This window comes from Phoenix dactylifera, chromosome 2 (genome assembly GCF_051530095.1).
Source record: "Phoenix dactylifera cultivar Ajwa chromosome 2, Ajwa_hap1_PhDact_Kaust_v1.1, whole genome shotgun sequence".
Classification (NCBI taxonomy): Eukaryota; Viridiplantae; Streptophyta; class Magnoliopsida; order Arecales; family Arecaceae; genus Phoenix; species Phoenix dactylifera.
Window position 1 is genome coordinate 16520891 of NC_143191.1, and position 72089 is coordinate 16592979.

Consider the following 72089-nt stretch of genomic DNA (forward strand, 5'->3'; position numbering starts at 1 on the left):
CTAGAGTCCCCATTAAAATTGACAGTAGCTCTGACACCACTTTTCATTGTCGAGTTCGGCACCGCTTGTTAGGACTTGAGTTCGTCATCAAGTCCGACACCGCTTCTCTTGACATTTCGGATTTTATCATTTTTAACTCTCTTATATTTTGATTTGTTTGTAGTGATTGTTTTAATTGTTTTGTTTCTAATGATTGTCTTAATTGTTTTGTTTCATACTATTATTTTTAAAATATTTTACACTTATTAAAATTTTTTTATTATTTTTTTTAAAAAAGATTTCTCTTAGTGAGTTCACCTTAGACCCCCAAATGCATTGGGTCGCCCCTGCAACGCACTCATATTTCCCTCAGTTTTGGTTCTCAATTTTCCTTTTCTTTAATATTGTTTACAGGTTTCTACATCACAAACCATTTGTATGATCCATGGATCTTTTACTGGTTCTTTAAAATTGTCATACAAAATGTCAAAACAAATCATTCATACAGCTTATATTTGAAAATGTTTTACATAAATGTTCTCAGGTCAAAGGCAAAGCCACAAGACCCATCTGCACAAACCGAAGAACGGTTTGGTTCAATATTTATAAGTACTCTTTTAGTGAAAATTTTGAAATTTTGATTTCCTCGCCCAGATACAAGCCATGTTGCATGAAAATGCAAAGCAATATATTCACGAATCAAAAGTAGCAAGAGGCATGCCAACTGACATTCTACAATTGCAGATAAATCCTGGGGATCCAACTCATAGTCTCGACCGCAGGAGCAGTCACAGTAGGCAATTTAAGAACAGAAGTGGAGCCATCTGACCTCTCCCGGATCTCCCTGTATTCTTGACAAATGGCACACAAGTGGCAGAATATATGAGTGGTTAAATCACCGCATGGTGCTTCCAGGAAAGGAAGATGAAAAAATAAATAAATAAGACATAGGGGAATATCTGCGAATAGGTTTGATTAGGTTAATTTCCATATGGCAGCAATCTAGAATAAAAATTATATAAGATTATCCATATAGAGATGTTAAAAAATAGTTGCCAGTTTAGGAAACAAGTGTGAGAAACCATACGAGAAATGGAAATAGGAAACAATTAATAAGGATTTTTATAATGGGGAAATGGAAATTGTTTATACAAAAATATAGAAATTGTTCATATATTTGGAATAGGAAACAAGAAATATGTATTGCAAAGTTTAGGAAAACATTAAAATATGTACCTAATATCCTTCACCTTAAATAACTTCAACAGAAACAAAAAAAAAATCTCTTTCTCCACTTGTTTCCTTCGTGTTTTATTAATTTTTGTTTTGCAGAAATGGATGAATATATTTTTTTCATGGGACCTACCATGTAACTTCTACTTTTAGGCACGGGGTCTTTGTTGTCGCTTCACAAATATTTAGTATGAGATTTATTAGATTCCTAATGAAAGAACAAAATTTGAGAAAGAGCTTTGGAAAGACAACTCACGTCTGGAAAATTTAAAGGAAATTTTTCTTTTTAATTTCTACAAGCAGTAGTATCGATGCACAAGTAGGGCTAGCAATTGGGCCGAATCTGGTTAAGCTTGTGTTAAGCAGGCCTTAAACGGGTTAAAAAGGGCATAACCCAATCCAACTATTAAATGGGTCAAAAAGGATTAAACAGGTCAGAACTATTTAAAAAAAGGATTAGGTTGGATCTTCCTGTTTATGACCCAGATCCATTTATAACAAACCAAAACATGTTAAAACAGATTGGCTGCAAGGCAGGTTGGTGGGACAAGTCATAAATTGCCACCCATACACATGGAAAAGAAAGAATGAAGAGCATGTATTTTTTTCTCATCCAAGTGGGATTCAGAAGCATTCTTAATATATGCTCTGCGCATGTTTCCCAAATTTGCCTCCCAGGAAACCCCTTCTGGAGTGCTCAGAACATTTCCCAACATTTATATGATTAAAAGTTGGTCCAGATTAATGTTGTAGGGAGACATAAAGCCTTTGACACATGATGGGACTATGACTTGATAATAGCAAGAAATCAGGAAGAAGGTTCCTAGAAGAAATATTATACAAATAAAACTTCAAAAATATTATGGGAGAACATGAAGTTCATAATTATAAAGAGAAGAAAACAACCTCTTAGTTAATTTTTTCTTAAATCCATCATTTATATCAGTTAGCATGCAGAATTAGTTTACAAAGAGTTTGACATTCCAACGTTCTGCCACTTGGGGGCAAAGGTTGCGTAGTCTTTTCTATGATTGACAGATCAGCAAGCAAATTCCTAAACTAGATATTTGTCCACCAAAATGACACAGTCGGTTGCCACATTTGAAGATGTGTTACCGCCAATTTAATCTATTTATAAAATGCATGCAGAATATGGAAATAAAATAATTTGATAAGGGAGGTGTTGGGGGAATAAGATTTCCCCCCAGTGACGCAAGTACCCCAAAGAAGTCGCACAATCACCGACCCTGGATAGCCGAAGTCGGCGTCCGACCTCGGAACGTCCGACCTCAACATATCCGACCTCAGAACTCCCGACCCGGAAAATTCCCGACACCCGAGGTCTACTCCTGTCAGCCACCTGTCACGGCCATACCCCTCCGAGGTCCGGCCAAGGGCCATATCCTGCCACTGCCTCAGCATTTATTGCGCACGACCCCTACAAACCTCTAGTTCACTCCACAATTAATGCGGATCTCCGGCTTACTCCACAATTAATGCGGATCTCCGGCTTACTCCACAATTAATGCGCGTGGCTCCTGTTATCTACGGACTCACAGCTCTCCAAGTCAGCCTAGCGGAGTCCAATCAGCTATGATAAGTTCCCGATCTCGGCCTTACTCCCGATACCAATGCAATAATTCGCCCGATTGCGTGCCAGCTCGGGTCGTACGACGACTTCACCTCCGACATCAACGCAATAATTCACTCGATCGTGCGCCGATCTGAGCAACATGCCGAGCCGTACAATGGCCTCGCCCCATCACATCACAGGTCCTATAAAAGGGGACCTTTGCTCCTCAGAGGGGGGTTGGAAAAAAAGAATTCCACACTCTACAAACACTGTTCTTCTTCTCTCTATACATTTTGCCCCCCATCTGACTTGAGCGTCGGAGGGCCGGCGCCGGAAAATCCGGCCACCGGTTTGTCTGCAGGCACCCGGACGGAGGACGCCGCTCGCCGACGGATCGCCGCTCCCCTGTGAGGACCTGCCGCTCCCTCTCCTCGACCGAAGATTGCCCCCGGGTCCAATTTCCAGCAATAGTTGGCACTAGAGGAAGGGCCCGAGTAGCGATCATGAAGTTGAGAAGCAAGGGAGCCTCCAACATCTCTCGGCGTCTCCCACAGAGTCCTGGACATTCCGTCCAGAATTCGCCTACTCCGGCTGACCCGATTCCTCAGGTCCAGCCGGAACAGTTTAATGCCCTGGTACAGCAAGTCCAGGCCCTGGCCGCCGCCGTTCAAGGCCTGCGGCGCGAGGAGGCCCTACCAACGCTTCCCCCGCAGGCCCAGGTCCTGCCGGAATTTCTTCCCAACGGCCCGGTTCTCCCAGGCCAGAATTTGTATGGCTCCTCCAGAGCCAACAATGAAGAGGGGACTTCCCCCCAAAGAGAGCTACCGGGGGAAGATCTCAACAGAAGACCCCAACCTTCTGAGGCTGAGTCAGCCCCAGACCACCGTGGGCCGGCGCAGACTACGGCGACAATCCCACGGGTGGGGGAGCTCGACAGGAAAGTTGAGCATTTAGAGCGCCAAATTGCAGCGCTCCACAGCAAGAAGGCGAGGCAGGAGGGAGACTTCGAATTTACTACCAAGTCCCCCTTTTCCTGCCAGATCGAGGATGAGCCGGTCCCCGCGAGGTTCAAAATGCCTCAAGTAGAGCCCTACAGCGGAATGACCGACCCCCTCGACCATTTGGAGAGTTATCGAGCCCTTATGGCTCTACAAGGGTCCTCGGAGGCCATACTCTGCAAGGCCTTCCCAGCAACCCTCCGAGGGACCGCTCGGCTTTGGTTTTCTGGACTGAAGCCGAACACGGTATCCTTCTTTGAGCAACTCGGCAGGCAGTTCGCCACCAATTTTGCTGCCAGCCGACGTCAACGACGGACGTCAGATTCCCTCTTGGACATCAAACAGAAGGAGGGGGAATCCCTCAAGGAGTATCTGGACCGCTTTACCGCCGCCACGTGGGAAGTTCGCGAGCTAGACCAGTCGATAGCCATGTCGGCTCTGAAGACTGGGGTTCGCTCCTACCGATTCCTCTTCTCCATCGAGAAGAGCTTCCCGGCCGACTTCACTGAAATGTTGGCCCGAGCCCGGAAGTATGCCAAGGCCGAGGAGGCGGTCGCCTCCAGGCGGGGAGCAATTGAGCCCGCCTCAAAGAAGCAGAAGAAACGCCGTGAGGAACGCGGCCGACAAAGGAGCCGATCTCCCCGTCGAGAGAAGAATCTTCCCCGACTGAGGAGCCCGCCCCGGCAGCAGGGACGACCTCAGCAGAGGACCCCTCCTCGACTGAGGTCTCCACCACGGCCTCGGACGTACCCGGAGAGATACGAGAACTACACACCTGTCAATGCTCCCCGGGCCGAGATCCTGATGGAAATCGAGGGCCGGGACTTCTTCCGACCCCCGCCTCCCATGCGAGACACGGGAGTCCCCCGTAATCCCAGGAAGTACTGTCGCTTCCATCGAGACCATGGGCATGACACGGAGGATTGCTTCCAGCTCCAGGACGAGATAGAAGCGCTCATCCGTCGGAGAGTACTCAACCGGTTCATGAGGAACCGACGTAAGGAAAGAAGGCCGGCGGAGAACCCCGTACCGCCTGAAAATCCGGACGACAACAGGCCTATTGCCGGCACCATCAATATGATTGGAAGGGCCTCGGCAGGAGCAGTCGCCCAGGAAGCACCCCCAAAGCGCCCGCGTGCTGATGAAGTCATCTCGTTCTCGGACGAGGACTTGGAAGGGGTCGAGACCCCTCATGATGACGCTGTGGTCATTTCTATGATTGTAAATAGGTTTGATGTAAAGCGTGTCCTAGTTGACAATGGAAGTTCAGCCAACATTTTGTATTATCATGCCTACCAAAAAATGGGGTTGCCGGAAGGACATCTCCGGAAAATTAATGCCCCACTGGTTGGGTTCACCGGAGATTCGGTCCCGATTGAAGGTGAGGCCAGCTTCCTTGTCACAGTTGGCCTCGCTCCTCGAGAGAGCACTGTGAGGACGGACTTCCTTGTGGTCCGTCTGCCCTCGGTCTACAACGCCATCCTTGGGCGGCCGGGGCTAAACGCCCTTCGAGCCGTGGTTTCAATCCGCCATTTGCTCATGCGGTTCCCCACCAGCCAAGGGGTAGGCGAGGCCCGCGGAGATCAGCTGGTTGCCAAGCAATGCTACGTGGCGGCCCACAAAGTAAGGCAACCAACCGAGGTACTGGTTCAGCCAACGGATCCCTCACTACTTATAGAAATCCTCGATGCGAGGGACACCCTTTGGAAGAAGCAAGTAGAGCCCGGTGAGCTTCTTGTTCAAGTTCCACTACAAAAAAATTTTTCCGAGCTAACTGTGCAGGTCGGCTCCGGCCTTGGCGCCCGCGAGAGGGATCACCTCATCAGCTTCTTGCGGGACAACGCTGACGTCTTCGCCTGGTCGCCCGCGGATGTGCCGGGAATTGACCCTGAGGTCATGGTCCATCGACTCCAGGTGAAGCCAACCAGCAGACCTGTAAAGCAGAAGAAAAGGGGCTCTGCCCCAGAACGACAACGAGCTGCAGCCGAGAAGGTGGACAAACTCCTCGGAGCCGGCTTCATTCGGGAGGTCTCCTACCCGGACTGGCTCGCCAACGTAGTCCTCGTAAAGAAGGCCAACGGGAAGTGGCGCATGTGCGTGGACTACACCGACCTGAACAAGGCCTGCCCAAAAGACAGCTTCCCCCTCCCAAGCATCGACCAACTCGTCGATTCCACCTCAGGACACCAACTGCTAACTTTTATGGACGCCTTTTCAGGGTACAATCAAATCCGAATGGCGCCAGAGGACGAGGAGAAGACGGCCTTCATCACTGACAAGGGCACCTACTGCTACAAGGTAATGCCCTTCGGCCTGAAGAACGCTGGAGCCACCTATCAGAGACTGGTCAGCCAAATTTTTAAAGACCAGATCGGCCGAAATATGGAAGTTTACGTGGATGACATGCTGGTAAAGAGCCGAGCGGCGGAACACCACGTAGCTGACCTCAACGAGACGTTCTCCAAGCTCAGGAGATACCGAATGAAGCTCAACCCGGCGAAGTGCACGTTCGGAGTCACCTCGGGCAAGTTCCTGGGTTTCATAGTGACCCAGCGCGGAATTGAAGCCAACCCTGAGAAAATCCGAGCACTGCAAGAAATGGCGCCTCCGAAGACAGTCAAGGAGGTGCAGCGGCTCACAGGGCGGGTTGCCGCCTTGGGGAGGTTTGTCTCCCGATCAGCTGAACGCTGCCTCCCATTCTTCAAGAGCCTTAAACGGCCGAAGGACTTCCGGTGGTCAGAAGAATGCCAGCGAGCCTTTGAGGAGCTCCGGAGCCTTCTGGCCTCTCCCCCGCTACTCACCAAGCCACAGAGGGGCGAAGTCCTTTACTTATACCTGGCCGTCTCCCCAGTCGCAGTGAGCTCAGTCCTCGTCCGGGAAGAGGACAAGCTCCAAAAGCCGGTTTACTACATCAGTCGGGTCCTCAGGGATGCTGAGACCCGATACTCCAAGCTCGAGAAGACCATCTTCGCTCTTATCATTTCGGCTCGGAGACTCAGGCCTTACTTCCAAGCCCACACAATAGCTATACTGACCGACCAGCCCATGAAGCAAATATTGCAAAGGTCGGATCGTGCGGGGAGGATCGCCAAATGGGCGGTCGAGCTCGGGAAATTTGACCTCGAATATCGGCCCAGGCCGGCTGTCAAAGCTCAAATACTCGCTGATTTCATCGTAGAGTGTACCCTGCCGGACGACCCCGAGCTGCCGTCCATATCCATGGAGGAAGCACCAAGGCCACCATGGGTCCTGCACTCGGACGGATCTTCAACTTCGGGAGGTAGCGGGGCCGGACTCATCCTCACCAGTCCAGATGGAGTGGTGGCCGAGCAAGCCTTGCGCCTCGAGTTCCCGGCCTCGAACAACGAGGCTGAGTACGAGGCTCTCATCGCCGGGCTCAAGCTGGCGAAAGAACTGAAAGTGGAAGACTTAAGAGCCTTCAGTGATTCTCAGCTGGTGGTAAGCCAGATCCAGGGAGACTTCGAAGCAAAAGAGCCATCCATGCAGAAGTACCTCCAAAAGGTGCGGGAATTCACGTCTACTCTGAACTCTTTTGACATTCAGCACATTCCCAGAGCGGAGAATCTCAGGGCAGACCAGTTGTCCAAGCTGGCAACCTCCCGCATGAGCGAGCTTCCCAAGGGGACAACGCTCGAGTACCTACAGGCTCCCAGCACGGAGGAGCCAGAACCTACCATGTGTATCGACTTTGAACCGAGCTGGATCGACGGGTTCGTCTGCTACCTTCAGGACGGAACTCTACCCCATGACGAGGCAGAAGCTCATCGGATCAAGCGCCAAGCTCCCCGGTATGTCTTGTACGAAAACAGACTTTATCGTCGATCATTTACTTCTCCTCTTCTCAGATGCCTCCGCCCCTCTGAGGCGGACTATGCCCTCCGAGAGGTCCATGAAGGAATCTGTGGAAATCACCTGGGGGGTCGGGCATTAGCCCATAAGATCCTGCGGCAAGGATACTATTGGCCCACGCTCCAGAAAGATGCGACGAATTTCGTCCGGAAGTGCGACCGGTGTCAACGGAACGCTAATATCCAGCGCCGACCTTCAGCCCTGCTGACCTCCATTATCGCCCCCGGCCGTTCGCCCAATGGGGGATTGACATTCTGGGGCCTTTTCCCCTGGCCACCGGACAAAGAAAGTTCCTGGTCGTCTCCATCGACTACTTTACCAAATGGATCGAAGCCGAACCTGTAGCCCGGATCACCGAGCAAAAGATGCGGGACTTCGTGTGGAAGTCCATAATTTGCAGATTCGGACTACCCCGTATCCTTATATCCGACAATGGTCGGCAGTTCGACAATGTCCACTTCAGGAAATTTTACTCTGAGCTCGGCATTGACCACCGCTTTACCTCGGTTGCCCATCCCCAGACAAACGGAGAAACTGAGGTAACTACCTGTACTATTTTGCAGGGGCTCAAGGCTAGGCTTGATCGGTCCAAAGGACAGTGGGTCGAGGACTTGTACAACGTCCTCTGGGCATACCGGACTACGTTCCGACTACCCACGGGAGAGACCCCCTTCAACCTAGCATACGGCACTGAGGCCGTCATCCCGCTCGAGATCAGCCTCCCTTCTTCAAGGGTGGAGCATTACGACCCCGACACCAATTCCTCCCGGCTCAGGAGCAACTTGGACCTCGTTGAAGAGACACGAGAGGTCGCCCGGGTCCGTATGGCGAGATACCAACAGAGGACGGCCCAATACTACAACTCCAGAGTCAAGCCCAAGCTCTTCAAAGTAGGGGACCTCGTCCTCAGGAGAGCCGAGGCTTCTCAACCAACCGAGCAAGGAAAGCTCGCCCCAAATTGAGAAGGGCCGTACCAGATCGCCCGAGTACAGCGACCCGGAGCATACAAATTAAAGTCCCTAGAGGGGACTTTGATTCCGCGAAGCTGGAACTCCGAGAATCTACTAATGTACTACCAATGAAACCCCTAGGGGTTCAAGACAATCAGGACTATGGACTCAGTCTCTTTTCCGCGAATGATTTGCCTATTTCAATGATTATAATTCTCCTCTAATGTTGGGTCGTCTGTGATCCTCAGATTCTTCGACTGAAATCGGGATGCCTCGAGGCTCGACCGTAGAGCTCCAAACTCCCTCGACCTCGGGAAGTATCGCAGGACGACGAAACGTCGACTTGACGCAAGATTCCTCGACTAAGGTCGGGATGCCCCGAGGGTCGACCGTAGAGTCCCAAACTCCCTCGACCTCGGAAAGCGTCGCGGGTCGATAGAGCGTGCCCAGACCCATCGACCTGACGAACGATTCCTCGACTAAGGTCGGGATGCCCCGATGGTCGACCGTAGAGTCCCAAACTCCCTCGACCTCGGGAAGCGTCGCAGGTCGATAGAGCGTGCCCAGACCTATCGACCTGACGAACGATTCCTCGACTAAGGTCGGGATGCCCCGAGGGTCGACCATAGAGTCCCAAACTCCCTCGACCTCGGGAAGCGTCGCAGGTCGATAGAGCGTGCCCAGACCCATCGACCTGACGAACGATTTCTCGACTAAGGTCGGGATGCCCCGAGGGTCGACCGTAGAGTCCCAAACTCCCTCGACCTCGGAAAGCGTCGCAGGTCGATAGAGCGTGCCCAAACCCATCGACCTGACGAATGATTCCTCGACTAAGGTCGGGATGCCCCGAGGGTCGACCGTAGAGTCCCAAACTCCCTCGATCTCGGAAAGCGTCGCAGGTCGATAGAGCGTGCCCAGACCCATCGACCTGACGAACGATCCCTCGGCTAAGGTCGGGATGCCCCGAGGGTCGACCGTAGAGTTCCAAACTCCCTCGACCTCGGGATGCACCGCAGGTCAGCAAAGCATCCTCAGACCCGCCGACCTGACGCAAGATCCCTCGACCAAGGTTGGGGCGCCCCGAGGTCCGACCGTAGGATCTCAAACTCCCTTGACCTCGGAAAAAGCTACGGATCAATGAAGCCTTCCCAGATCCTCTCGACTTCGGCGGGCGTCATCGGGTCCGTGAGAAGCCTGAGTCCCCTAACAAGTCAAAAAATGACTCTGAAAGCTGACGAGGAAGGGAAACAACCCACTCCGCCATGTGGAGTACAATTCTGGGAATGCAAAAGGTACATCTAACTCGACGCCCTCCTTGTCAGATTTTATCTACGCACTGCTAGCGGAATCTCAGTCGAAGTCGGAGCCTTATTTCGCCCAAAGTTGGACCACTCCTATGAGTCGGCCTAAGACCGATCTCCCATCAACATTATGCATGCTCCGCCCGTCAAGTCTCCACGACTTATGCAAGTCCTCATAAATTAGGGCCCAACTCGGCCCCCATACGTAGTCTCCAATGTCGAGCTACGAAGACAACCGTGACCGCGGACATACCAATTGGGCCCGGAAGGGCCGAGGTATCTTTTAAGGGTACCGACCCCGCTCACCGAGACCTCGGCAAAATCCGAGGATGAAAATTAGGAAACCCTAGCGACAACTCGATTATTGGCTCATGCTCTCCCTTGCGGGACGGCACCGACTTTTTCTATGATCCTACAATCCGGAGAGTCAAGTTCAGAAGCCCGACTAGACTCCTCGAATAGCGGCACATACAAACCTAGCACGATCTTACTTGAAGGGCTAAGGCCCGACCTCAATGCCTTGGGAACCTAAAGGCCAAACATGGCAACTTCCGCGATTCTAAGATCCGAGTTGTAGGACTTAGAGAAATTTTCTAGAAACCTAAGCTCGGAGCTCCCTTTGGTTGGAATGACCAGAACTTAAGAAGGCCAAGATATAGCCAAGGAAAAAGGGCGACTTCGTTAAGCAACTCGAAAACTAAGACACAAAGTTAAAAGTCGGAGGAACGATAGGTTAAGGCTCCGGCCTCATTTACGACAAGAGAAAGGAAGAAAAACGAAGTGATAAAAGGGACCTTTCATTAATAAAGGGCCGGAAGGCCAATTACAAAATTGGAGGTCGGCCATTCAAAAGCCGACCTCGATTACAACGAAAAAGAAAAAATACATGCGAGTCCTAAGCGGCGGCAGCAGCGTCCGCATCACCCTCGGGGTCGTCCACGGTGATGACCTGGGGGCCTTCGGCAGGTGCGGGCTCGGGGTCTGTGGCGGGGGCCTCGGCAGGTGCCTCCGACTCGGCCACCGCCGTCACGGGCTCGGCGGCGTCACCTTCGTACAATCCCGCCTCGGATGTCAAAATGGCGGGAATGTCGTCCGAGTCGGACCCATAGCCCAGGTTCATCCTCGGACGAACCGTCGAAAGATCGAACTGGGGGCAGATCCGAGCCATCTGCTTCCGGAAGTTATCGAAACCCCGGAGAAACCCGTCCACCGTCTCCTCCTCCAACATATCGCGGAACTCTTCCGACTCCTTGAAGAGTTCCACGGCATGCTCGGCTCGCTCGAACGCCCTCTTCTCTCGGGCCTCAAGCTGCTCGATTTTGAGGCGGAAGACCCCGCCCTCGTATTTGAGGCCCGCAACCTCGGATTGGGCCTCCCCCAGGCGCGCCTCCGAAGCGCGCAAGGCCGACTTGGTCAAGGCGTGGGCGGCCTTTTCCTCCTCAGGCGCCTCCGCCGTAGCGAGGCGCCCGGCCTCGGTAGCCTCCCTCCGAGCCTCGGCCTCGGCCAACGCCGCCTCCAGCTCGGCGATTCTTTTCTTGGCCGGCTCCAATTGTCGGCCGAGCTGCCGAGCCTCCTCTTGACACCCTTGGGCGATGAACACCAGGGTGTCAAGTTCGTGAATATGCTGCAAAGAAAGGAACAAAGATGGCCGTGAGTTGAAAAGCACACGAGTTCCCTAATAACTTTGAGGAGATTCCGAAGAGGACTTACCCGGGCGGTGTTGCAGTAGGTACCGTCAACGACCTCCTCCAACGGCAGATTCCGGAACTCGGCCCGGTCCGGTGGAAGCATCGCACGCCGGAAGACAGAGCGTGCGACCTCGACATCATGAATAGCCAAGCTCCCCTCGGGAACAGGGGAGTCCGGCTCCGACTCTTCTCGGAAGGCCCAGGAAAAGCCCGGCACACCCGAGCCTGAGGTCCCGGAGCCGCTCGTTTCGGGGCCTCGGGTCGGCTCGGGCCCCGGGCGCCGCAGTTGGACCACGGCCGGCCCCTCCCGCTGGGCGATATGGGGAGGACAAAGGGGGGCCGCTGGGCCCGTGTTGCTGGCGACCCGCGTCCGCCCTGGGTCGGCTGCGGAGGCCCCCGCCTCTGGGTCACTTGCCCTGGCCGACGTAGAAGCACCGGCCGACCTCGCCTTCTTCCGAGGCTGGGGAATAGCTCCCCCGGCCTCGGCCTCTCGCCTCTTCAGGCGGGAGAAGAGGGATAAGTTGCTGGTCAGCATGTGAGGGATATCTGAGATCAAAAATTTTCCCAAGTGTTAGACCAATGTAAGTGAAAAGGAAAGACAAGAAGGAAATGCAACTGCTCTTACCCTCGGGGCGCGCCGAGCTCAGACCCACGCTCGCCAGGGCATCCTCCCGTAGGAGCTTGGTCAGGTCGTACCCCTTTCCGAGGGCCCGCAAAGAGTCCAGGACCCTCAGCTCCCTCCCCGAGGGCTCGGAGAGCTCGTTGAGGGTCTTCAGCCGAGGGTGCCCCCACCTCGGGTTGAACCCCCACGGCGCCTCGGACGCGAGGAAGAAAAACTTCCCCTTCCACTCATGAATAGAGGAAGGGGCCCCATGAAAAAGTGACATACCGCCCCGAAAGGCGAAGTATAGCCACTCCGCGTCCGCCGGGTTTTTCTTCAATAAAAAACACCGGCGGAAAACGCTCACCGAGATCGGGATCCCATGCCCGAGGCACAAGGATAGAAACCCGATTATAGTCCTCCATGAGTTCGGAGCAAGCTGTGCTGGGACGAGTTGGTACTCGACCAGCAAGTTGTTCACGAACTCGTGAACAGGGAACCGCAGGCCGGCCCAGAGCGTCTCGCGATGGACCGCGATCCGACCTGGGGGCGGCCGCGTCACCCTATCTTCCGGCCCTGCAGTTTCGAAGCGAAACCCGGGCTGGAAGAAAAACCGGGAGCGGATCAACTCCAACTCCTCCCACGACAGACTTGACCCTACCTCTTCAGGACCGAGACCCATTTTGCAGAAGAATGAAACTAGATCGAAAACAGAGAAAGGAGGAGGAAGAAGAACCCTAGCAGTTACAGGATAGGAACCTACGGGACATCGCCGGAAATCGCTCCGGGCACCGACGGCAAGATTTAGTCAAGGGGTGGAACAAGAAAGAGGACGGCGAAAATGCAAGGCAACCAAATGGAACCCTTAGTGTTGCCCAGATAGACAACCCAAGAGGGGGGGGTGAATTGGGTTTTAAAATAATTTTACACTTAAAACGTTTGTGGATGACTAATTAATACTTTTGCAAGATGATTAATTAGTTGCTATGTGCTGTGAATGAAATGAGAGCAATAGAGAGAGACAAACAATCACAAACACAATGTTTTTATAGTGGTTCGGAGCTAACCCTTGCTCCTACGTCCACTCCCCAAGTCTCACTTGGGAATTCACTATAACCCCTTGGATTACAGCCAGTTGTTTTACAAGCTCACAACCAAACTTGTTGTTTTACGAGCTCACAATGAACTCGGTCGGTTTTCCCAGGCTCACCGACTAGAACTACCCCGATTGTTTTCCTGGGATCACAATCGAACCCTTACACGTTGGTTTTACCCTCGGCTCACCAACCAACCTCTACACTCTCGATTCAATCCCCTGATTGAATCAAGCAAAGACAAGGTGGAAAGAATGACAACAAACAGAAAGACAGAGCTTCTCAAAAGCAGATAAATAACAATATAAGCTAGAGAGAAGTTAAGAGCCCTCAAACACGTTTGAGTTGGAGTGGAGTAGGGATTCTTGAACTTTGAGTCTCCTCTTGAACGTCTGGTCGACTTGAAAGCAGGAGGTGACTTCGTTAATTGCTGGGAAGAGGGAGCTGGATGGAGTTAATGGTGCTCTTCCTTCTTTTCTGTTGAAAACCCGTTTGCAGAGAAAGAATGCTTGATTTCTTTGAATGGAATGGTCGTTCTCTGCCTTGCTACAGTCCTCTGTGGCTATTTAAACCACCCCCCACGGAAACTAGCCGTTAGACACCTTTTTCTGCCCGTTCTGCACACTCTGCACAACCTGACAATGTGTCCGTTGGGGTCGGAGTCGACTCGCGCGATCTGGAGTCGACTCGGCTGTAGCGGGAGTCGACTCATGCTTTTCTGGAGTCGGCTCGGCAACTGTTCCGGATTTGAATTAAAGTGACCTCCTCGACTGGGAGTCGACTCGACTTAACCCGGAGTCGACTCGCCAGCTTCTGGAGCTGACTTGGCATTCTCGGAGTCGGCTCATTCCATGAAGTACATGGAGCTAATTTTCAACTTGGCCCACTCGAGTCGACTCGACAATCCTGGGAGTCGACTCGGCGCTCAGAGCCCGAACTCCCTATCTTCTGTCTTTTGGCTCGTCCAGTCTTGGAGTCGACTCGAACTGTTCCGGAGTCGACTCGGCTCTCAGTTTCCGAAACACAGCCTTCTGCCTTTTTGATGTAGCGCTGCCTTGGAGTCGACTCGAGCTGTCTGGGAGTCGACTCGGCTCTCAGAGACAATAATTCGGTCTTCTGTCTTTTTGGGGTCGCGCTGTCTCGGAGTCGACTCGCGCATTGCGGGAGTCGACTCGGATCTCAGAGTCCGAAAACTGCTCTCTGACTTTTCCTTTGTGTACCATTGAGAGTCGACTCTCGCTTTCTTTGGAGTCGACCTCCCAACCATCGGAGTCGACTCGCGTTCCACAGGAGTCGACTCGAATCTCAGGGTCGAAAATCGCTCTCTGACTTTTCTGTCTGTAACACCTTGGAGTCGACTCATATTACTCCGGAGTCGACTTGGTAAGCATCGGAGTCGACTCGCGCACTTCAGGAGTCGACTCGCTGACAGGTTTTGAGTTGATGCTTTCTGCTCGTCTGTCTGTTCTCAGTCGGAGTCGACTCTTAATGATCCGGAGTCGACTCGAGTCCGTGCCAGTGATTCTGATACGCTTGGAGTCGACTCGTAATATCCCGGAGTCGACTCGAGTCTCAGACTTTGATTCAAAACGACTTCTTAATTTGTCCAAAATATCTTGAACCAAGTCTAGAAACATTTAGACAAGATTTTCACTGAAACACTCAATTGAATTCATTAGTAAACAAAAGATATACTCAAATGCTTTGAGCTCATCAAAATCAAATAGGGTTTTAATCAATCACTCCACAATCTCCTCCTTTTTGATGATGACAAAACATTGAGTATATGTAAAGTGAATTGCTCAATAAACAGAAAAATAAAATCCATAAATGAATTCAAGTGTCTAGTTATTTAATTTATCCAAGCTTGAAAGGTGTGAAACAATAAATTTTGGAGTTAAAGCTCCCCCTTTCATTTGGAATTATATAAGCCTTCATGTCATGCATTCAATTGTTTGGCTTATATATATTTAATGATTTAGCTTTCTTAAAAATTCAGATTCTCCCCCTCAACATATGCATTCTACTTTGTTTTGATTCTCTGAATTTTTTTTTAATGCATTGAAGTTTTTGAATTGAAATTTTTGGTTTTTAGAGGGAAAATCTGTCAATTTGTTCTTGAGTAGGATTCAACTAATCTCCGAATATCCCTTGAATAGATTCTGGAGATTACTCCATTAGGAGCCCCAACAGAGAGATAATGAGCCTCGAGGTACCAAATCCACTAAGAACAAATTGTGTTTTAATTTTTGATTCTCATTTTGATTTCTTTTATGTTGATTCCATTTACATATCTACTAAATATTTCTCCCCCTTTTTGTCATCGTATCAAAAAAGGAGGTAAGCAGAACAATCAATCAATTAGAGATGAAGTTGCACACAATTGAAGAGAATATGTCTACTCATTGTATTGATGTGTATGTAAATACATTTTAGAATACAATAAGTAAAGCAAAAAAGTACATGTCAAAATAAAACAAAAGTAGCTAGGGTCTCCTTGAGGATGTGGCTCCTCCTCTCGAGGATGTGGCTCTCCTCTCAATCTGTTCTGCTCCATGAGGAGAGTGACCCCGTCTGTGACATTCCCAAGCTGGGAGATGATGGCCGAAGTGGCCCTGCTGTGTGTGGTGGAGAGCTCGGTCAGGGTCTCCTGCAGTGTGTCCAACTTGGCGATCAGTACATTCGCCAAGCGCTCGGCCCCCTGGGTAGTGGTGCCCATATCCTGTCGGACGTTATCGCGCATCTTCCGAGTGGTGCTCGAGACTTCGCTCATGCTGTGGAACTGGGCTTGGACCAGGAACCTTACATTGTCGATCTCTTTCCGCACATGGGCCGTCATCTCAGCCACGGCAGACAGGGAAGGGACCAACGCTGAAGAAGGTGCAGGAGAAGGAGCAGGCACTGAACCCCGGAGCTCCCTAAGCAGGTCATCCCGGAGATCTCTAACTATCTCCTGCCGCAACTCCCGGAGCTGCTCAGGAGCGATCCGGACCTCCATGGACTGAGTATGTGGAGCTGAGGAGGAGGGTCCGGCTGAGGTGGTGGGAGCAGAGGTGGAGGGAAAGTCAGGATAATCTGAGTCTGGGTCAGGACTAGGGGAATGTCTGGTGGTATATGTGGAGGTGGAAGACTTCCTAACCCAGGTCCCCTCTACCTTCCGAAACCCCATCCTGTGTAGGGTTCCCGCTCGCGTGCGATCTGTCCATCGCAATGCGCGAGAGGGCTCCCCCTCAGGAATAGGAATCTCGGCCTCCCTAAACAAAAGAGTGAACATCATACCATAGGGGAGGGTGAGCCTAGGTCTATCTAGTGGCTCACAGAGATATCGATACATAAGTTTCGGAAAGTTGATTGGGGTGTCCTGGAGGATGTAGAACATAAGGGCTAGGTCTCTCTCAGATACAAAATCGAAGCGGCCAGTCTTCGGGAAGAGGGACCTAGAAAGGATGCTCAGGAGGAGCCGCAACTCAACTGGAAGTGAACTAGCAGACACCTCATCCAAGGGGGACTGGGGTGGATGCCCTAGAATGGCCGTAAGGGCCTTAGTCCTATCCTCAGGGTGTGCAGGTGCCACCCCAACTTGGGGAAGATGGAGGACCTGAGCAATGATATCCTCCAAAATGAATAACGGGACACCGGCTAACGTGCCCTCTATACCCCCATCGCCCCTATGGACGGTACCGTAGAACTCCCTAACTAGTCCAGGGTATGTGGGGAGATCTAAGGTGAGGAAATACTCTAAGCCCTGGGCCCGCAGTCTCTCTCCTATGGTAAAGCCCTCCCGGGAGAGATAGTCGAAATCGACGTATCTCCCGGTGGAGACCGCCTTCTCGGCGCACGGCCTCGAGGGAACCTCCCTCGGCGGGGAACGAGCCGGAGGTTGTGACATCGAGGGGTCGTTCCGAGCCTTGGAACGCCGCTCGGTACCGGACGCGGGTTGGGGCCTCTTCCGGACAACGGCTTTTCGAGGCATTTTGACCTAGAATGGGATAAAAATCCTAATGGACGGTGAAAGGTCGACGGGAAAAGGCTTAGGAACGGCCGGAGACGATCTAGGAGTTGGCTCTAGGTCTTGTGAACAGTGGCGGTGGTGAATAGAAGTGTTTTGTAAACGACGGAGTTAGGGTTAAAAAGTCGGATCCCGACTGCGAGTCGACTCCTCTGAGTCGCGAGTCGACTCGACCTCGAGTCGACTCCAAAGTATGCGTGAGTCGACTCTCCTTATGCGCCTATTGACCTCGAGTCGACTCCCGACTGTATGCGAGTCGACTCCCCCTCTGCTGCCATCGATCTCGAGTCGACTCCCGTAAATGTGCGAGTCGACTCCCCCTTACGAGCCGACTCTGAAACTTACTCGAGTCGTCTCGAACTCTGGCACGCACCTAAAATCATGCTATGTTCGTGCCGAATGAGGGAAAATCACTAAGTTATGATCTGATTTGATGATTATTGAAAAGAAACTCTATATTAACCACAATCTAATCATCAAAATCAATGAACTAGTGGAAAATACCACTAGGATGGATCAATCACTCCTAAATCCCCTCCTAAGCACACTAAATCTCTCTTCACTTAGGGGTTTTGTAAAAATGTCAGCTAATTGATCATCAGTGCAAACAAATTGAAGTGTCACATCACCATTTAGTACATGATCTCTTATAAAGTGGTGTCTTATCTCAATATGTTTAGTTCTTGAATGCTGAATTGGATTTTTAGTTAGATTAATGGCACTTGTATTATCACAATTAATGGGAATTTTATCTTGTTTAATGCCATAATCTTCCAATTGTTGTTTGATCCACAAGATTTGAGCACAACAACTCCCGGCTGCAACGTATTCAGCTTCAGCAGTAGATAATGCAACCGAATTTTGTTTCTTGCTAAACCATGAGATTAAGTTTTCTCCTAGGAATTGACATGACCCGCTGGTGCTTTTTCTATCAAGTTTACATCCAGCAAAGTCTGAATCTGTGTATCCTATTAAGTTTAGGCTAGATTCTTTAGAATACCATAACCCTATATTCTTTGTTCCTATTAGGTATTTAAAGATTCTCTTGACTGCAATTAGATGAAATTCCTTAGGATTAGACTGATATCTAGCACACATGCAAACACTAAACATGATATCAGGTCTACTTGCAGTAAGATACAATAAAGATCCTATCATACCTCTATATAGCTTCTGATCTACAGATTTACCTGATTCATCTTGGTCTAATTTGCATGATGAACTCATGGGGGTGCTGATTGACTTGTTTCCCTCCATATCAAACTTCTTAAGCATCTCCTTGATGTATTTGGCTTGATTGATGAAGATGCCTCCTTCAGATTGTTTGATTTGAAGCCCGAGGAAATAGTTCAGCTCTCTCATCATGCTCATCTCAAATTCACTCTGCATCAAGTTAGCAAATTCTTCGCAGAGGCGATTGTTAGTAGCACCGAAAATAATATCATCAACATAAATCTGTACTAATAACATATCTTTGTTTTTCTTCTTTAGAAACAATGTTGTATCTACATTGCCCCTAGAGAACTCATGTTCTAATAGGAATTTGCTAAGCCTTTCATACCATGCTCTAGGTGCTTGTTTCAAACCATAAAGTGCTTTGTTCAATTTATATACATGATTAGGGTATTGATGATTTTCAAAACCAGGAGGTTGTTCTACATATACCTCCTCATTAATATACCCATTTAAGAATGCACTTTTTACATCCATTTGAAATAATTTGAAGTCCTTAGAGCATGCAAATGCTAGTAAAAGTCTAATTGCCTCAAGTCTAGCTACAGGAGCAAAGGTTTCATCAAAATCTATACCTTCTTCTTGATTATAACCCTTTGCTACTAGTCTAGCCTTATTCCTTATTACAATACCATTTTCATCAAGTTTATTTTTATAAATCCATTTGGTACCTATAATTGAATATTCAGAAGGTCTTTCAACTAGATTCCATACCTTGTTTCTAGTAAATTGGTTTAATTCTTCTTGCATTGCATTTATCCAATTTGCATCTTTTTCAGCTTCTTCTATGTGTTTGGGCTCAAAATGTGAAACGAAAGCTAGATGATTGTTTAAGTTTCTAAGTGATGCTCTAGTCCTAACAGGTTGAGATGGATCATCTAGAATTAATTTCTTAGGATGCCCGTGAGCAAACCTCCAAGCCTTGGTCAGCCCATGATCCACAATAGCCTCTTGGCTTGATGATGCATCTCCAATTAATTTTTGATTATTATCTTGTAATGTCATCTCATCAATCTTTTCTTCAAGAATTTCCGTATCATCATCAAAATTAACTCTCTTGCTAGAAGAGATGTCACTAGAATTATCAAATACAACATGTATAGATTCTTCTATAACTAAGGTTCTTTTATTAAAGACTCTATAGGCTTTACTAGTTGTGGAGTACCCCAAGAATATACCCTCATCAGATTTAGAGTCAAATTTTTCTAGATTATCCTTCCCATTATTATGAACAAAACACCTACATCCAAAGATATAAAAATAGTTTACCTTTGGTTTTCTGTTTTTCCAAAGTTCATAAGGTGTTTTCTTTATAATGGGTCTCAATAGAACTCTATTTAATATATGACATGAAGTATTGATGGCTTCTCCCCAAAAATACTTAGGGAGGTTACTTTCACACAACATAGTTCTAGCCATTTCCTCTAGAGTTCTATTTTTCCTTTCCACAACTCCATTTTGTTGTGGTGTCCTAGGTGCAGAGAAATTATGAGTTATCCCCTTTTTACTACAAAACTCATCAAATGAATGATTTTCAAATTCGGTTCCATGATCACTTCTAATAGCTATGACTGAAGTGTCTCTAGCATTTGTTACTTCTTTATGAAATTTCTTGAAAATTGAAAATGCTTGATCCTTATGACCTAAGAACATGACCCAAGTGTATCTAGAATAATCATCTACGATAACTAGACCATATTTATTTCCTCCTAGACTTGTGGTTCTAGTTGGTCCGAATAGGTCCATGTGTAGTAGTTCTAGAGGTCTAGAGGTAGAGACACAATTTATAGATTTAAAGGAGTTCCTTGATTGTTTGCCAAATTGACATGCTTCACATATTTTATTCTTTTCAAACTTTAATTTTGGCAAACCTATCACAGAATCTCTTTTAACTAGTTTAGATATTGTGTCCATGCTTGCATGACCTAACTTACGGTGCCATAACCAACTAGCATCATTATCCTTAGTTTCATTAACAACTAAACATGGGTTGTGTTTGGCAAGATCCTCAAGGTCTACAACATACACATTTCCACGTCTTATTCCTTTAAAAACTAAGCTATTGTCATTTGGGTTTGTTATGATGCATAGTGATGGTTTAAACATAACATTATAACCTCTATCACATAATTGACTAATGTTTAATAAATTATGCTTAAGACCATCAACATATCGAACATTATCAATAAAAGTAGAAGGGGTAATTTGAACTTTACCTATACCAATGATGTGACCTTGGTTATTGTCTCCAAAAGTCACAGCACCTCCCTCCTTAGCTTCAAGGGTGAAGAATTGATCCTTGTCATCCGTCATGTGTCTTGAGCAGCCACTATCCAAGTACCAGCAATTTTTGTTGACCTTGGCTGCAAGACACTCCTACACAAGCAAATCATATAATCTTAGGTATCCAAGTTTTCTTGGGTCCTTCATGGTTAGTCATGTTGGTTCCTTTTGGAACCCATATCCTTTTAATTTTTCTTTTTGTTTTTCCTTTTCTATAATTGCACACATTTGCTTTATGTCCTAAAGTTCCACAACAAAAACAGGTTATTTTCTTAGTTTTGCTTTCTCCTGCTTTAACAAAGAAGTTACTAAGAAGTTTTTGCTTATTTTTAGGTTTATATCCTAAACCTGCTCTATTGAATACCGCTCGTTGACTATTAAGTATCATATTCAATTTTTCTGAACTATATGTAAATTTTTCAACCAAGGGTTTGTATTTTTCAAGTTCTTTAGTTAGTGTTTGTTTTTCTGCTTTTAGATCATTTAGTTCTTTTGTGATACTCTCATTTATATATTTATTATTTTTGGATTTTAATGTTTCTTTGTTCAGCCTTTCATTTTCTTTAGTTAAGGTATTATTCTTTTGTACCAAGATTTGGTTGCTTGTTTTAAGTTCTGCATTCTCTTTGATAAGTACATCTTTATCCTTAACTAATGAATCATACTTACGGAGATGAGTTTGGTTAGTTATTTTTAGTTCTTTGTTTTTAACGTTTATTGTTTTGTATTCATCCATTAATTCATTGAAAGCATCATATAGTTCATCGAAAGTAAAATCTAAATGTGGTGCGGATGTTACCTCATTTTCATTGGCTATGAAGCAGAAATTGGCCTTTTCTTCTTGTTCCTCATCCGATGATGATGATGATGCGTCGGAGTCTGATAGGGTGGTGACAAGGGCTTTCTTCTTCTTGTACTTACTCCCCTTCTTTAGTAAGGGACACTCAGCTCTGATGTGTCCCGGCTTCTTGCACTCATAGCATCCAATCCCCTCATTTTTCCTTTCCTTACCTTTATCCTTCCGATAGAAATTTGAGGGGCCTCTCCTTTGATGATAGGACTTCTTATGGTTGATAAATTTTCTGAACTTGCGCACGAGAAGAGCCTCATCATCATCTCTCTCATGATCTTCTTCTTCACTGCTGCTACTGCAAGACAAATCTTTGTTAGATGATGTAGATTTGAGAGCTATTACCTTTTTCTTATGGGAGGACTCTTCTTCGCTGTGCTGCTTCATTGTTAGCTCATGCGTCATTAGGGATCTAAGAAGCTCCTCAAGTGGTAGCTTGTTCAAGTCCTTGGCTTCTTGGATTGCCGTCACTTTGGCTTCCCATGACCTTGGTAGACAGTGAAGAATCTTCCTGACAAGCTCACTGTTAGTATAGTTTTTGCCAAGGCTTTTTAGGCCATTGACAATGTCAGTGAATCTAGTAAACATGCAAGTGATTGTTTCATTAGAATCCATTTTAAATAGTTCATACTTATGAACCAATATATTTATTTTGGATTCTTTGACTTGATTCGTGCCCTCATGGGTCACTTCAAGTCTATCCCAAATCTCTTTTGCAGAATTGCAAGTAGAGACCCTATTGAATTCATTCCTATCTAATGCACAGTAAAGCACATTCATTGCTTTGGAATTGAGTTGTGCCTTTCTCATGTCATGTTCATCCCAATCCTTTTCGAGTTTGGGTACAGTGACACCCTCTACATAGATGGATGGGATGTATGGTCCATTTGATACAATGGTCCACATCTCATAGTCTTGGGCTTGGATAAATATTCTCATCCTAGCCTTCCAATATGAGTAGTCGGATCCATTAAAGAATGGGGGTCTTTGGGTGGACTGACCCTCTATGTGGGAAGATCCAAATGGGGTTGTCATTTTGATCTTTTACTCTTAGGGTAGAAGAGTTTAGGCTCTGATACCACTTGTTGCCCAGATAGACAACCCAAGAGGGGGGGGGGTGAATTGGGTTTTAAAATAATTTTACACTTAAAACATTTGTGGATGACTAATTAATACTTTTGCAAGATGATTAATTAGTTGCTATGTGCTGTGAATGAAATGAGAGCAATAGAGAGAGACAAACAATCACAAACACAATGTTTTTATAGTGGTTCGGAGCTAACCCTTGCTCCTACGTCCACTCCCCAAGTCTCACTTGGGAATTCACTATAACCCCTTGGATTACAGCCAGTTGTTTTATAAGCTCACAACCAAACTTGTTGTTTTACGAGCTCACAACGAACTCGGTCGGTTTTCCCAGGCTCACCGACTAGAACCACCCCGATTGTTTTCCCGGGATCACAATCGAACCCTTACACGTTGGTTTTACCCTCGGCTCACCAACCAACCTCTACACTCTCGATTCAATCCCCTGATTGAATCAAGCAAAGACAAGGTGGAAAGAATGACAACAAACAGAAAGACAGAGCTTCTCAAAAGCAGATAAATAACAATATAAGCTAGAGAGAAGTTAAGAGCCCTCAAACACGTTTGAGTTGGAGTGGAGTAGGGATTCTTGAACTTTGAGTCTCCTCTTGAACGTCTGGTCGACTTGAAAGCAGGAGGTGACTTCGTTAATTGCTGGGAAGAGGGAGCTGGATGGAGTTAATGGTGCTCTTCCTTCTTTTCTGTTGAAAACCCGTTTGCAGAGAAAGAATGCTTGATTTCTTTGAATGGAATGGTCGTTCTCTGCCTTGCTACAGTCCTCTGTGGCTATTTAAACCACCCCCCACGGAAACTAGCCGTTAGACACCTTTTTCTGCCCGTTCTGCACACTCTGCACAACCTGACAATGTGTCCGTTGGGGTCGGAGTCGACTCGCGCGATCTGGAGTCGACTCGGCTGTAGCGGGAGTCGACTCATGCTTTTCTGGAGTCGGCTCGGCAACTGTTCCGGATTTGAATTAAAGTGACCTCCTCGACTGGGAGTCGACTCGACTTAACCCGGAGTCGACTCGCCAGCTTCTGGAGCTGACTTGGCATTCTCGGAGTCGGCTCATTCCATGAAGTACATGGAGCTAATTTTCAACTTGGCCCACTCGAGTCGACTCGACAATCCTGGGAGTCGACTCGGCGCTCAGAGCCCGAACTCCCTATCTTCTGTCTTTTGGCTCGTCCAGTCTTGGAGTCGACTCGAACTGTTCCGGAGTCGACTCGGCTCTCAGTTTCCGAAACACAGCCTTCTGCCTTTTTGATGTAGCGCTGCCTTGGAGTCGACTCGAGCTGTCTGGGAGTCGACTCGGCTCTCAGAGACAATAATTCGGTCTTCTATCTTTTTGGGGTCGCGTTGTCTCGGAGTCGACTCGCGCATTGCGGGAGTCGACTCGGATCTCAGAGTCCGAAAACTGCTCTCTGACTTTTTCTTTGTGTACCACTGAGAGTCGACTCTCGCTTTCTTTGGAGTCGACCTCCCAACCATCGGAGTCGACTCGCGTTCCACAGGAGTCGACTCGAATCTCAGGGTCGAAAATCGCTCTCTGACTTTTCTGTCTGTAACACCTTGGAGTCGACTCATATTACTCCGGAGTCGACTTGGTAAGCATCGGAGTCGACTCGCGCACTTCAGGAGTCGACTCGCTGACAGGTTTTGAGTTGATGCTTTCTGCTCGTCTGTCTGTTCTCTGTCGGAGTCGACTCTTAATGATCCGGAGTCGACTCGAGTCCGTGCCAGTGATTCTGATACGCTTGGAGTCGACTCGTAATATCCCGGAGTCGACTCGAGTCTCAGACTTTGATTCAAAACGACTTCTTAATTTGTCCAAAATATCTTGAACCAAGTCTAGAAACATTTAGACAAGATTTTCACTGAAACACTCAATTGAATTCATTAGTAAACAAAAGATATACTCAAATGCTTTGAGCTCATCAAAATCAAATAGGGTTTTAATCAATCACTCCACACTTAGGGCAGACCCGTGGGGTTTATATAGACCCCCCTGACGGCCCAGATCGACAGGGTCGGTCCCCATCCCCCGACTGGATTACGACACGTGTCGACCTCGGAGGCCGAGGCACCACATTCACTCCGGATAAATAAATCGGGTACGAAATCGAAACGCTGTCCCATCGGATCCCGGGGCTTCATCATGGGTCCGCAGGATCAGATCACCTTGAAGAACGAGCGGACGTCACCCCCACTCCCCTCATTTAATAAATCTCTGGGACACGTGGAGCCCCGATGTAGCCTCCACTTCCCCAGATCAATGATCCGATAATACGAGATCGGAAACGTCCGACCTCAGATCATGCCGCGTGTCCGTTTCGAAGCACAAAACGGCATACTCATTGATGGACGGGGAGCCTCGACCACGAAATCGAGGCGCCGCCTCGTCGAGCTCGGGGACCCTCATCATGGGTTCGCCGCACGAAGCGATCTCGGAGATCCAAGAGGCGCCACTCCTGTTACAGCTATTTCGAAAAACATAAAGATACGAGCCCTATCATAAGTTCGCTGAATAAAGCGACCTCGAAGCACCAAAGGGCGCAGGTCCCGTCATAAAGGCTCCGAGAAGCGTAAGGGTGCGGATGAGATTCCCTATAACTCTAATGATAGTCTTTACTCCCCACGTCCGAGCCTGCAAGCTGCTCGAACTCGGAAGTCGGGGGGTAGTGTTGGGGGAATAAGATTTCCTCCCTCAGTGACGCAAGTACCCCTAAGAAGTCGCACAATCGCCGACCCTGGATAGCCGAAGTCGGCGTCCGACCTCGGAACGTCCGACCTCAACATATCCGACCTCAGAACTCCCGACCCGGAAAATTCCTGATACCCGAGGTCTACTCCTGTCAGCCACCTGCCACGGCCATACCCCTCCGAGGTCCGGCCAAGGGCCATATCCTGCCACTGCCCCGGCATTTATTGCGCACGACCCCTACAAACCTCTAGTTCACTCCACAATTAATGCGGATCTCCGGCTTACTCCACAATTAATGCGGATCTCCGGCTTACTCCACAATTAATGCGCGTGGCTCCTGTTATCTACGGACTCACAGCTCTCCACGGCAAGTCAGCCTAGCGGAGTCCAATCAGCTATGATAAGTTCCCGATCTCGGCCTTACTCCCGATACCAATGCAATAATTCGCCCGATTGCGTGCCAGCTCGGGTCGTACGACGACTTCACCTCCGACATCAACGCAATAATTCACTCGATCGTGCGCCGATCTGAGCAACATGCCGAGCCGTACAATGGCCTCGCCCCATCACATCACAGGTAAACCGACCCTCCTATAAAAGGGGACCTTTGCTCCTCAGAGGGGGGTTGGAAAAAAAGAATTCCACACTCTACAAACACTGTTCTTCTTCTCTCTATACATTTTGCCCCCCATCTGACTTGAGCGTCGGAGGGCCGGCGCCGGAAAACCCGGCCACCGGTTTGTCTGCAGGCACCCGGACGGAGGACGCCGCTCGCCGACGGATCGCCGCTCCCTTGTGAGGACCTGCCGCTCCCTCTCCTCGACCGAAGATTGCCCCCGGGTCCAATTTCCAACAACAGGAGGGTTGCAAAAGTTGCAGCCATATTGGTCTATACCATCAAGGTATGTTGTCCGACCTCAAACTGCCCAATTTGGGGTATACTAAATGGTCTTGGGATGAAATTGGGATGGAAAGGCGTGTTGGGCCGGGATAGGCCCCGAACCAACTTGAACCGACTTGAATTGAGCAAAATCAATACTTAATAATAGATGGAGGCCTAGAGAAGGCCTCAGCCCTTGTCACTCTTCTTTTCCTCCCCAAGAAAAATGTATTGGAGAAGCCCAAATTTTCACTGACTTCATCTACAATCCATGTCCGCTGAGATAAAAATCCCTCTTCCCTTCCCTCTCCCAAGGTTGTTTCTTATTAAAGCATAAAATAGGCAAAAAAAAAGAGAAAAAATGCGGGGAGATCATGCCAAAATATTATATTTTGGCATGATTTGGCATGATTTTACGCTATCCTGTAAATCTAAAGATGATGTATCGCAATGCCGAAGAACTCATAATTTTTTACTAATCATATATATTTTATATTAAAAAAATATATTTTGGATTAAAAACTAGTAATAAATAAAATAATGTTCAAAAATTTTCTAAAAGAATGGCATCATATTTGAGGGTATGAATGCTACTTTCTGTTTTAATTTAATAGCAATTTATTTAAATTTGGGTATGATTACGGCTACACGAACCAAAGCCCGAATTTAAATAAATTTAAAATACAAGTGATGATTAGTGCATACCTACCAACTGAAAAAAGTTAGTGTAGCACCATAGTAGCACCCCTAGTAAGGTGCTATACTAATCCAAATTAAAATTAATCTTCTATATATTTGAAAACCAAATATTAATTTATAATAATTAATAAAAAATATTTTTAAAATAAAAATTATGAAACATTAGTATAATGCAATATCTGCTGAACCGATCGGACCGATTCTGACTGTCCATACCGGTATCGGCTGGTACCGGTACGGTACAATCATAGAATTCGATTTCAATCTCCTTTGGGGTCGGAACCGAACGGTTCCTTCTTGCGCCGTTGTGAAAGGCACTCTGTTGATCCATGTCATCTTCTTGGTTCCGGTCTTCATCTTCTTTCTTTTGGTCTCGGTTTTAATGGCGGAGGAACCCACGAAGATCCTCGACCAGGCCGCCAGCGAGGTGCTGGAGGAGGAGCCCGAGGCCTTCCACATTCGAATTCTCGCCACAGTTGTCGGCAGGTTTCATTCGTGCCCTTCTCTCTATTTCGATTTCTAGGGTTAGGGTTCTGGATTCGCGGTGTCGAGATCTTCTTTGTGTTTTTGTCATGATCCTTAGTGAGGAGAAAGCGAAGGATGCAGTGATCTACACTACACACACACTGCTAGCGGGTTCTCCGCCAAGCTCACTCTAAAGCAAGTCGAGGAATTGTCGAGTGAGTTCTCTTCTTTCTTTCATCTCTGCCTGCAAGTTCTTTTTTTTTTCCGTTTGGTTTTCCATGTTTGTTAGATCTATTTAGTGTTTGATTGAATTGTTACCTGTTTGCATGGATCTGGCAAGCGATTTCGATTCCAGAGGCTTCCGATCCAGAACGACTTCAAAATTTGAGGTTTCTTTTTTCTTGGATTAGTGTAGAGAAGGTTGGTCGCCTGGGTTTTTCGTCTCATCCTTTTCGCTGGCAGTTGGGTTTTCAGTGATTCGAAAAGGAAAAAGATGAAGACCAAGATGAAGATGAAGATGTAGGCCTTTTCGTTGGCAGCTGGGTTTCTAATTCTACTATAATTTGTAATTTTGCTTTCTATTCGTATTGTAATAAATTTTCTATTGTAATTCGTAAAAAAAATCAATAAATTCAACATTTGTTGTCGTTTCTGTGTTGTTGTTCCTGTGCTATTAGAAGAACAGAACCATGTTGTTGTAATAGAGAACGGATTTCATGTTAATCACTATCTACAGATTTTTTTCCCAAAAAAATTAATTATATTTTATTATTTTTTTAAAAAATAATTTTAACAACGCTTTAAAGTATCGTTAGAGTTATTATTGCCGACGCTTTAAAGTGTCGGTAAAGCTTTCCATATTAGTCAATGCTTTTGAAAAGCATTGGCAATTTAGTTCTCCACTTTAACATAAGTGACCCTTTTAAAAGCATCGGAAAGAAAAATATCAATGCTTATAGCATTGGTAAAGATCATATAAAGCATCGCCAAAGTCTTTTTTTGCTGTAGTGAAGGTTAATAAGTAGCATCAAGATAACAGTCTTTTTTTTTTTTTTATTTCTGATGGTCTTAATGGAAAGAATTCACGAGCCCATTTTCACTCATTTTTTTGTAAATAAGTCCCTAGATTTCAATAAACTTTCAAACAGGTCCCTATTAGCATATGATTGCTTGCACTAGTATGGGTCCAAATTTTGAAAATTCCTTTATTTCAAGGTTTAAACAATAATACTTAATTTAATTTGATCGATCGAACCAACTTAAAATTGAGCCACGTCAAAAACCAGACGTCCCAAGTCAGCAAAGAGCACACACCGGATTTACAGTACCAAGCCCATGCCAAGTAGGCTGACACCACCAATATTGGTTGGACCGAATCCTAAGATGAACCATGAATCCAAAATGTTTCAGCCAGACGAACGTCCTAAATGCTTCTTTAGTTTCAAAACTCAACGGAAGCCAATAGCCATTGTTTATTTTGTGCATTTAATTTTCATCTAACACTAACAAATCTGATTTCTCCAAGATATCATCTATGGTTTTCATGCAGGTATAACTTTTATCAGCCCCAAGGCTAATATCATAAACTAAAGAATAATTTGATTGAAAATCACAAGAATTTAACTCAATGATTAGTGGATCTTTAAGATCTAATCTTTCCGACTAACTAGCACAATTATAGAACACAAGCCTGTATTCCAGCCAATAACGTAACACCTGGTGCCCGTGTAATCAAGCAGAATCACTATAGAACTAGCAGGCATGAGATGCATACCTTGCACACACTTGGTCTGCAATTTAACCAAAGCATAATCTAACCTCTAGCTTCATCGAGAAAATTAACAAGGTCCACATCTTAAGGCTCTTCTTTCCGGTGAATGGAGAGAGGAATTTGAGCCTATTTATAAATGTCAGACACTCTCCCTTAATAAAAATGCTATGAAGGGCTCTGTATGATACATCATATAGGGGACTTCCCATAGTCTGCCATATTACCATGTTGTGGAATCCCTAAGTCTTACTTGAACCAAAATAAGTTGACAATGCCTCACTTTAGGTCTAGAGAAAAGGGATCCAATCTATTTAATGGATGATGCATATGCTGTCAAATTGGATAATTGTCTAAATTGGTTTGACAAAATGTAATGGCAATCATTGAAATGAAGTGCATATATGTTTAATGCCTACCTTCTTTCTAAGGTTCTTCACATATTTATTTCTTAAACCAATAGCTAGTGTAGTGGATTGCATATAGTCAATCCTTTTGAGAATAATTGCATAGTAAATTCTTAACTATTAGTTATTGTTCATGGATGTTAGTTTTTTTTTTTTGGTGCACATCTTGGTTGTATGGGTGGCTTGGTGCTGCAAGGACCATATAGGCACTGAGGATGTAGGTAGGACCCTCTTTATTTTGGGCAATCTATCTGGGTTATGAGCATAACTTGTTAGGTAAATAAGTATTGCATGTTTTATCTTTTATAATGTAGATGCTAGCTGTTCCATTAGTGCAGAACAAGATAAGTCTTGTGGGGAAGAGAAATTGTGCACTTGAGATCTAATATGAGTTCTCTTGAAGCGAACTATTTAACTACTTGTTACAGGACCATTGCCTAGATTAGTTTAACTTGGTGTTGTTAATTATGGTTCCACACTTGTTTTAGACTTTAGTGTCAGCTTCAGTTTCTCGGCAATTGATGCTTTGCCCAATTGAAGGGCCCCCTTTAAGGCAGCACATCCCTAGGTTAACTTTCTTGTTCAATTTTCCTATCTTTTTTTAATGCAATTATAAGCATCCGTATGCATTGCGAGCTTTTCCAGCTTTGAGTCTTTCAAAAGTTGGATGTCTCACTGAAAGTGATAGAAATGACTGCAATCCCAAAACAGAATTTCAGTTCTTATCATCCCACCATGAGCTAATAATTTAATTGGATTAAGATGGGCCCCATGTTCTTTAAACTATGCATGCTAAATACTGAGCAAATAGGAAAGAAGGAATTCTTCTAGTGTGAGGTCAGCGGCTTACCATTTGTTGGGTTTGGTCTGCACTTATCCTGGAAAAAAGTTCCAGCTGACATTACTCTTGAGTCATTGGAATCTTGTTCTCTTTGATGGCGGCAGGTGGTTACATATTTAATAATGCAACTGATGAAGATTATATCGTGTCGTTTTCTCCATGTCAAACTGCATTTGTGGGGCTCTCTGCATGCAAACAGCTAGACTCTAAAAACTTTTCCATCAACAAGCAGCCTAGCTAACCTCCAGACGTGCATAGAAATTTTTGGACGAGTCTGAAATTTGTTGATCCATCTAAACTTGCATTTATGGATGTTGCCACTGAGGACCGGTTTGATCTAGGCACCAAGGATGAGAGATGCTGGAGGACTTAGCAGTGAGCTGCTCGGATCATACGAAGCCGAGGTTTGGAATGGATGGTTATGTTTGGGGTTATGGTCGGCAACCAAGCTCTGACTTGAAACAACAAAAACGAATAAGTACTCTTATTAGAGTATGTCCGATGATGGACTCTTAATCCCTAAAAATGGCCTACATTGGGTTAGACCGGCCGTTGAGCTGCACACACATGCCTTGCACACATGATGGAGAGGAAAACATCTACTAGGATTCTTCCTCTCCTTCAATTCCGACGGAAATAAGGCCGTCAGATTTAGGCAGAGCTCTAGGGCCCATCTATAAAGGACTCACATTCTCCTTTTTGGCATCTCACCATTGGAGCCAACCTCCATCGCCACCGATTTCTAAGTTTTTTGTAGTTTTCCCTCATGAGTTTTCATCGAAAAAATTCATTGTGCCATTATTGATTTGTCACTGAAATTGACGTATTAATCTTTTATTCTTGTTCTCCTTCACTTTTCCAACCCTAAGGCTACCCTTAACGGTGATTTAGCCATTGGTCACCAGATTTCAAGGAATAGGGCCTCCTCTATTTTTCTTTTTCTTGCCCTTAGACCGACCACTGCTATAGTGGGATGTTGCCGCAGGCACCGCTGATGGTGGGTTGCCACTGTAGGTGTGCCCGAGTCTAGAACTCTCCTTTCTCTCTTTTGAGAAGAGACACTGTGGGTCTCTCAGTCCCTCTTGCTTTCTCTCTCTTGCTCTCCCCTCTCTCTCTTCTTTACTCTTTCTCTCTCTTCTTTTCTCTTTTCTCTTTTCTCTCCACTTTTTTCTCTCTCTTATAATATCTTACGGATCAATGGGGGTTCAGGTAGTTACACGGGTTTTGGTCGACTATGCGAGGGGTCATAGACCGATGTTGTGTGACCAGGGGTCCCTAACTAACATTGTGCAACCATCTATTCTATCCTTCTATAATTTTCCACCATGATTCTGGATATTTACAATTGTTCTAATGACGAACAATGGCTCTATAGGTGAGCAATTGTCTAGGCAAGATGGTATAGAGCAGAACATTTTACCCCCAAGTTCATAGATTGAGGAGTGGATCGGTGTTTGTTGTACTTGAGTTTGTCACCGTTAGAAGTAAGAATTCCTGTTCTTAATCACTTCTATGGATATATGTATTTTTATAATGTATATTGATGATTTTGGGTTTGCATTGTTTGTAGTATGATTATCATTTGATTGTCGATTTGGATATATAAATATATGTTTCTTTATTATAAACATTTATTCGATATTGATGATTTTGGTTGCTTCAAGTATGATGCTGGTTTTTTTGATTCAACTAGAAATATAATATGGGCTTATATTTTATTTAGAAAAATTGAATGACAGTAAGATTATGTAAAGAGGATTTGGACAAGCTACATTATGGATTGCTAGTCATGGGTTAAATTTTGACACCTTGGCTTGCCACCATGGGCCAAAGCGCGAGTATTATGGATTGCCATTCATAGGCTGAATCATGACATCTTGGTTTGCCACCATGAGCAAAAGCATGGATATTATGGTGTGCCGCCACGTGCTGAAGTATGAAATTATGGTTTGCCAATCATGGGCCGAAGCATGACCGTATATAGTCTAAATTGAAAAGATAATTATTGACTGCCATTCATAGGCTGAATCATAACATCTTGGTTGGCCACCATGAGCAAAAGCATGGATATTATGGTGTGCCGCCACGTGCTGAAGTATGGGATTATGGTTTGCCAATCATGGGCTGAAGCATAACTGTATATGGTCTAAATTGAAAAGATAATTATTGATTGAAATATAAATAGTAATGAAAGATAAGATATATGAAACTAATGTTAAACAAAAGTTTTAGATTGATGATATGCCTGATATATTTTCATAAATGAGATATATATTTGATGACATACATTTATATGTACATATCTATATGGATTTATGAGCTATGTTGAATAATCAAGATGTGATCTTATGATTTTTAATTGCAATAGCTAACTTTGGTTTTAAAATTTACTTTATCTATAATATTGTGAGTGTTGGGATTCTTACTAGGCTATAAAGTGCACACCATCTATTTACTTTTTTTTTTTAGAGTTGCAAGATAATTAATCTTAGATGAATTGGGTCTGGAGTTTTAGGGTCAAAGTTATTAATTAGAAAGTTGATTTTTCTTTCTAATACCAGATGAATTTTTAAATTTTGTAAATGAGTAAACTCATAATGATGGATTTATTTAGTTAGATCATTATAGTTAAAGTTTATGATTAATTTCCTTCATCTTATATCTCTGTATGACTTGGGCACTCGATCCTTTTCAACCCCACTATAAGCTGAAAAGGCGTGGTGCCAATGGGCTGGTCATGCTGGGTTGGGTCAAAGCCCAAATTGGACCCAAGGTTAGTATCTAAGGCTATGGTCGGGCTGAATCAGAGTGCATTGTCGGGCCTAGCTGTGTTCCATTATATGGTGACATCAAATTAAAGCCTTCTTTCCCAATAATTTCCCAAAGTGCAGGGCGACAACCATATCTATTATATGGTGCACGATCGAACCCTAAGACATCAGAGGATTACACAGTAAACTGATAGAAAGTGAAAATCTCTTCACTGATTAAATAAAGAACAAATCACTGTACAATGTATGATTTACATACTGGTCGGACATAATCACAAAGATTAGAAATTAAACAAAAGATGGTCCTGTCAACTGGAACTGGCCGTGGGCATCTGGTATCTGCAAATGGGGCAGAGGTGGCTCTTCTCCAGCCACTGGATGATGCACTGGCTGTGGAAGGCGTGCGAGCACGGCGTCTTGCTCACTGCCGCCGGGGCATCGAATTCCTCCAAGCATATCATGCACCGCTCCTCCCGAACGCCGTCTCCTCGACCATACGCGAAACGCTGCAGCCCCTCAATGAAAGACCCGCTCGCCGGCACACCGCCAAATCCACCATGGCCGGCGTCGTCATCCTCGTAGACGTAATAATCGAACACAGCGTCAGCCATCTCCTCCTCTTCCTCCGGAGGATTGTCCATCATCCATTCAAGCATGAGGTCGAAGTCTTCGTCCGACCCACGTTGTCCGAGTAGCAGGCCGACGTGGACGAGCAGCTCCAGCGCCGATCCGTCGTCCATCATCTGCGCCGCGGCCAGGGAGGAGAAGCGGAGTATCCGGTCGTTGCAGAACCGCCGGACCGTCCCGTGGACACCGTGGAGGCGGGCTACCACGGAGGAGACGATCGATGGGAGAGCTGTCGGTAACGGGATCTGGACCAGATGGAATCGATGGAAAGTCGCCGGCGCGATGGAGAGATCGTCGGCCGGAATGCGGAAGCTGGTGAAGCGAATCCCGACGACAACTTGGGGTTGGACTTGCGGAGCGAGCACTCTACGGGCTTCCATGTGGACGATTGCGTTGCCCAGATTGTAGCTCTCAGACATTGCCATGGCTCTCTCTTCTTGATTTCTCTTCTTGATCCCTCTCTTCTCCCTTTCTTGATTTCTTTTCTCCGTCAAGAAAGAGAAGCACGAATCGGCCAGGAAATACAAACAGGGGGCTTCATTAAACCAACGGTCATATTTGGACCCGCGTAGGGGCAGGTCTCAATCCGAATCGGAGTAGGATTAGTAGGGTGCGGCGAAGGGTTTTGGTGGTTCGTAATCGGAACCAGGATAGAGTCGGCAGAGCAAGAAAACCTGGCAGCCCAACGGTCTAGTTTGGACCAAATTGGGCGGTCGGAAGTTTTCCTTGAATTAATTTTACTGTTGTAATATTCATTGGCATATAGAGTTAAATGAATTTAATTGTAAAAAACCAAATAGTTCACTTATTATGTAGGTCCACTATATATTATTCATAAAAAGTGCTAATGAGTTTTAAAAGAGCCATAAGATCTCTAAACGTCCTTGGAGCAAGTTCTTTAGTTAGTGAATCTGCCATTAGTAGCTTTGCATCTAGTAGACATTACATCCTTTTTAATTCTCTCATGAAGAGCAAAACAAACATAATATATCTTTAATGTGCTTACAAGCATTGGTACTCTTTGTAATATTGAAGAACCGTATTGTAAGATTATTATTATAATATATCTTTAATGATCTACAAATATAATCAATAACTTTAGGTCCTGTGATAAAATTTTATAATTAAATAGCTTGTGAGGAAGTCTTATAATAGGCTATATATTGTGCTTCCATGGTACATATGGTGACGAGACTTTATTTTGTGCTCATCCACAATATTGCATCTCCTACAAGTGGGAAGATGTATTTGATCATAATTGACTTCCTATTATCAAGGCATCCAGCAAAGTCCAAGTCCAAATAGCCTATAAATTCAAGATGGTGTGACTATCCATAAGTGAGCATATAGTCTTTTGCATCTTGTAGGTAAAATATAACCTTCTTTGCAACTTCTTAATGTTTCATTCTAGGATCATATTGATACCACCTAAGTTTCGATACAATAAAATCAATGTTTGGACATGGACAAGCTTGGGCATAAGTTAAATCCCAACAATAGATGTATAGTAGATAGATCTTATTTCCTTTCTCTCTCTTAATTCCATTCTTGGGCATTGCATGTTATTAAATTTGACACCCTTATAGGAGCAATCCTAGGTGAACATATTTCCATCCTAAATTTCTTTAAAACTCTAGATATGTAAGCTTTTGACATAGTCCAAGCAACCTAAGGATCTATCTCTATTATTCTCAATGTCGATAACATAAGCAACTTCACCTATATTTTTAATCAAAATTTGAGATAGAAATTATTTGGTTTCTTTAAGTGGACCAAGATAACTACTAGCAAGTATAATATCATATCATCTACACATAGAACTAAATTTATGAACTTGCTTTCATTGGCATGAACAACATTTTTAATAAACCTAAAGAAAGTAATTATCTTATTAAATTTGAGATACTGCTATCGAGAACCTGCTTAAGTTCATATATGGATTTTTTTTGTCTACAAATCATGTGTTCTTTTCCATTAATAATGACACCCTTATGACATTCGATGCAAACTTTTTCCTCTAAACCACCATTAAGGTCATTCATTCTCATATCCATTTGATGTATCCCCAAGCAAAAATAGACTACTAAGGCCATGAGTACCCTAAAAGACCTTTGATTATATTGGAGAATAGATCTTTTTAAAGCCGATGCCTTCTTTTGTATGAACCTCCTTACCACAAGTCTAGCTTTATACTATTCAACCTTAATATTAAAGTTCGTTTTCATCCTATAAAGCCATTTGCAACCAATTGGTTGCACCTCTATAAGTAGGTCAACAAGATCGAAATTTAATTGTTTTCCATAGAGGCCGACTATTGTTTTATGGCATCCAACCATTGCAGGGAGTTCTCATTTTCTATAACTTATGAGAGCATCTCAAGGTTGTCATCCCTTTCTACAATGGTTGTTAAATATACCACATAATCCAAAAATATTGTAGGTTTTCTTACCCTAGTAAATTTCTAGAGTGTTGTCCCTTTATCTATTTGTAGTTGTGGTTGGACAATTGGTTCTTCAAAGGAACCTAGTGGGGTAGATCTTGATGAAGTGTTGGTTCCCATAGAATGTTATCTTACAGAACAACAATAAAGATCATCACTTCAGTTTCTTTTTGGCATATATAGTATTTTCTGAATTTTTTTCAAATATAATATTTCGAGGTTGTCCACTCCAACTAATATCATCATCCGCTAGAAATTTGGCCTTATATGTTTCTATAATTAGTGGTGTATGAGAAGGAAAATAAAACCTATATCCTTTCAATCTTTCTGGGTAACCAATAAAAAATCTTGTTTTTAAGTCCAAAGCTTTGATTTACGAATTGCAAATTTTGGCTTCAGCTAGACATGTATATATCCCAAATTGAATTTTTTGCTAGTCCATAGCTCATAAGTAGTTTTTTGGGATTGCATTTGCAGGAACCCTATTTAAGATAAGTATGGCTATCCTTCCAATCTTATCTTACGAAGGTAGAATATAACTTAGCATAGCTTGAACCATTTCTTTAGGCATAGCTCGAACCATTTCTTTAGGCATTCTATTCATTCTTTCAACTACATTACTTTGATTTGAAGTGCTTGAAATTGTGTATTTTTGGTACCATGATCTATTTCTTTAAGAACTTTGCCAATGGTCCTAGCTTCATTTTGTCTTAGTGTATCTAACATGGTTTACACCACCTCTATCCAATATAACCACCTTAATCAATTTTACTGATTATCTCTCTACATTTCTTTTGAATTATTTAAAGGACTAAAAAAAATCAACCTTTTTTAATAGAAAATGAATAAAGATACATATATGGATGGTCATTGATAAAGATAATAAAATACTTTTCAATAGTTAGACATGGAGAAAAAGGTTTGCATACACTAGTATGAACAATTCTGAAGTTCTTTCACTCCACTTAGCACCCTTAACTTGGAATTTGTTTGACTACTTTACTTTTATGAACTCAGCACAGATCACAAATCAATGAAATCCAATGATCCTAATATCCCATCCTTTAATAATCTTTTAATCCTTTCTATGGAGAATGCCCCAATTCTTGATGCCATAATAAGGAAGAGTTTTCATAAATTTTATCTGTTTAATTCCGAACAATAGTATTTGTAAAGAAAGATTGCTCAAAAGAATGATCTAAAGAAAGCTTATAGGGGAAACTAGAACAAAAAATCATAGAATCTTTAATTAATCTGAAAATGAAAAATGAAAATTAAGTTTGTCTAAAATGAAAATAAGCTAAATTTTTAGAAAAAGAAGGATATAGAAAGTCCTTTGTAAATCTCTGACTCCAAAGGGAAACAGTGAAGTTCTCTCTGTATATGGAATCCAAGACTTTTTCCTAAAAGTGTCCAATTATCTTGAGATATGAACGTGTTTGATTTCTAGTGATGATATATTGTTCATTTTCAGTTGAAGGTCTTCTTCATAGGAAGCCCTACAAATTATTGGTATTGTGTAAGATGGACCACATTCAATCCATCAAGTAGAATTTAGAACGTTTATTAAATTGGATTCAAGACACATATAAGGGTAATGGATACATTTCTTTTGCATCTACTTTTCATACTATCCTTTTCAAGTGACTCTTCTTTTTGTAGAAGCAGCATCACATAACTTTATTGTTGGCTATAATTGAAGCCATTGCTAGTGATTTCTTCCCCTTTATTTTAATTATTTTTCACCTTCCTGAGGTGAAAATAAGGTACATATTTTTTATGTCTTCTTTTAATCTCTCCTCTTGCATATATTTGGCCAGCAGTTCAATAACTGTACAATCCTTATTATGTATATATACACACACATATGCTAGAATTTAAAGATATTATACTTAGATTGGAGAGAGATGAGAACAAAGTGGAATTAATGCATTTACTATGAAAACCTTAATATCATTCAATTATGCTGCAATATCTCTCACCTCCATAATATGCTCACGGATGTAGTATTCGCCTTCATGAAGACCAATCCTATCATTGAGGTGCGATCCTTAGCCTTGTCAAAGCTTATAAGCTGATGTTCTATGATTTTTAAGAAATTACGTGCCTAATCACATGAGGGGATCGATTCTCTAATGTTGCTAGTCATATTAGATTTCACAGGGTAAATTGAGATGATTAGATCGCTTCTATTTCTCAAGTAAGCTCTTTTACTCGGCAGCACTTTCATTTGTAAGTGGAGGGGATTCATCCACTTGGAATACTAGATCAAGATCGACATATCCTAATATGAGTATTATTTTCTCTTTCCATTCTAGAAATTTGAATTATTAAGAAAAGAAATTTTTTGTATATTGTTATCAATAATTTTAAGGAACAAAACTACAGCTAAGTAATACATGCTCATATTACGATCAAGGAATAGGACTAAAGAAGAATTAAACCTTAGTCCAAAATAAATTCTTTATAGCTTAATTTTGGCGGGTTGAGTAACTGAATGTATCATTATATCTCTCTTTTGAGTGAGTACCACAACATACTAGTGGCTATAACCGATTAGTGATATATGAATATCACCAATGAACCTAGCAAGGTTTGCATACTAGAGATAAGCAAACTATTTGGTATTAAGATCTACTTGAGCCAATATATACTCCTACCATTTCACCCTTCTAAGCATCAAATATGAACATCCTCTTTCGAGAGTGATTGACCATATCAATAGCTTAGATATAATTGTGACACGATTAAAGAATTTACTGGATCAATTATATTTATCCAAAATATATCATAGATACAAAAATTCTTATTTTCATGCTTGAGGTCATATTGGTGATTGCACCGAACCATCAACCCAAAAATTCCTATTCTTTATAAATGATGTCGATAAATTTTACATGCACTACATAGCATGAATATATGTATATTCAATTATTAAAATAATATTTTATTTTCATATAAATCAATTAATAAATTAAACATATACTGTGCAAAATACAAGTAAACAAGCATGCTATTACAGGTAGGGTCCCTAATGTCCTTAATTGTAAATAAAGATCTAGAAAAAGATCCCAAACCTTATTTATAAATTTCCTACGATTTTTCAGCAGTTACATGATAGGACATATTCGATTCAGCTTTAAACCAAAACCTTTGGTTCCAAGATTATATTAAATTTTCAAATGCAGGTTTACAATCAGGTTCCTATAAATTAGTATCTATAAATGCATGTTTACAGTCAGGCCCTTACACCATTTTACTTAGCAGAAAATAGTTCAATCTGATTAGAAAATAAGAAATAAATAAGATCTAATTCGGTTCAGACCTCATAAAACGTTTTATGAAATCAAACGCCCAACAAACATAATGGGTTTCATAACTTGGAAAAGGATGGATCAAATTGAAGAAGCAATATATATTGGATTACTGGATTTAATCCAAAAGCCAATGTGGATTTCCATGACTTAAAATATCATCCATCAGGTGATTATAATAATAAAATAGGAACCACTAACTTGATGATCCCAAACATGCTAACCCTTCCCACGCCCCCCTTCCCTGTACAGAATAAGGGAATAGGGAGCCGCGACCTCCTGCAACCCCTCCCCCCATCCTTGGCCCAATCATGCAGGCTAAACCAGTTCCATCTTCTGATTACTGCTGAGCACCAGCGGCCGGTCCAGTGGCAAGGCTGATGATCGTCCACTACAAATAAAAAAAAAAAAAGTGTTCAATGGGAAATCAAGCAGGATTGTGAGTGGGAAAAGTTTTTTTTATTTTTTTTTAAATTACAATTATGTTCTTTTTTTTTTTTTTACACTCGGTCTGCACTGATTGCCCATCGGGCATACAAGATACTCTTCAAGGTAGCTTTGAGCTCCGCACACACCACCGAGGAATCCAAGATCCGCTGACCCCCCGTTGCTACTAGTCTGGAACCATGATCTCTGTTGACGAATCCAATGCCTCCACTGTTCCCATCATCAGCCATACTGCTATCAAAGTTCACCTTCAGAAAGCCAGAAGTGGGGGCACCCAGGATACGTACACATATCTGAGTGCTACAAGAACAGAATGGGTGCCCCAGATGTCCCTAGCCAACCCGGTAGGTGAAACATCGACAGAACTAATTAACTCCTCCGCATGCAGTAAAGCTCTGGCCGCCACCACCCGCGGGGCATGCTGCAACCCTCGAAGACTCGAGTGTTCCTGTCCGGCCAAGAGTGGTGGGCCAGGTAGGCAGCACGAGACCCTCTCTCCTCCAACCCAGCCCCTGACATTGAGGCCTCCAGAAAGTGCAAGAACTCCTCAATGGAAGACCACCTCTGCCCTGGTCATACTGGGCTCCCGCACACCTCCAAATCTGACTGGCCCACGGGCACTCGACTAATACATGGTAGATGGACTCCTCCATCTTGGGACATACTCCACCGAAAGCATCTATCCTCACCCCCCGCCGTGCCAGAACGCTCCTGGTGGGTAGACAGCCCCAGGCTACCATCCACAGGAACAGTGCAATACGGGGATGGACACGTAATCTTCAGATCCACCTACCATCAATCTGCTGAGCCACCACTCCCCCACTCATCCTCAATATGTCACGGAAACTCACCACTGTCCACCCAGACAGGCTCCATACCCTCCTGCTACTACCACCCCTACTGGGAGCGGCATAGACAGTACTCTCTCAGCAAGCTGCTCACCAAACATCTGCCTAACAAGATCTACATCTCATCTCAACTCCTCCTGAACAATCAAGTCACTAACTGTACGGCCCCCCAACCATCCATGGTCGATCAGTGTGGGCCAGTCCTGTGATGTACCCTCCGGTAGCCACCGATCCTCCAATATACTGATGGCCTGACCATCCCCAAACTCCTATCTGATCGCCTGTAGCACCCCCAGACCACGAGCACATATCTCTCTCCATATGAAAGAAGACCCTCGTCCAACTTGGAAGGCAGCCGGGGTAGTAGGGTCCCTATACTTCGCCTACAGTAGAAAGACCCAGAGACTGCCCGGCTCCAAAAAAAATCTGACTGCCATCCTGGTGGCCAGTGTCTCCCTTCACTCAAGTAAAGAGTGAACACCCAACCCTCCCTGACTGGTAGGCTGACAGATAACCTCCCAAGCCAGTAGGTGGACGCCCCCTCTGTCCCCACGCCGCCCCCAAATAAAACTCCGAAACATCCTCTCCCGATCTCGGAGCACAGCGATAGGTACCAGTGTATTGGACAATAAATAAACCGAGATGGAACTCAGCACTAACCTCATAAGAATAGCTCTACCCATCATCAATAGGGCGCTCGCTTGCCAGCTCTCCAACCTGCACCTAATGCTCGCCTCCATAGATGTGCACTCTGTCCTCCACAAATGCTGGCTCGTGATCGGAACCCTAAGGTATCTAAGAATCCCCTCCTGCTCACCATTCCCCAACCTGCCCAGGATGGAGGCCTTCACCCTCTGATCAGTCCTGGGACTAAAGCAGATGGTTGACTTGGACAAGTTGACCATCTGACTTGAAGCTCCACAGTACCTCTCCAAAATCATGCTGATAGTCTGTGCTGATCTCCGTGTTGCGTGTGCCAATAGCAGGCAATCATCTGTAAAGAGCAAATGTGAAATGTGGGCCGCACCTAACACCGGCCTATAGGCCTCTACCTCCTGCAACACAGCTGCGTGGTGAAGTGCCCGAGACAAATAATCTGAGCAAATGATAAATAAAAGTAGTGATAGGGGACAGCCCTGCCTCAGGCCCACCGATGACTCAAAAAAGCGCGTCGGGGTTCCATTTATCAACAGCACGAAAGATGGGAACAAAACACAACCCAGTATCCACCTGATCCACTATGAGTGGAAACCAAACACCTCCAAGGACCACCTAACAAAATCACACCTCATTCTGTCGCTCCATGTCCAGTTTGATCCCCATCAGGCTTTGACTACGAGGCACTTTATGCAGGTCAGTCATAAACTCATGAGCAATGAGGACGTTGTCCGAGATAGAACATCCCCCAACAAAAGCTCCCTGCTCTAGGCAGATGATCCTGGGTAGGATACCCCTCAACCTCTGGACCAAGACCTTCGCCACCATTTTGTGTAGTGTAGTGCACAGGCTGATAGGTCTGAAATGGCTCGGCTCCACTGGGTCCTATCTCTTTGGGATCAGGGTGATAAAGGTCCACCTCTACTTTTCGAGCATCGACGCTGATACAAAGAATTACTGAATCGTCACTAACACATCATGTCTAACAATATACCAGTACCTCCTAAAGAAGATTGAAGGGAATCCATCCGAGCCCGAGGCTTTGTCCTCACCCAAGGACAAAAGGGCTTCCTGAATCTCCACGTCTGACACTGGTCTAATCAAGGCTGCATTCTCTTCCTCAGTGACTTGCTCCTCCGGCTTCGGCCTAACTACCCTGCTAACCATGCCTCCTAACTCGGTCCACCTGGCATGAAAGAACTGCTCTAGGGTCCTCCTCACAACCTCCATGTCCTCTAACACCTGCCCACTGCTGTCCCGTATCCTGTGGACCCTGTTATGCTATCTCCAGATGATGGTCGACTGGTGGAAGAACTTCGTGTTCCGGTCACCCTCTCTGATCCACTGAGCCCTCGACTTCTTCCTCCAGAACACCTCATGCTGTTTGAGTAGGGACTGATGCGTAGCCAATAGCCCCCTTAGCTCTCCCTGATCGTCCTCTGATAGCCCTCCACCACTGTCCTCTCGAGCTTGTAGTCTATAGATAGATGCTTCGACTTCCTCCACCCTCCTAAACAAAGTTCCCCATTTCCTCCTTATTCCATCTGATCAATCGCCGTCTATTTAACTCCAGCTTCCGGGTCACCCTGTGCATCACATCCCCATGGACTGGCAATCGCCAAACCTCCCTCACCACATCCCATGAGTGTGAGTGAGACAACCATATGTTCTCAAAACGAAATGGACTATGAACTTGAACAGAGTGTGAGGTACTCACCAGCACAGGGCTATGATCTGAAGCTCTCATGGGCAAATGGCGCACCCAGCAGTCCAAAAACCTCTAGATCCTTCCAATCGATGCAAAAATACAGTCAATCCGCTCCCAAACTCTAGCCCGTCCTAGTCGATTGTTGCAAGTGAACCTTGGACCGGTGAAGCCAAGGTCAGCTAGTCCATTGGACACTATAAAATCCTAAAATTTTCGAACCTCGATTTTGTTGGTGAAGACCTTCCCCCTCTCTTCTCCTCCGGACCATCAATACAGTCGAAGTCCCCCGTGATCATCACTGGGTGCCCCAATTGGATAAGGTTAGTAGCCTCCTCCAACAACACTCTTCTCTCCTTATAGTCTGTGCTTGCATAGACTGCCAATAGAACCTAGGGGTTTCCCCCTCCTCTGTAATCACCATAGCCACCTATTGTCTCCACCGGTGGAATACATCAATGCTGCAAGATCACATTCTCCACATTACAATGATCCCCCTAGACAACCCCTGCGACTCCACTGCATATGTCCCTGAAGTTCTCGGGATGGCGCGTCTGGCCCACTCCAAACTGATCCCCGACAATCTCGTCTCGAACAGAATGCAAACTTCAGGATCATGAAGGCTCACCAGCCTTCGGAAAGCCGGTCTGAAGGACGGTTTTCCTGCTCCCCAGCAGTTCCACAACAGGACTTTCATATAGAAACCCGGGTGGTAACTGGCTGGGCCACAACCATCTCCTCCTGTGATCCAACCTTCTCACTGGGGTTCCCACCTTCCCTCTGCCCCTGCCTCTCCATAGCCTCTTTCAGTAGCTTGACAACCACCTCATGACATGGTCCGCATGAGGGCCCTGCTAAGTTAGGATCTGAGTCTTCTTCAATCTCCCGTGCCATAGGATTCTTGTGGCGTGCCGGTCCATCCCGTGCCATGGGGTTCTAGTGCCGTGCCGGTCCATCCTGTGCCAAGGTCGGTTCATCCCGTGCCACGTCAATAGGCCATAGAACCGGATCCTCCTGTGTCTCCCCTCCTGCCCGATTCATCGTGGTCAAAGTTGGGATCCTCGCCGGGACACCACTGCGGCCGAGCGTCACCTCCCCAGCTACCCCTAAGACGGCCGGTTGATCAAGCTCGCCACAACGTCTCCGCACTGCCGGATCTGCCGACACCTGCTGGCGGGCTCCACCGCCCGTATCGCTTCTTCCAGAGCCATCGGCACGGGCGCCCTCCAGGATGGCCGGTGAGAGGCTCCGGCTCTGAAATCTCTGCCATTCGCCGTCCATGATTGGAGCCCTCCCTCCTGGCCCAAAGGGCACTATTGGCACCTGGGTCGACTCGCGTTTCGTCGGCCCGTCTCCCCTTCGGTGCTTTATCGGGGTCCTGGCCCATTTGAATGGGCTAGGCCCACAAGCCTTGATCACACGGGCTGGGTCCACCGTACCTCCTTGGACCTGGGCCGGATCCAGGTTTGACGGCCCACCTTTCGTTGCAGATCCATGTTCGGGCTTGGGCCTTTGGCCCAGTCTAGTTTCGCAATTGGGCATAGGCCTTGGGCTGGATTCAGCCCACCTTCCTCACATGCCGGGGCATGACTCGAGGCCAACTCAGGCACCAAACTTGGCATCTTCCCTGCGCCCAACACCGAGTTTCCCTCCATTTCATTCTTCGTCGGCGAGGTCCGACGAGCAATCTTCTTCGACTTCTGCCACCCTTCGGAGTCCGACGAAGAAGCAGGCGAACTCGGGTCGCCCCCAACCGGAATCGCCACCACCACCGGCTGGGCCTCTTCTCGATTTGGCTTGGCAGCGGGTTCAATAGCCTTCTTCCTCCTCGGGGCATCCCTGTCGGCGCTGCCCTATTGCATGCGGGCCTGGGTCATGGTCATCCATGGTCTGTATGCACTCAGCATACTGACCCCTGAATCTGCACTCAAAGCCACCTTCGGGGCACTGCCCCCCAGGCCGTCCGCGGAAGGAACCATCCCAACCTTCACTCGTGTGCCTGGTACCTGTCGGCCAGGTGCCCGATGCGGGCACAATGATGGCAAAGCCCCGGTAGGTCTTCGTATGCAAAGACCTACCAGAACTTCTTCCCCCGTCAACGAAAGCGCCGGGTGCCAGTGGAGCAAGGGCGTTTATCTCCACCTTCGCCCGGGCATACCCTAGACCCTGCCGTTTACTGGATGTGCCGTCGAGCTCCAGAGGTCCCCCCATCTCCACTACTATTGACAATATCGTTTCCATGCCCTAGTTTAGTGGAAGTTCCGACAATCGGATCTAGACCACCGTCTGGCTGATGGTGTGGGTGCCCGGAGCGAAATCAGGCACCCACTTCTCCATTGCCAGCAACTAGCCCGCCACCACCCATGGGCTATCACCTCCGCTGGGACGCGCCATCCCAGGCTCCTCACGATAACGGCCGTTCCTTTCCACTTAGCCCGGACCTGCTCCAATCGTTCCAATGGCACCACCACCACCCGAGGGAAGCGCCTCTCAAGAATCGCCAACTCCTCCTCGCTGGGCCGGAAGCAAGGCATTTCCGGGTTGAATTGATCTTCCCTACGCCACCTCAAACCGTAGGGGATTCGACCCTACCACCCTCGAGATCGGGCCCTGCTTCGCACCCCCTTCAGTGCCGCTCAGTTTCTGAGATCCGGGAGCCGCCATCGGACCGCCCCCTAGATGCTCGACGAAAATCTCCTTCGCCGCTCGAACCTTGATGCACCCTCCCACAACTCACCCTTTCACCCCCGCCCGCAAGTATGTTCTTGATTTCTCTTCCCTCCTTGAAAATAACAGCCTCTCTGCTCCCACTTGTAACCAGATACAAAGAAAGTCAGCCCGTAAGACACAAAAACAGAGAAGAATAAGAAGGAAAGAAGAGAAAAATAAAAGAAAAGAGAGTAAAATTAATCCGAAACCTGATAGCTCTAACACCTTAATATAAACATCCCCCACATCCACAAGCAACACCTTAGTTTCCTAATCTCCAACTTCGACAAATTCTGATGAGAAGATCACAGATAAGATTTTCCGTCTCGATACCGGATCCGTACTGGTACTACACTAGCATAGTATCAATATGGTATGGTACAAAAAAATTTTAGTATATCGAATGTCGATACGTCATTCGTACGAGATACCGGTACCAAATTGGTATAGTATGATATGTCTGATCGGTTCTTTCAATTTCAAAAATAAACCACGCAATAGCACGTATCCTGTAGGATAGTGATTACGGATGTCGGTCCACAGGGATTGGAGAATAAGTTATTTTTCTTTTAAAAACAAATCAAGAAGAAGGATTTGCTAACTTGATTTAACTAAATTAATCTATGAGTACGAATTGAAATTTTATCAAAGTAAATAGATCTAGGGTTTGGAATCCACCACATAGCATTGCATCAAGGATTGTGTTCTTAATTTTTATCTTTTGGAGAGGCATGCAATTTTGGCTACAAGCCTTTTAAAATAAAAGCATACATAGTGTTAGGAAGATCCATCTTCGGTGTAGCATGAAGTGTCTACCTAAGTATGCTAATCTAGGATGCAGCACACTTCATCTTCCTAGGCATGGATCATCTTAGACTACTTTAGCAAACATGATTAGTAACTAGCATGCTCAAAATTTAAATATCATGAAGAAATATTTCATTGGAAATAAGAATTTAAACAAGCTCCAAAATAATAAAAAAGTAAGAACTACAATTGCCCTGATACTTTGCTAGGGCTTCATCCAGCCCTAGACTAGATGTTTAGCCGAGCATGGCTTCCGGACGACCTCCCATCTTCAAATGAAATTGAGCACCTCTCCTTCTTCCGAAAATATCACAAACTCTTCTCTTTCCCCCCTCCTTTCTCCTTTTTTTATATTTTTTTTATCTCTCCCGCTTGGTTTTCTTCTTCCTTTCCTTCACCGAAACGGGTTCCCCTGTTCTTCAAACCGAGCTCTCCCCTTGGCACCGCCCCTCCTTCCTTCTTATATAGACTCCTCCTAGAAGCCAATAATGGATCGCGTGGAGAGGATCGTCCGGGGTGCTCATTCGGGAAGGGGGAATGGATCTCGGGCTGCTGAAATCTGGGGGAGAATCACGGGCGGCCGGGATGGATTGCGGACGGCTAGAAGAGGCTGAGACGCTGAGAGGAGCAGATCCGGAATGGAGGGTGCTGCGAGATCGCTGGGAGGAGGCTATCGACCAGGTCGCACGCGGAAGAGGACGATGCGGCTGGGATTGGGTCTTCCGGGATGCTGGCTGGAGAAGAAACGCGTGAGGAAATCCGGAAAGACTCTCACGGCTTTGCTGGGGTGCTGGAGTTCCGGGAGGTGGATCCAGGTGCGTCATGGACAACGGAAGAGGCTAAAATGCCGGGATCTTGGATGCATCATGGAGAGAATAGAAGCGGAGGGCCGGATCGACGGGAGGTGCTGCGATTATTCTGCTGCTGTGAACGCGCTGGGACGAGCGGATGGTCTGGGATGCTGGCTGCACGCACGGTGATCACGGAGGAGCTGGTCGCCGGCTGCACCGCGTGGAGGATTTGCATCGCTGGCTGCTGGGAGTTGGCACGGGCGGCGGATCGACGCGGGATCGACGGGAAGAAGCTGAACGGCCCTGATGCACTGCGGAGGAGGGGGGAAAGAAGATAAACAGTGAACTCATTTGTTATTTTATTTTTTTTATTATTATTATTTTTATTATTATTTTTTTTAACACTGTTCATATGAACAGTTTTTTATGGGACACTATTCATATGAACAGTGAATTCAGTGATTCTTCCCGAAATTATTTTTATTTATTTTATTATATTCATTATTTTCTTTTTTTTGTTTTAAATTTATAACTTTTATATGAATGCAGGTAAGGAATTGGTTGGGAATTGACTTTGGGTTTGAGGTGGGTCATGATCGTTGATTTGCGTGAACTTACTCTCGAGCCCAATGTCGTTTAAATTTAATTCTTACTAAACAACTTCAGACCGGACTCAACAAGGCTAAAAGCAGGACCGTGACTTAATAACAAGGGTTAATCAAATATCTTCCATACAATAATAACTTTCAATCTAATCAGGACCAAAACCTATTTAATCACAGCCTTAGCTTGATTACAACTCCATCAGGTTACTAAACCGGGTCAACACAATCTCCTCCTTATATATTTTCATGAAAGATTACAACCAGGAGAGAGACAAGTTCAAAGTTTGTTTTGAGAAAAGAATTATTTACCTCTTACCATATTTTAAATTTATTTCAATGTTTATTCAATTTTATGGTAAAGTATGTATTTATTAGTTTAAGAACATTGATAAGTGCTATGAAAAGATAACTAAATTATAAATTATTCAGCACTTATCACACCCCCAAACCTATATTTTGCTAGTCCTCGAGCAAAATAAAACTAGAAAAAAAGAATTTTAACTCACTTTCGCAGGCATCGCGGTTACATTTACCATATGTAACAAGGCTTTAAACCCCTAGGTTACCCTAGTGGACTAGTTGTAGTCTCGTGAGGATTTTCAGTGAAGATACCCACAAACTTCAATAAATCATTTATCATAATTGTTATTATTAATTTCTTTTTTTTCTTTTTTTTTTTCTTTTTTTTTTAAATCAATTGATCTATGAGGTGAAAATCAAATTCCAAATGCATACTAGCTAAGAATTTTGAAAACTCTCTTCTTCTTCTCTTTTTTTTTTTAATCAAATTTAAGATACATAAATGATAAGAATTTCAAAGCACACATGATTTTATTTACTAAGTCAGCCCAAATCCTAGGTCAAGATGCAATTCAAGTAGAAGTCATTAAGTTTCCGTTAGGAAGTTGTAAGACTTATTTATACTGGAGTGCTTGGTGAAATCTGGACCGTACACAAGCTAAGGGTTCGGATCAACAAAATATTGCACAGACTAGTAGTTTCCAAGGATTGGTCGAAAGGACCTGTTTACTGATTCAAAATCATTTTATCTGCAGGATTTTGAGAGTTGTGGATATTTACTTTAGTACCTCACGGGCTTTATCTGTAATATTCTAGTTTACTCGAATTTTTACAACGACGGCTTTCACACTATTGTCTTTTTCAAGGTCAATACAGAGTTTTTTTTTCTTCTTTTTATATATATATTGTGCACTTTTACTCTTGTGGTGATTTCTCCGTGTAACGAGCAATTAGTCGACAACTCTCACACCAGTTGGTATAAGGTGTCGGGCATCAAGACTCCCCTACGGACTTATGCTCAGAGTCCTCATCACAAGCCCACCTGTCCTTTGACAATAGGTAGCCCTTTTCGATGTTCCTGACTAAATCCATTATTATTGATGATATTTTTTTTTTTTTGGATTAGATAAGTATGATTCATCAGGGTCCAAGGTTGCTACTATACTATCAATATAATGTCGAGCCTAGACCTTAGAAGTGTCGGCCAGTGTGTAGTGAAATTCCGAAGTATTAATTAGCTTACAACTCCCTAAGAGAGACTTAATGAAAAGAACTTAAATTTGTATTACTTCCGACTAGTCATTGGGCTTTTTAGATTTTATATACCTTGTGTGTTTAGCATTCTCCCATTAATGTATAGAAATGAGATTTTTTTTCTTTTTTTTAAAAAATTTTTTTTTAAATTTTTTTAATTATTATTATTATTTTATAAAAAATGAAAATGAACACATTTTTTTTCAAGATATTTTTATTTTTTTTTATTTTTTTATTTTTTTTGATAAACCTGACATTATGAAGTGAAAACGAATGCAAGAGATGTAAACAAAAAATGAAAAAAATACTTAAAAATACCCCCAAACCTAAACCTAACATTGTCCTCAATGTTTAAAGAAATCTAAGAGAATTGGGTTGCCTCCCAACAAGCGCTAAGTTTATTGTCTTCAGCCAGACATGGTGCATCCTTAATTATTTTGATAAATAGGGTTCGTCAAATTAAGGGATTCGATCAATTGCCCATCGGTAACACAGTCCACATAAGGTTTTAACCTTTGACCATTGACTTTTAAAATATGTCCACCATTGAGGTGTTGGATCTCCACTGCACCATAAGGAGAAACCTTTTTCACTACGAATGGTCCATCCCACCTAGAGCGAAGTTTACCCGGGAAGAGTCGCAACTTGGAATTGAACAGCCAAACCTTTTGACCAGGTTCGAAGGACTTACGGTTAATATTTTTATCATGAAAAGCCTTAGTCCTTGCTTTATAAATTTTAGCATTTTCATAAGCCTCATTACGCAATTCTTCAAGTTCACTTAGTTGGAGTTTTCGGTGAGGACCAGCTACTGCCATGTCTAAGTTAAATTTTTTTATAGCCCAGAAAGCTCTATGTTCAAGTTCTACCGGTAAGTGACAAGCTTTACCAAAAACTAATCGGTAGGGGGACATGCCAATAGGAGTTTTGTAGGCGGTACGGTAAGCCCAGAGTGCATCATTTATCCTTTGAGACCAATCTTTCCTATCGGGACGTACCGTTTTCTCTAAGATGTGTTTTAACTCTCTATTGGACACCTCGACTTGTCCACTCGTTTGGGGATGGTATGGGGTAGCAACTTTGTGGGTGATGTTATATTTGCGAACTAAAGCCTCGAAAGATCGGTTGCAAAAATGAGATCCCCCATCACTGATAATGGCTCGGGGTGTACCAAAACGACAAAAGATGTTTTCATGTAAAAATTTAATCACAACCTTGTGGTCATTAGTTTTAGTGGCGACAGCTTCTACCCATTTTGAAACATAATCAACCCCTACCAGAATATATTCGAAACCAAAGGATGGTGGGAAAGGGCCCATGAAGTCAATACCCCAAACATCAAAGATTTCTACAATTAAAATAGGATTGAGAGGCATCATATCTCTACGAGAGATGGTACCCATCCGTTGGCACCGTTCACAAGTTTGGCAAAAGTTATGGGCATCTTTGAAAAGTGTGGGCCAATAAAATCCACTTTGTAAAACTTTTGCTGCAGTTTTTCTACCCCCAAAATGTCCCCCACAAGTTTGTGAATGGCAGAATGAAAGAATACTTTGAAATTCACATTCAGGGACACATCGACGGATGACTTGATCAAGACAATACTTGAATAAATCAGGATCATCCTAATAATAGAACTTTACTTGTGAAAAGAATCGGTTCTTATCTTGAGCTGACCAATCATCAGGAATTCGTCCTATGGCAAGGTAATTCACTATGTTTGCAAACCATGGCGTTTTTATTCTTTGTACCTCAAATAATTGTTCATCTGGAAAAGAATCGTATAAGGGTGAGGTATTTTTACAAGAGGGCTCAAGAAGAATCCTAGATAAGTGGTCCGCTACGACATTTGCAGTTTCTTTCTTGTCACGAATTTCTAGGTCAAATTCTTGTAGTAAAAGAATCCATCGAATCAGACGGGGTTTGGTATCCTTCTTTGCAAGAAGGTGTCGAAGGGCAGCATGATCAGTGAATACGGTAACCTTGGATCCTAATAAGTAAGATCGAAACTTGTCTAGTGCGAATACTACTGCTAGCAATTCTTTCTCAGTGGTGGTGTAGTTTAATTGTGCATCTGAGAGTGCTTTACTAGCATAGTAAATGACATGAGGTACTTTATCTAGCCGTTGCCCTAAGACTGCCCCAATAGCATAGTCGGATGCATCACACATTAGTTCAAATGGAAGGGTCCAATTAGGGGGCCGTATGATAGGTGCAGTGGTCAATTTCGAGCGAAGATTTTTAAATGCCTCCTCGCATGTTTTATCAAAGACAAAGGGAGTGTCCTTGGCAAGAAGATTGCACAAGGGTTTGGAAATCTTACTGAAATCCTGAATAAAGCGACGGTAGAAACCAGCATGGCCAAGGAATGATCGGATTTGTTTCACAGTTTTTGGTGGAGGAAGATTAGAAATAAGATCGACTTTGGCTTTATCTACTTCAATGCCCCTTTTGGACACGACGTGTCCTAAAACTATGCCTTCTTGAACCATAAAATGGCTCTTTTCCCAACTTAGTACTAGGTTGGTCTCCTTACATCTTTTCAAAACTAAGGTCAAATTGTCCAGACAATCGTCAAAAGATAGGCCAAAAACTGAAAAATCATCAATGAACACTTCTAGAAAGTTTTCCACCATATCTGAAAAAATGGCCATCATGCATCGTTGAAAAGTTGCGGGTGCATTGCATAATCCAAAAGGCATCCTCCTATATGCAAATGTCCCAAATGGGCAAGTAAAGGTGGTTTTCTCTTGATCGTCCGGGTAAACAGGTACTTGATTATATCCAGAATAACCATCTAAGAAGCAGTAGAAACCTTGACCAGCTAACCGTTCCAAAATTTGATCTATGAAAGGTAGAGGAAAATGGTCTTTCCTAGTCATTGAATTAAGTTTTCTGTAGTCAACGCATACGCGCCAACCCGTGGTTGTACGTGTTTGTATCAATTCTCCTTCCGTATTTTCAACCACAGTGATACCTGATTTCTTGGGTACCACTTGTGTCGGACTCACCCACTTACTATCAGAAATTGGATAAATTATTCCGGCATCTAATAACTTCACCACTTCTTTCTTGACTACCTCCTTCATATTAGGATTGAGTCTTCTTTGCATTTCTCGGGTGGGCTTTGCATCATCTTCGAGATGAATTCGATGCATGCAAACAGAGGGGTCAACCCCTTTCAAATCGGCTACAGACCATCCTATGGCATGTTTATTCTCTTCTAGCACCCTTAAAAGTTTACCCTCCTGTTCAGTAGATAAGTTGGCTGCGATGATTACAGGGAGGCTATCTTCTGGTCCTAGAAAGGCATACTTAAGATTTGTCGGAAGTGGCTTCAACTCAAGTTTAGGTAGAGAATCAATGGAAGGACAAAGTGGTGTGCTAGCAATGGGGGGGAGAGGTTCAGGTTGGATCTTCCAAGGAAGGAAACTCATAGGGGATTGATTGGCGAGTAAGATGTTAACTTCTTCTATGGCCTTGTCTATATCAAAGTTGTCAATGTCAAAATGGGCCAAACATGCCTCTAAGTGGTCATCTGCTAAGATATAGGGAAGGGCTTCCTCTACAAGATCATCCATTTTGTCAATTAGGTAACACTCGTCTTCCCTCACATGTTGGTCAGCGGCATGAAACACATTCAACTTAATTTTCATGTTCCCAAATGATATATCCATTGCCCCGGTTCTACAGTTGATACATGCATTGGCTGTCGCTAAAAAGGGACGACCAAGAATCACAGGGATTTGTTTTTTTAGGTTGGGCACATGTTCCATGTCAAGGACGATAAAATCTACTGGAAAATAGAATTTGTCTACCTTGACAAGAACATCTTCAATCATCCCCCTTGGCATCTTCACCGATCGATCAGCCAATTGTAAAGATACCGAGGTAGGTTTCAATTCACCCAACTCAAATTTTTCATAGACTGAATAGGGTAGAAGATTCACACTTGCCCCTAGATCTAAAAGTGCTCGATCAATGGAGTTATCTCCTATGACACAGAAAATAGTGGGAGCGCCAGGATCTTTGAATTTTGGAGGGGTGTTGTGTTGAAGAATGGAACTTACCTGTTCAGTAAGTAGGACCTTTTTAGGCACATGTGTCCTAGATTTCCGCTTTTGGGTGCAAAGGTCTTTGAGAAATTTGGCATAGGAGGGAACTTGTTTGATGGCATCAAGGAGTGGGAGGTTAATTTTAACTTGTTTGAAGACCTCCATCATCTCTTCTAATGAAGTTCCCTTCTTGCCAAAGGAAGAGGGTGCATTAAGTGCTTCAGGGAATGGAGCCTTTGGAATGTGGGTTGTGGCAGATGGTGGACTAGCTGAAGTAGGTTTTGGGTTTTCATATGATACATTCTTCTCTTCTTCTTCTCCTTCCTTATTGTTACCCTCCCCAACCTTATTATCTATTATACGTCCACTCCTTAGGGTAGTCAAAGCAATAGCTTGCTCATGATTTAGTCGAGTTTCTTGAGCCACGTATTGTCCCCTAGGATTACTCATTGGTTGACTTGGAAGCTTACCTTCCTCTCGCTTGTTTAATGCATTAGCTAGTTGACCCATTTGGGATTCTAGCTTAGCAATTGATTGCGTGTGAGAGTGCAATAGTTGTGTGTTTGCCTCCAAGCCTTGAAGGGCAGTCAACACCTTCTCCTCAAAGGCTGTATTTCTTTGGGTTGGAGGAGGAGGATGCTGAAATTGGGTTGAGGGACGGTAGGGATGAAAATTCTGAGGGTTTTGAAAATTTTGGGAGAAGGGTTGGGAGGTATTAGAAGCTTGCTGCCTCCAAGAAAAATTTGGATGATTCCGCCATCCCGGATTATATGTATTGGAAAATGGATCATTACCCGGTCTGGGCTGTGTTTGGGCAGCATTGATGTGTTCTTGCACGAGTTCGGGATATTGGGGTGCTGAGGGGCACTCATGAATAGGATGCAATGGGCTAGAACAGATAGCACACACTTGTGCTTGGGAAGAGCTAACGACATGTCCTCCTATCATTAGTTGGTCAATCTTATGGGACAATGCATCTACCTTGTTAGACAGGTCCATAGAATGACTTATTTCACAAATGGCCCCTTTTCTTTGAAAAGTCGGAGATGCTTGACGAGAACACGAAGCATGGTGGAGGGAGTTTTCATTAAGATTTTCAAATAGTTGCCATGCTTCATGCTCATTTCGAAGCATGAAAGTCCCCCCGCATGCAGCATCGATCATCTGACGGTTTCGTTCCGTCAAACCGTCATAGAAATATTGCACTAGCTGCCACTTAGGTATTTGATGATGAGGGCATTTACGGATTAGGTCCCGAAATCTCTCCCAAGTTTCATGAAATTCTTCTCCCTCGGTTTGGGAGAAGCTTGTAATGGCACGTCTAAACTGGTTCGTTCTTCCTATAGGAAAGTATTTTTTAAGGAATTCTTGTTGCATTTGATCCCAAGAACGAATTGAGTTAGCCTCTAAAGAATTCAGCCATTGCTTAGCTCTATCTTTAAGGGAGAAGGGGAATAATCTAAGTTTTAAAGCATCATCAGTGAAATTTTGAATCTTGACAGTGGTGCAAATCTCAAGGAATTCATCTAGGTGTTTATATGGGTCTTCATTGGTGAGCCCATAAAAAGATGGAAGCATTTGGATCACACTAGACTTTATTTCATATTGTACCGCTGCTACTTCAGGTAATCGAATGCAAGATGGGGAAGTGTAAATGGTGGGAGTAAAGTACTCCCTCAGGAGTTTGGGTTGTTCTTCAGCCATCTCAGGAGGTAGGGATGATTCTAATGTTTTGATCTTAGCTCGAATATTCCTAAGGGTTCGTTCTATTTCAGGGTCAAAAGGTAATAGCTCACGTACTCTAGAACGACTCCCTTGCATACATTAGTACTCGATCAGTCAAGCATGCAATAAAAGAAAAACACATCAGTCCTTGATTTGTCCTAAAATCACTAGACAGCTCCTAACTGGTTTGAAGAGGGCACCTAAGCCTCCAATCCGGTCTAATGAACCGAGTTGACCAGGTAAGCTCCCAGGTAAGTGGAGGGGTCACGATGCGTTCGCAAAGGTCCCACTTAAAACCCACTTGCCTCGAACAGATGAACTGTCTCCCTTATAGGGACAAAGCTTGCCTAGACATCAACTAAGCCACAGAGCGAAATTGGTGCAACCTTCGGTGATCTTCATCCTATTGAGCTCGAATGTCCCTAGGGGCCAACGTCTAATTGATTTTAATTAAAGATGACACTATGTCAGATTGAGTTCACCTAAGTTGGGCAAGAGTCCGGTGATGAAATCCAGCTTTTATCTTGTTGGGGTGATTGCCCTTACTATGTGCAAATTGATTTGTGTATGTGTATCAAGCATGCATTCACAATTTTGCTATAATTAAAATCAAACAATCACCACAAAATTTCAAACCAATAATTAATTTAAATAAGAAAAGTTTAGAGGTTACCAAAGGAAATTTCCCCAGCAATTTATTTATTTTTTTTGTTGCAAACCTCTACAGCATTTCTTTTCCGGCAGTTCTCCTTTTGATCATCCCAGATTTTTTTTCTCGATTCCTGATCAAATAATATAAAAAAAATAAATAAAAATTAGTAAGGGAGAAAAAGAAGATAAGAAAAGTAACAATAATAGAATTTTTTTTAAAGAATTTTTTTTTTAATTTTTAAATATTTTTTTTTAATAAGAAAAATAACTATGCTAGCAATCCCCGGCAACGGCGCCAAAAATTGATCGGTTCTTTCAATTTCAAAAATAAACCACGCAATAGCACGTATCCTGTAGGATAGTGATTACGGGTGTCGGTCCACAGGGATTGGAGAATAAGTTATTTTTCTTTTAAAAACAAATCAAGAAGAAGGATTTGCTAACTTGATTTAACTAAATTAATCTATGAGTACGAATTGAAATTTTATCAAAGTAAATAGATCTAGGGTTTGGAATCCACCACATAGCATTGCATCAAGGATTGTGTTCTTAATTTTTATCTTTTGGAGAGGCATGCAATTTTGGCTACAAGCCTTTTAAAATAAAAGCATACATAGTGTTAGGAAGATCCATCTTCGGTGTAGCATGAAGTGTCTACCTAAGTATGCTAATCTAGGATGCAACACACTTCATCTTCCTAGGCATGGATCATCTTAGACTACTTTAGCAAACATGATTAGTAACTAGCATGCTCAAAATTTAAATATCATGAAGAAATATTTCATTGGAAATAAGAATTTAAACAAGCTCCAAAATAATAAAAAAGTAAGAACTACAATTGCCCTGATACTTTGCTAAGGCTTCATCCAGCCCTAGACTAGATGTTTAGCCGAGCATGGCTTCCGGACGACCTCCCATCTTCAAATGAAATTGAGCACCTCTCATTCTTCCCAAAATATCACAAACTCTTCTCTTTCCCCCCTCCTTTCTCCTTTTTTTATATTTTTTTTATCTCTCCCGCTTGGTTTTCTTCTTCCTTTCCTTCACCGAAACAGGGGTTCCCCTGTTCTTCAAACCAAGCTCTCCCCTTGGCACCGCCCCTCCTTCCTTCTTATATAGACTCCTCCTAGAAGCCAATAATGGATCGCGTGGAGAGGATCGTCCGGGGTGCTCATTCGGGAAGGGGGAATGGATCTCGGGCTGCTGAAATCTGGGGGAGAATCACGGGCGGCCGGGATGGATTGCGGACGGCTAGAAGAGGCTGAGACGCTGAGAGGAGCGGATCCGGAATGGAGGGTGCTGCGAGATCGCTGGGAGGAGGCTATCAACCAGGTCGCACGCGGAAGAGGACGATGCGGCTGGGATTGGGTCTTCCGGGATGCTGGCTGGAGAAGAAACGCGTGAGGAAATCCGGAAAGACTCTCACGGCTTTGCTGGGGTGCTGGAGTTCCGGGAGGTGGATCCAGGTGCGTCATGGACAACGGAAGAGGCTAAAATGCCGGGATCTTGGATGCATCATGGAGAGAATAGAAGCGGAGGGCCGGATCGACGGGAGGTGCTGCGATTATTCTGCTGCTGTGAACGCGCTGGGACGAGCGGATGGTCTGGGATGCTGGCTGCACGCACGGTGATCACGGAGGAGCTGGTCGCCGGCTGCACCGCGTGGAGGATTTGCATCACTGGCTGCTGGGAGTTGGCACGGGCGGTGGATCGACGCGGGATCGACGGGAAGAAGCTGAACGGCCCGGATGCACTGCGGAGGAGGGGAGAAAGAAGATAAACAGTGAACTCATTTGTTATTTTATTTTTTTTATTATTATTATTTTTATTATTATTTTTTTAAAACTGTTCATATGAACAGTGTTTTTATGGGACACTGTTCATATGAACAGTGAATTCAGTGATTCTTCCCGAAATTATTTTTATTTATTTTATTATATTCATTATTTTCTTTTTTTTGTTTTAAATTTATAAATTTTATATGAAGGCAGGTAAGGAATTGGTTGGAAATTGACTTTGGGTTTGAGGTGGGTCATGATCGTTGATTTGCGTGAACTTACTCTCGAGCCCAATTTCGTTTAAATTTAATTCTTACTAAACAACTTCAGACCGGACTCAACAAGGCTAAAAGCAGGACCGTGACTTAATAACAAGGGTTAATCAAATATTTTTCATACAATAATAACTTTCAATCTAATCAGGACCAAAACCTATTTAATCACAGCCTTAGCTTGATTACAACTCCATCAGGTTACTAAACCGGGTCAACACAATCTCCTCCTTATATATTTTCATGAAAGATTACAACCAGGAGAGAGACAAGTTCAAAGTCTGTTTTGAGAAAAGAATTATTTACCTCTTACCATATTTTAAATTTATTTCAATGTTTATTCAATTTTATGGTAAAGTATGTATTTATTAGTTTAAGAACATTGATAAGTGCTATGAAAAGATAACTAAATTATAAAAAAAAAAAAGAAATTTGATATGTCGACATTTTTGAAGAAAAAATTCCTCAACTCATTTAACTTGATTTCTTCTAACCATGGTAAGTCCAGCATATGCATGTCACGTACGTGAATACACAGATGTGACATGTGTGAAGAATAAAAAATATTTTTTTGTATGAAAAAAGAAAAATATGGTTGAACAAAAATGAGGTAGTGAATTCGATTGAACAAAGCATGCCCAATTCATGAAAGCCCTATCTGCTCTTCACCGCAACCACACATGCGGTGCTACCGCCCAAAGATCCCCGCAATTTTAATCTCTCTGCCACCACATTATCACCACCATCAACCAATGGAATCGTAGGTGTTTGAAGTCGTAGAACTCTCGCATGATAGCACCAGCATCTAGAACCCTAGTCGTTCTAAGTAGTGCATGTTGGATTAGCTGGGAGAAGTCTTGGAAGTCGCTGCCACCGCTTTTGGATACCACGGCCTGCATTTACCACCTGAACCTCGAGGAACCCTAGTTGTGGGAAATTACCTATGCTTCTAGTATTGAGGTCACTCTCTACTATAAGTGTTCTACATGCACCTCTCTCTCTCTCTCTCTCTCTCTCTCTCGCTCTCTCTCTCTCTCTCTCTCTGTCTCTGTGTTGGAAATGGAAATAATTTGAATAGCTAAAATCATTCAAGCAATATTTATCTCAGCTTGAAGAAAATGTAAGAGAAGTTGTTATCTTGGTTGTAAACTTTTTGGAATTAATCAAAATTTGAAATTATCAGTTATTTACGTAAGCACTTGAAATTATTTTGTCACTTGATAAAATGGGTTTTCTAGTTGTCATTACCGGTTTCCAGCCATAGAGGTCTAAACCCTATTGCCCATTTGTTGGTCTGTTGATTTGACATTGACACAAACAAAGATTTTCTGGGGTTTGGTTTTTGGATTTTAAACAGGTTTTCTAGACCTTGTTATAACTATTGAGTTGATGTTATTTCAATGACATTATTTAAATGCACTTTAGTCAATAGTTTATTTAAGATTTAATAAAAAGGAAGCATTGCATTTCTATTAGAAGAATGGTAAAATTTCTACTATCAACTTGATCATTTTCTTTGATTTTTTTTTGTTCATCTAATGCATGTGATGGTTTGATATCTTACATTTCCAATTGTGGCTTGCTCAGCTTTTCTATCAATACATATCATCTTTTTTACTTAATTATTGTTGATAAGAAATAGATGTTCATAGTATTTCTGCCCATGTAATTTTCTTCCCTCGTTAGTTTTCGTTTGCACATTGTATTGTTCATTTGTCAAGTTAAATTATTTGAGACCCTACTAATGCTTGTATGTGGTTAGGTGCTAGTTGCAATAATGGAAAGTTCTAGTTATTGTGCTAAGAGTGGTGGAGAGATGAAATACCTTGGCAGTGAAAAAGAGGCTATTTGCCTTGATAGTGACGGGGAAGGGGAGGCCATATGTTCTCATTCTTGTAGAGAAGAAGTTGAAAGGAATGATGAGTCACCTAATGTTTTAAGTTGTGCAAAGCCAAGCAGAGATATATTAGGTTAAGTTGTGTATTATAAGAAGAAGACTTACAAGTTGTATTATTACTCCAAGCATTGTATAGGTTTTAGGATCTAAAGGAGAAAGTAATCTTACTTTGTTGGAACAAAAAAAAAATCACATAAAGGACTGTTGTTGCTCAAAAGAAGGGCTTAAAAATGACTAGCAGCCTGATGAATGAACCTTTAACAAGCTGGACACCAGAACTGACGACAGAGCAATGATCCGGTTCATTGTTGATGAAAATGGGGAGTGGAAGGTTATTCGATTGGTTGCAAAGGATAATCATGTGTTGGCAAAGTCTGAAAAAAGGCACTTATTAAGATTAGCAAGATCTCTTGTAGTTGCAAAGGCAGGAGTTATCGGCTCTATCGTGAATGCTAGAACTTGAACAATGAATTTATATTTCTATATGATTGAAGAAGGTGGGAGAGCTGAAAATGTGGGTTTTATTAAAAGAGATTGTTACAATTAAGTTAACATATAGAAGATGATGCTTATTTAGTTTGGGGACTCCTAGGTGAGCCATTTGAAGTGCACAGCTTGGCAGGATAGCATGCTTTATTGGAATATGCATGTTGATTAGGATGGTCAGATGATGAACTTTTCTTGGAGGGATGGTAGATCAAGAATTAATTATGATTGCTTTGGTGGTGATGTGGTTTTTGATGCAACTTACAGTACAAACAGATATACTCTCATCATGCACTGCTCGTAGGGGTTAACCACCATTGGAAGAACATAATATAGGTTGCATATTCTTACCGGATGAAACGATAGCTAGCTTACTTTATATAGCTTTTTGAGTCATTGTTGGAGTCGATGGGTGATCGGCCTTCTAAAACAATTTTCACTGATCAAGATCAAGAAATGGCTAAAGCAATTGAACAAGTATTTCCAACTACACCTCACTATCTTTGTTTGGGGCGTATCACCCAAAATGCTCTCTCACACTTGGGCAGTCTCGGTTCTAGCCAAAGTTTCCATCACTTGTTTCATAAATGTTTGTGAGGTTGTAACTCAGAAATGAAGTTGGAAGAAATATGGGGTAAGATGATCGCTGAGTATAATGCTCAAGATCATAGGAGGCTTAATAAATTTTATAAGATTCATCTAAAGTGGTGCACGGCTCTCATCAAAGACTCTTTTGATGGTGGGATCAGATCATCTCAAAAGAGTGAGAGCACCATGGCCCAGATGATAAGTTAATTTCTCTCACCAAGTTTGTGGTTGCATTTGAGAAATTAGTTAAAGGTTGGCATAAGAATAAATACGGCGAAGACTTCTATTGCAATCAAATTTCCTCTGCATTTGCAATTCGACATAGTGATATTTTGAAGCATGCGGTGAAAATTTATACACATAAGATTTTCAGATTGTTTGAGAAAGAGTTTCTTGGTGGATACGGTGCCATATCATTTGAAGAAATTACATTAGGTGGCAGTCTATATAGGTATGAGTTGAAGATGCAGGGTAGGAGTTCAAAAGTCTTGTTAGTTAAACTTGACTTGTGGAGGTTACTTGTAGTTATAAGAAGTTTGAACCAATGGGTATACTTTGCTCGCATTCCCTAAAAGCTCTTAGCAACAAGAATATTAACAGAATTCCTAAAACATACATTATGAAATGGCGGACCAAAAAAGCGAGGAAAAGTGTATATAATCTTACGAAAGATGGGTCAACATAATTGAGCTACATTGAGGCTGAATTAGTTTTTCACCCTAATTGTCAATATGATTTGCCTACAATCTTGTTACAAGAAGTCAAGGGAAGGGAGGGATAAGGAAAATTTTTATGGGGTATACTCGAGCATAAAGAAAAAAGACTAGAAAGTTTTAGAGATAAGCAGAAGATTGTTGAAAAGCTAAGTTTGGATGCACATTTTGCAATTAGAGATAATGCAGCCAGCTATGATGGCAATAGAAGTAATAAAGCAGAAGATTGTGCTGCCCCTTTGTTAGACCCTCTCTATGTGACACCTAAAGGAGTTTTTCTTGGCTAAAAACTTTGAGAAATGTCCAAAAAAATCCTCAAATAAATAGCAATTTTCCCATAGTTTATATTTGATAGTAAAGAAAGTCTATTGGATAATTATTTATGAGATAATCACATTTTATTTCACTTCATTTGATGCAAAAAAAAGAAGAAAAAACCACCTCAAAGCCGATGGATCTTCCTGCTATATCCAATAGCACTTCAATTTATACCCAACTTACTATATTGTAAAAATAGCACAGTTTCTGTATCGACGGCACATTGGCCATCTCAAAACCTACCTATGGCTTCAAACTGGTATCAATGTCAACAAGTAGTCTCTACTTGCCTCATTATGCGGCCTTAATACCCTCACAGGTAACATTTTTACCTTTTTAATTCAATAAAATATTATATTTTCATTTTTCACATTAACATGACTAGTAATTTAATATTTTTAGGTTTCCAGTTTATTTGAGGCTCCGATGGGTCAAATATCTTATTTATGTAAATGTTGCAAGGTGTTGATGCTATCAAAATTTGATAGAGGGAACCGACAGCCCATTGTCAGTTTTTTATTGATTATAAACTATTTAATTATTGATTTTTCAGTTTTGAGAATGCCGACCATTTTATTAACTTAACACCAGGAGTCAATTACATATAGTTGGAGGCCTCTATCTAAAGTTAAATGGTAATTGGTTTCCAATATGAATGACACTGATGGTTATTTACTATCTAATGAATAAAACAAGTAGTTGGTTATTTGGTAATGAACCTGGAAGTTAGTTGTTCGCAATAAAAGTAGTAGTTCGTTGATTTATAATGAAACTAGCAGTTGGCTGATTTGCGATGAAACTATCTATTGGTTGATTTGTAATGAAACTAACAATCGGATGATAATGAAACTAGCTGTTGGTCGATTTGTAATCAAACTACTTTATGGTTGATTTGTAATGAAACTAACGGTTTTTATTAGAATTTGCAGTAGGCACTTGTTTCATATTTTTCAAATACATTCATATTGATATTATCATTTCTTTTATGCGTGTATTCTATGAATTACCTGTTATTGCTCTTTTAAATAGGGCAAACTTGTTCATGGAAATATCCATGCAAGATAGTGCAACAGAGCTGGTTAAATGAGGAGTCTTTCACTACAACAAAAATAGTTTTTGCCGACTCTATATTGCCGACGCTAGATAAAAGCGTCGGCTAATTTTTTTCTCGCCACAGTAACCGCCGACGCTTCTAGGAAGCGTCGGTAAAAAAACATCTGCCGACGCTTATAAGCGCCGGCATAACGGAAAAATACGACGACGCTTATAAGCGTCGTCGGACTTTATCCCTCCCACAACAAAACCCAATCGACCTTCTCCCTCCGCAGTCCTAAATCCCTAGCTAGCTCACACCGACCGACTCCCAGCTCCCTCCTCAACCCTTTTCACCGATCTCAGCCATTCCCTCCGCCGAGCGACCCCAAATCGCGTTCCTCCACCGCATCTCCTTCCCCTCCTCCCCCTCTCCGTTGGCCTCCTCTCCGTGGACATCTTCCTCCTCCTCCGCCGCAGAGCACTCACGCGGCGTTTGAAATTTGGAGCCTGCAAGGACATAGACAAGGCCAGGTTTGGGATCTTCTTTTCTTGCTTCGATCTTTAAATTCTGGATGTTTTGGATTTTCTTTTGTTTTTATAATCGAATTGTTTAGGGATTTTGTTCTAATTTCTCTGTTTCATGAATTTATAATCTGATCATTAAATTCATTTATCCGTTATAGGAGGAGTTTGTAATATTCTACTCTCCTGAAAAGGAGCCGATTCTTGCTACCGTACGAGTGTTTGCGCAGGTGAGTTCAACTGCTAACCCAAGCTTCCTCCTGTAATAATCCCCATATTGGTTTGGGGATAGTGCGGAATAAGCTGGAATTATCCTCCTTATCCTGCAGCCAAACTACCATTTCTTTTTTAATCTGGAATAAGGCATGGTTGGTTGATAGCCAAATCGATATCTAAGGGAAGAACTGGCCGAGGTCGGTCTTTGTCCTGTGATTGCAGTACTGTTTGACAAGCATGTCTTGCATTCATTCCGTGACTGGCGGAAATGATTACTCTGCCACTCGTGGAGATTACAAAAAAGAAAAAAAAAAAAGAATCACTATTCTACTCAGTTTAGCAAAAGCTATTCAAGTAAACTATAATGCTATACATTATCCATCATGTATAGATAACACTTATGATCGTATATATAGATAAAACTTCTCTGTCACAATCAAAGACCACCACAAACTGCTTAACGGTTCCGCACACAGTTCGTAGCTCTTTTTTTTTTAATTTATGAAGAGGAATAAGTCTGTAACATGATAGAAGATAAAATGCACCAATAAAGAACATGACATGGTACGTAGTTATAATTATTCAATATGTACTATATATAACAGTATATGGATGCATGAAATTTAAATGCTGATGGTTATTCAGGCTTAATGAGATATCTGAGCCACACATTTGCATTTCATTGCCCGACCTAGCCCATTCACCACTGCACATAACGAAAGAAATATCTCCTCCTTTAAGAGGCAGATATAGTTACACCAACCTAGATGACATGTTCTCAAAACTATATTCTGAGAACTAAAACTTCAACATGTAGGCCGTGTCCATATTAAAGGCTGGTTGGATGCAGTGTCCAAGTCAATCTCTTCTACTTTTGTTCTTTATATATTTTATTCTAGGTTCCTGGGTTCAACTACGGATTGTAACATTGCCACCATATCTAAGTGTATACCAAAAATTTAATTTCAAACATAATTTAGTTATATATTCATAGCATTGCCCACCATTTGAATATTGTTACAATAACAAGCAAGATAGTTATCACAACCAAAGTCTTTTCATACAACTAACATCTCTCTTTAATTCCCTGTTAATAAAAAAATGGCTTCTTCTACGCCGGTCATTTGTAGGTAGACACTAACCTAATAAATATATTCAGCACAATAGTAATATAATTTTTTTGATTTTTTTTGAGAATTTGAGATTCGAATTGATGCCCACCGTCCACACTTGTAGTAGACATATGGGCCTCCTGAAAGGGAATTTAGTAAAGTAAGTTATATAACCTAGATCTATCCAAAAGTTGTAAAATCTTTTACGCCCAACAAAAACAATTAAATTTAGCCCAAAATAAGATTTTATTTGTCGAAGATAATCCCAAGTTTTTTATAAGTCCAAATATCAATTTTTGAAGATAAGCCGAAGTTTTGCAAGTCCAAATATTAATTACGTACCAACCTATATACCATGTTGTTCTTCAACAATTGCAGGCTAGATAAAAAAAAACTTTCATGTGTATTCCTCCATGACGCATATGAGTTCCTTTGGTTAGTCACTTGTTTGGAGTTGAGTTTATGACAAGATGCTCATGAGTGGAAAAATACAACCTATGGTGACCCACCATAGATCAACAATAGCTTCGATCTCAAATCTTCAACATAGAAAGATGAAGAAAGAGAGAACACTCCTCACAACACAAAAAAACAAGATAAAAAAACAATCAAAAGCTACAGCCCGGTCACCAATATGTCAATATTCTCACAAGTCTGGGATTCTTAAATGGGCTACCAAGATAGAGAGAAGGAATTTAGAGAGAGTGGGTAGAGAGTGAAGGGGTGTTTGGAGAGAGAGGATGCATAAATAAAAATCCTAATACAATTTTCTGTCTTACAGGTATATGATTCAAATTTTGTTCTTGAAATCTCGTAGTAATTTTTTCGCTCTAGGTTTGGATGTTGGTTAGTCAAAAATTTCAAAATGGATGGACTCACATAACCTGCAAATGGCAGACTAACCATGGTTAGGAATATTTAGATTAGATGAGCTGAAAATATTTTTATTCAAAAACGCTGAAATGTTTAATTTTCATTTGCTTAGTCTACGACTGATGTGGTAGACTAAGTCCATCTGATACTTTCTAGTCCAAGTGAGCGATCACATGATTCCATGTATGCATGCAGAGAAACCAATTCGGATCAAAATACCAAACCTTGCAAATTTGTTGCCACTTCTAACTGGTTACATGTGAGGTTTATCTGGTTTCTCTTGCCTTACAACTTATATCTACATAGTTTATTTAAATATACTATGAAACCTCCTTCAATAATTTAATTGGTGAAGGTTATTTCATTGTTTCTTTTTTCATGGACTCTTGCTTCGGGAAAATAAAACCAACTAGCCTAGCTATCTTGTAGCTATGTGCATAATTTTTTTTGATTGATCTGAAATTTGCTGATCTTTTTAAGCAATGAAGACATCCCAACCCTCCATGGATTGGATAATACTTTTATACTAACCAAAATAGGAGTAGAAGATATACTATAAAGGGAGATACCAAAGCCTACATAAATTTTTTTGTGCACCTATTTTGACATTAAAAATTTCCATACAGACACTATATAATTTGCAATTCCTTTTTCTCAACTCATATGCCAAAATATGGCATATGCAGAAAAGTCATAAAAACATTGCAAAATAGAAGGTTTCACAGATGGCCACAATTTTGTGAGCTTCATAAACGAACTCCTTGAGAGTCTTTTAAACACATGAGAATATATAGATTTAATCTATCCATGCCTAGGCTGATGACAAGCACAAGGTTAATAAGTAGCATCAAGATAACAGTCTTTTTATTTTAATTTCTGATGGTCTTAATGGAAAGAATTCACTACCCCATTTTCACTCATTTTATAGATTAATCTATCCATGCCTAGGCTGATGACAAGCACAAGGTTAATAAGTAGCATCAAGATAACAGTCTTTTTATTTTAATTTCTGATGGTCCTAATGGAAAGAATTCACTACCCCATTTTCACTCATTTTTTGTGAATAAGTCTGTGGAGTGATTGATTATAACCCTATTTGATTTTGATGAGCTCAAAGCATTTGAGTATATCTTATGTTATACTAATGAATTCAATCTAATGTTTCAGTCAAATATTTGTAAATTTATGTTCAAGTGTCTCTAGCTTTGGTTCAATACACTTTGGATAAGTAAGGAATTCAATTTGAACCAAAGTCTGAATCTCGAGTCGACTCCGAAAGATTACGAGTCGACTCCAAGCATATCAGAAGCTCTGGCACAAGCTCGAGTCGACTCCTGCACATTACGAGTCGGCTCCGACTGAGAACAGACAGCCGGACAGAAAGATTCATCTCAGAACCTGTCAACGAGTCGACTCCTGAAGAATTCGAGTCGACTCCGATGCTTGCCGAGTCGACTCCATGGAGTAACAGACAGAAAGACAGAGAAACCATTTTGGACTCTGAGAGCCGAGTCGACTCCGACGGTTGGCAGGTCGACTCCTAAGAAAGCAAGAGTCGACTCCCAGAGAAATGCAAGGCTAAAAGTCAGAAAGCCAACTTCGATGTCTGAGAGCCGAGTCGACTCCCGCAAAGTCCGAGTCGACTCCAAGGCAGTTCAACTCCAAAGACAGAAGACCGATACTTCGGTGTCTGAGAGCCGAGTCGACCCCCGCAAAGTTCGAGTCGACTCCGAGGCAGTTCAACTCCAAAGACAGAAGATCGGTATTTCGTGTCTGAGAGCCAAGTCGACTCCCGCAAAGTCCGAGTCGACTCCGAGACAGTTCAAGTTCAAAGATAGAAGACCTGTCTCTCCGGCTCTGAGAGCCGAGTCGACTCCAAGGAAATCCGAGTCGAATCGAGGAAGTAAAATCGAGAGGATGAGTTTTGAAGCCCTGAAGATCGAGTCGTCTCCAGAAGGAAAAGTCATCTCCGGATAATTGGCGAGTCGACTCCAGGTTCAGCCGAGTCGACTCCAGAACGGGACGGCACTCGATTTCAAATTTTGAACAGTGGGCGAGTCGTCTCCAGTAAAGCATGAGTCGACTCCAGCAACACTCGAGTCGACTCCTGATCGAGCGAGTTGACTCCGATCCCAACGGGCATTTTGTCAGGAGTTGCAGAATATGCAAAACGGCCTTGAATCTGTGTCTAACAGCTATTTTTCTTTGGGAATGGCTTAAATAGCCGGAGTGAACAGTAATAGAGTAAGAAAGAGAGACTCCATTCAAAGCTAAAGGGATTTCCACAAACCAAAAGCTCTCTAGAGTGATTACACGAAAAAGAAGGAAGAAGTGCATTGAAGTCGACTCTCCAACTGTCTTCCTCACATTCAAGGCTCTCCTCCTGATAGCAAGTCTACATCAAATTCAAGAGGAGTCAAAGAGTTTGAAAAGCCCCTTCCTCCATCTCTAAAATCAGTTTGAGGGCTTCTTACTCTTCCTTGCTTAAATTGTTTAAATACGCTTTTGAGAAGCTTGCTTTTTGTTTGTGTCAAACTATTTGTTACTTACTTGATTCAATCAGGGGATTGAATCAAGGGTGTTAAGGTTTGTTGGTGAGCCAAAGTTAAAACCAATGGTGTAAGGGTTTGATTGTGATCCCGGAAAAATAATCGGGTGGTTCTAGTCGGTGAGCCTGTGAAAACCGACCGAGTTCGTTGTGATCTCGTAAAACAACAAGTTGGGTTGTGAACTTGTAAAACAACCGGCTGTAATCCGAGGAATTATAGTGAACTCCCAAGTGAGGCTTGGGGAGTGGACGTAGGAGCAAGGGTTAGCTCCGAACCACTATAAAATTGCTTGTGTTTGTGATTGTTTCATTGTCTCTTCCTTTTCCTTCATCCACTGCATATAGCAACTAATTAATCCACTCGCAAAAGTTTTAATTAGTTACTCACAAAGTCTTTTAATTGCAATAATTATTTTAAAACCCAATTCACCCCCCTCTGGGGTTGTCTATCTGGGCAACAAGTGATATCAGAGCCGGAACTCTTTTACCAAAAGAGTAAAAGATCAAAATGACAACCCCATTTGGATCTTCTCATATTGAGGGCCAGTCCACCCATAGACCACCATTCTTCAATGGATCCGACTACTCATATCGGAAGGCTAGGATGAGAATATTTATCCAAGCACAAGACTATGAGATGTTGACCACCATACTTAATGGACCATACATCCCATCAATTTTTGTAGAGGGTGTTACTGTACCCAAACTTGAATAGAATTGGGATGACAATGATATAAGGAAGGCACAACTAAATGCCAAAGCAATGAATGTGCTTTATTGTGCTTTAGACCAAAATGAATTCAATAGAGTCTCTACTTGCAATTCTGCAAAAGAGATTTGGGATAGACTTGAAGTGACCCACGAGGGCACAAATCAAGTAAAAGAATCTAAAATAAATATATTAGTTCATAAGTATGAATTATTTAAGATGGATTCCAATGAAACTATCACTTGCATGTTTACTAGATTTACTGACATTGTCAATGGCCTAAAAAGCCTTGGCAAAAATTATACTAACAGTGACCTTGTCAGGAAGATTCTTCGTTGTTTGCCAAGGTCATGGGAGGCTAAGGTGACGACAATCCAAGAAGCCAAGGACTTGAACAAGCTTCCACTTGAGGAGCTTCTTGGATCCCTAATGACGCACGAGCTCACAATGAAACAATACAACGAAGAAGAATCCTCTCATAAGAAAAAAGTAATGGCTCTCAAATCTACTTCTTCTAACAAGAATTTATCTTGCAGTAGCAGCAGTGAAGAAGAAGATCATGAGGGAGATGATGATGAGGCTCTTCTCGTGCGTAAGTTCAGAAAATTCATTAACCGAAAGAAGTCCTTTCATCAAAGGAGAGGTCCCTCAAGTTCCTATTACAAGGATAAAGGTAAGGAAAGGAAAAATGAGGGAATCGGATGCTACGAATGTAAAAAGCCGGGACACTTTAGAGCGGACTGTCCTTTGCTCAAGAAGGCCAGCAAGTACAAGAAAAAGAAAGTCCTCGTCTCCACCCTATCGGACTTCGATTCATCATCATCATCATCGGATGAGGAACAAGAAGAAAAGGCCAACCTATGTTTTATGGCAAACGAAAATGAGGTAACATCTGAAACGCATTTAGATTTTACCTTTGATGAATTGTATGATGCGTTTAATGAATTAATGGATGAATATAAGACAATAAATCTTAAGAATAAAGAGCTAAAACTAACCAATCAATCTCACCTCCATAAATACGATAAATTAGTTAAGGATAAGGATTTTATCATTAAAGAAAATTTAGAACTTAAAACAAGCAAGCAAATGTTAATTCAAAAAACTAATACCTTAATTAAAGATAACGAAAAACTAACCAAGGAAATTTCTGAACTTAAAAAGGATAAACAAACTATTAGAGATAATTTCACAAAAGACTTAAATGCACTAAAAACAGAAAAACAAAAGTTGGCACTAGAACTTGAAAAGTACAAACCTTTTGTAGAAAAGTTTACATATAGTTCTGAAAAATTGGAAATGATACTTAATAGTCAACGAGCTGTGTTCAATAGAGCTGGTTTAGGGTATAAACCTAAAAATAAGCAAAAGCTCCTTAGTAATTTCTTTGTAAAAGTAGGGGAAAGCAAAACTAAGAAAATAACCTATTTTTGCTGTGGAACAATAGGACATAAAGCTAATGTGTGTGATCATAGAAAAGGAAAAGCTAAAGAAAAAATTAAAAGGGTTTGGGTTCCAAAAGGAACCAACATTACTAACCATGAAGGACCCAAGAAAACTTGGGTACCTAAAATTGTATGATTTCCTTGTGTAGGAGTGTCTTGCAGCCAAGGTCGACAAAAACTGTTGGTACTTGGATAGTGGCTGCTCAAGACACATGACGGGTGACAAAGACCAATTCTTCACCCTTGAGCCTAAGAAGGGAGGTGCAGTGATATTTGGAGACAATAACCAAGATCACATCGTTGGTATAGGTAAAGTACAAATCACCTCCTCAACCTTTATTGATAATGTACGATTAGTAGATGGTCTTAAACATAACTTACTTAGCATAAGTCAATTATGTGATAAGGGTTTTGATGTTTTGTTTAAACAATTCTTATGCATCATAACCAACTCAATTGATAATAGCTTAGTATTCAAAGAAATAAGACGTGAAAATGTCTATGTAGTAGATCTAGATGATCTTGCTAAAAACAGTCCTTGCTTAGTTGCTAGTGATACTAAGGAGAATGATGCAAGTTGGTTATGGCACCGTAAATTAGGACATGCAAGTATGGATACAATATCTAAGTTAGTTAAAAGAGATTCTGTAATAGGTTTGCCAAAACTAAAATTTGAGAAAAATAAAATCTGTGAAGCTTGTCAATATGGCAAACAATCAAGGAACTTCTTTAAATCCATAAATTGTGTCTCTACCTCTAGACCTTTTGAACTACTACACATGGATCTATTTGGACCAACTAGAACCACAAGTCTAGGTGGAAACAAATATGGTCTTGTTATTGTAGATGATTTTTCTAGATATACTTGGGTCATGTTTTTAACTCATAAAGATCAAGCATTTTCAGTATTTAAGAAATTTCATAAAGAAGTAACTAATGCTAGAGATGCTTCAGTCATAGCTATTAGAAGTGACCATGGAATGGAATTTGAAAATCATCTATTTGATGAATTCTGTAGTAAAAAGGGGATAACTCATAATTTTTCTGCACCTAGGACACCACAACAAAATGGAGTTGTAGAAAGGAAGAATAGAACCCTAGAGGAAATGGCTAGAACCATGCTATGTGAAAGTAACCTCCCTAAGTATTTTTGGGGAGAAGCCATTAATACACAATGCCATATATTAAATAGAGTTTTATTGAGACCCATTATAAAGAAACACCTTATGAACTTTGGAAAAATAGAAAGCCCAAAGTAAACTATTTTCATGTTTTTGGATGTAGGTATTTCATTCATAATAATGGGAAGGATAACTTAGGTAAATTTGATTCTAAATCTGATGAAGGTATCTTTTTGGG

At 43.0% G+C, this 72089-nt stretch overlaps 1 protein-coding gene and 1 non-coding gene across 2 annotated transcripts; one reads left to right on the top strand and one right to left on the bottom strand.

Annotated features, from left to right (window-relative positions):
- Positions 1-33446: 33446 nt before the first annotated feature.
- Positions 33447-34335, bottom strand: LOC149768226 (uncharacterized). Its single transcript, XM_089927783.1, has one exon. It carries the CDS (start codon positions 34333-34335, stop codon positions 33592-33594), a length of 744 nt encoding a protein of 247 aa, XP_089783909.1. The 3' UTR covers positions 33447-33591.
- Positions 34336-55064: 20729 nt separating this feature from the next.
- LOC149768227 (small nucleolar RNA R71) lies at positions 55065-55170 on the top strand. Its single transcript, XR_016399705.1, has one exon. It is a non-coding gene; the product is annotated as a small nucleolar RNA R71 (small nucleolar RNA).
- The last annotated feature ends 16919 nt before the right edge of the window (positions 55171-72089 follow it).

Bases quoted from the DNA above. Each gene is read 5' to 3' on its own strand.
- LOC149768226 (XM_089927783.1), bottom strand. From the start codon at position 34,335: ATGGCAATGTCTGAGAGCTACAATCTGGGCAACGCAATCGTCCACATG.